We start from the raw sequence: 72,089 nt of genomic DNA, 5'->3' as shown, positions 1-72,089 counted from the left end.
GTTGACGGCGAGCCCGAGGGGTCATAGCTTTAAATTGAGGGGTGATAGAAATATAGGACAGAAGTCAAAGGTAGTTTCTTTACTCAGAGATTAGTAAGGGTATGGAATGCTTTGACTGCAATGGTAGTAGATTCGCCAACTTTAAGTACATTTAAGTCGTCATTGGACAATCATATGGACGTACATGGAATAGTGTAGGTTAGATGGGCTTCAGATTGGTATGACAGGTCGGCATAACATCGAGGGCTGAAGGGCGTGTACTGCTCTGTAATGTTCTATGTTCTATGTTTTATGATACCTAAGTCCCATGGAACAGACAGGATTCACCTAGGATACTACAGGAAGTTAGGGAAGAGATTGCCGCGCCTTTGACGATGACATTTGCATCCTCACTGTCCACTGGAGTAGTGCCAAATGATTGAAGCGTGGCAAATGTTATTCCTTTGTTCAAGAAAGGGAATAGGGTTAACTCTGAGAACTACAAACCAGTCAGTCTTACATCTGTGGTAAACAAATAATTGGAGAGGATTCTGACAGACAGGATTTTTCATTACTTGGAAAACCATAGCTTGATTAGAGATAGTCATCATGGCTTTGTGAGGGGCAGGTCATGCTTCACAATTGGCTACCACAAGTTTTAAGGTGATTGGAGGAAGGTTTGGGGGGATGTCAGAGGTAGGTTCTTCACACAGAGAGTGGTGGGTGTGTGGAATGCATTGCCAGCAGTGATAGTAGAGTGAGATACATGAGGGATATTTAAGTGACCCTTGGATAGGCACATGGAAGGTGGAACAATGAAGGGTATGGATATTCCTTTGATCTTCGAGCAGGATAAAAGGTCAGCACAACATTGAGGACTGAAGGGCCTGTGCTGTGGTTTCTTGTTCAATGTTCGACGTTAATAGCACAAGTTCAATTCCCACACTGGTTGAAGTTAAAAATCATGCAACGCCAGGTTATAGTGCAACAGGTTTATTTGGAACCACTAACTTTTGAGGTGCTACGTCTTCATCAGTGCTCCAAAGACTGGTGTTTCCAAATAAACCTTTTGGATTATAACCTGGTGTTGTATGATTTTTAATCTTGGCCACCCCAGACCAACACCGGCACCTCCAAACCACACTGGTTGAGATCGCAATAAAAGTCCCACCTTCTTAACCCCCCGCTCCCCTGAAGCATGGTGATCCAGGTGAAACACACAATCAGTCATGTCTCAGAGAGATCAGCCCTATGATTGAATGAGAATTTACGAAAGGAATATCTATCCAAGTCAGGATGGTGAGTGGCTTGGAAGGGAACATGCAGGTCATGGTGTTCTCATGCATCTACTGCCTTTGCCTTTAGGAAGGTGGTGTTCATGGATGTTGAAGGTGCTGTCCACAGAGCATTTGTGGTGGATGGACTGAATGTTTGTAGATGTGGTGCCAATCAAACTGGTTACTTCATCATAAAACAGAAAATGGTGGAGAAACTCAGCAGGCCTGGTGTAACTGTGAAGAGAGAAAGAGAATGAATGTTTCTAGTCTGGCATAACTCCTCATCAGCACTGTTCTGAAGAAGAGTTAATTTGGATTCAAAAGGTAAACATAGAACATAGAACAGTACAGCACAGAACAGGCCCTTCAGCCCACGATGTTGTGCCGAGCATTGATCCTCATGTACGCACCCTCAAATTTCTGTGACCATATGCATGTCCAGTAGTCTCTTAAATATCCCCAATGACCTTGCTTCCACAACTGCTGCTGGCAACGCATTCCATGCTCTCACAACTCTCTGTGTAAAGAACCTGCCTCTGTCATCCCCTCGATACTTTCCTCCAAACACTTTAAAACTATGACCCCTCGTGTTAGTCATTTCTGCCCTGGGAAATAGTCGCTGACTATCGACTCTATCTATGCCTATCATTATCTTGTATACCTCAATTAGGTCCCCTCTCCTCCTCCTTTTCTCCAATGAAAAAAGTCCGAGCTCAGTCAACCTTTCTTCATAAGATAAGCCCTCCAGTCCAGGCAGCATCCTGGTAAACCTCCTCTGAACCCGTTCCAAAGCATCCACATTTTTCTTGTAATATTGCGACCAGAACTGGACGCAATATTCCAAGTGCGGTCTAATCAAAGTTTTATAGAGCTGCAACAAGATCTCACAACTCTTAAACTCAATCCCCCTGTTAATGAAAGCCAAAACACCGTATGCTTTATTAACAACCCTGTCCACTTGTGTGGCCATTTTAAGGGATCTATGTACCTGCACCCCAAGATCCTTCTATTCCTCCACACTGCCAAGAATCTTATCCTTAATCCTGTACTAAGCTTTCAAATTCAACTTTCCAAAATGCATCACCTCGCATTTATCCAGGTTGAACTCCATCTGCCACCTCTCAGCCCATCTCTGCATCCTGTCAATGTCCCGCTGCAGCCTACAACAGCTCTCTATACTGTCACGACACCTCCAACCTTTGTGTCATCTGCAAACTTGCTGACTCATCCTTCAATCCCCTCATCCAAGTCATTAATAAAAATTACAAACAGTAGAGGCCCAAGGACAGAGCCCTGTGAAACACCACTCACCACAGACTTCCAGGCAGAATATTTTCCTTCTACTGCCACTCGCTGTCTTCTGTTGGCCAGCCAATTCTGTATCCAGACAGCTATGTTCCCTGTATCCCATTCCTCCTGAACTTCTGATTGAGCCTACCATGGGGAACCATGATAAAAATGCCTTGCTGAAGTCTATATACCACATCCACAGCTCGGCGCTCATCAACGTTTCTAGTCACATCCTAAAAGAAGTCGATAAGGTTTGTGAGGCATGACCTGCCTCTCACAAAGCCGTGTTGACTGCATTAAATCAAACCATGCTCTTCCAGATGGTCATAAATCCTATCCCTTGGAATCCTTTCTAACACCTTACAGACGACAGACGTGAGACTTACTGGTCTGTAATTGCCGGGGATTTCCCTATTTCCTTTCTTGAAGAGAGGAATTACATTTGCCTCTCTCCAATCCTCAGGTATGACTCCAGTGGAGAGCGAGGATGAAAAGTTCTTCGCAAGTGGCGAAGCAATTGCATTTCTCGTTTCCCAAAGCAGCCGAGGACAAATCTGGTCCGGGCCTGGTGACTTGTCAATCTTAATGATTGACAAAATTTTCAGCACATCAGCTTCCTCTATCTCTATACATTCCAGCATGCACACCTGCTCTTCAAAGGTTTCATTTACTACAAAGTTCGTTTCTTTCGTAAAGACAGAAGCAAAAAACTCATTTAGGGCTTCCCCTACCTCCTCAGACTCCACACACAAATTCCCTATGCTATCCCTGATCGGCCCTACTCTTTCTTTGACCATTCTCTTATTCCTCACATAAGTGTAAAATGCCTTTGTGTTCTCCCTAATCCGTCTGCCAAGCCTTTTTCGTGACCCCTCCTGGCTCTCCTCAGACCATTTTTGAGCTCCTTCCTCGCCTGCCTGTAATCCTGTAGAACTGAGCTTGACCCTAGCTTCCTTACCTTATGTAAGCTACCTTTTTCCTTCTGATAAGAAGGTCCAACGCCTCGTCATCCAAGGTTCCTTTATCTTACCACTTCTTGCCTGTCTGAGAGGGACATATTTATTCGTCACTTGCAACAACTGTTCCTTAAACAGTCTCCACATGTCTATAGTGCCTTTACCATAGAACAATTGCTCCTAATCCATGCTTCCTAACTCATGTCTAATCGCAGTATAGTTTCCTCTTCCCCAATTAAATATCCTCCCATTTTGCCTAATCCTCTCCTTCTCCATAGCTATGTAGAATGTGAAGCAGTTGTGGTCACTATCTCCAACATGATCTCCCACCACAAGATCTGATACCTGCCCCAGCTCGTTTCCGAGCACTAAGTCTAGAATGGCCTCTCCCCTCGTCGACCTGTCAACGTACTGAGTTAGGAAAACCTCCTGAACACACCTTACAAAAACAGCTCCATTCAAATCTTCTGCTCGAAGGAGGTTCCAATGAATATTGGGAAAGTTAAAGTCACCCATTATAACAACCCTACTACGTCCACACTTTTCCATAATCTGCCGACCTATGCTTTCTTCCATCTCCCTACTGCTATTGGGGGGCCTATAGTAAATCCCTAACAAGGTGACTGCTCCCTTGCTGTTCCTAATTTCCACCCATACTGACTCGGTGGGCAGATCTTCCTCGACAATGGAAGCTTCTGTAGCTATGATACCCTCTCTGATTAGTAGTGCTACACCCCCTCCTCTTCACCCCCCCCCCCCCCCCCTATTCTTTTTAAATGCTCTAAACCCTGGAACATCCAGCAACCGTTCCTGCCCCTGAGAAACCCATGTCTCTGTTATGGCCACAACACCATAGCACCCGGTACTGATCCATGCTCTAAGTTCATCACTCATATTCCTGATACTCCTTGCGTAAAAGCAAACACACTTTAACTGATACCTTGGTTCCTTCCCAGGAAAATGCTTCCCACTAGCTAGTCTACCTCTTGCTATTGCCTCATCTGCATCACCTCTCACCTCCGGTATATAGCTCAGGTTCCCACCCCCCTGCCATACTAGTTTAAACCCTCACGAACTACTCGAGCAAACCTTCCACCCAGGACATTGGTCCCCTTCCAGTTCAGATGCAACCCGTCCTTCTTGTACAAGTCCCACCTGCCCCAGAGGCATCCCAATTATCTACATATCTGAAGCCCTCCCTCCTACACCAGCTGCGCAGCCATGTGTTAAGCTGCGCCCGCTCCCTGTTCCTCGCCTCGCTATCTCGTGGCACCGGTAGTAAACTAGAGAACACTACTCTGTTTGTCCTGTTTTGTAGCTTCCATCCTAACTCCCTGAAATCACATTTTATATCTTCGATCCTTTTCCTGGCTATATCATTAGTGCCAATATGTAACAAGATTTCTGGCTGTTCGCCCTCCCCTTTTAGAACCTTATACACCCGATCGGAGACGTCCTGGACCCTGGCACCAGGGAGGCAACATATCTTCCGGGAATCCCAATCCTGACCACAAAATCTCCTGTCGATTCCCCTAACTATTGAGTTCCCTACCACAAGTACTTTTCTATTCTGCCCCATTCCCTTCTTTGCCACAGTCTCAGGCTCAGTGCCGGAGAACTGACAGCTATGGCTTTCCTCTGGTAGGTCATCCCCCCAGCAGTATCCAAAACGGTATACTGATTGCTGAGGGGAATGTCCACAGGGGATCTCTGCACTGTCTGTCTGGGCCCTTTCCTCCACCTAACCGTAACCCATTTATCCTTGTCCTGAGCCTTAGGAGTGACCAACTCCTGGTAACTCCTCTCAATTACCCCCTCAGCCTCCCGAATGATCCGTAGTTCATCCAGCTCCAGCTCCAATTCCCTAACACGGTTTTCAAGGAGCTGGAGTTGGGTGCACTTCCCACAGATGGAGCCAGCGGAGACGTGTGTCATGTCTCCCACCTGCCACATTCTGCAGGAGGAGCAAGCAACTGCCCTAGCCTCCATACCCGACTTATCTGAACACCCACTCAGTACTAAAGTAGAAAGCTTAGTTCAAGATGCTATAAAATTAATAACAAACTTATATTCAATGGAGGAAGTTTAGAATGAACCTTACTTTTTGTTTCTCTCCACAGGTGCTGCCAGGTTTGCCGAATTTCTCCAGCACTTTCTGACTTCATTTTGGATTTTGAGTGTCTGCAACATTGTGCTTTTATATGGCTGCTTGGTCATGCTGGGATCCAAATTCTTGGGAGATCTCCGAGATATTTCCATCCAGGCAAGTGGGGAGTATTCCATCACACTCCTGACGTGTGCCTTGGAGATGGTGGAGAGACTTTTGGAGCCATGAGGTACATCCCTCACTGCAGTGTTCCTGCCCCCTGAGCTGCTCTTGTAGCCACAGTACTTACATTGTAAACCCATTTCATTTTCAGCTCAATGGGAACTCCCAGCTTGTTGATTGTGGGGGATTCAGCAACACAAATCCTTGAATGTCAAAAGGCGTTATCGATGTGATCTATTATTGGAGGTAGTAATTGTTTCCCATTTGTGTGGCACGGATGTTAATTGCCATTTGTCAGCCCAGGCCTAGAACATAGAACATCGAACATTACAGCGCAGGACAGGCCATTCGACCCTCAATATTGTGCCAACCTGTGAAACCAGTCAGAGGCCTACTTAACCTACACTATTCCATTCTCATCCATATGTTTATCCAATGACCATTTAAATGTTTTTAAAGTTGGCTAGTCTACAACTGTTGCAGGCCGGGCATTCCATGCCTTTGCTACTCTCTGAATAGCTTCTTACAGCTTCTTACAGCTAGCGAATTTCTGATCCAAACCACTAAATCACCCTCAACCCCATGCCTCAATTAGGTTTGTGAGGCATGATCTACCTTTCAAAAAAGCATTTTGACTATCCCTCATCAACTTAGTCCTTTCTAGCTGATCATAAATCCTAACTCTTCTAGCCTTTGCCAACATTTTACACACAATCGAAGTAAGGCTCACTGTCTCTACTCCCCTTCTTGAACAAGGGAACAACGTCTACTATCCGCCAGTCTCTGGCACTATTCTTGTAGACAATGACAAAATAAAGATCAAAGCCAAAGGCACTGCAATCTCCTCCCTGGCTTCCCAGAGAGTCCTAGGATAAATCCCATCTGGCCCAGGGGACATATCTATTTTCACACTTTCCAGAATTACTAACAGTTTCTCCTTATGAACCTCAATCCCGTCTTGTCTAATAGTCTGTATCTCAATATTCTTCTCAACAACATTGCCTTTTTCCAGTGTGAATACTGATGAAAAATATTCATTCTGTACCTCTCCTATCTCCTCGAACTGCACACACAGCTTCCCATTACTGTCCTTGACTGGTTCTAATCTTATTCGAGTCATTCTTTTATACCTGACATAAGTCTCGAAAGCTTTACTGTTTTCCTTGTTCCTACCTGCCAAAACTTCTCATGTTCCCTGAAACAGGAGCCCTGAAGAAGAGCTCATGCCCGAAACGTCAATTCTCCTGCTCTTTGGATGCTGCCTGACCTGCTGCGCTTTTCCAGCAACACATTTTCAGCTCTGATCTCCAGCATCTGCAGTCCTCATTTTCTCCTCGATAATTGCCTTCACCCCAACTATATCTCTTGCCCTGTGGAATATGCCTATCCATTTCTATCACTGAAGTAAATGTAATCGAATTGTGGTCACTGTCACCAAAGTGCTCACCTACCTCCAAATCTAACATCAAGCCTGGCTCATTAGCTGGTACCAAATCCAATGTGGCCTTGCCCCTTGTCAGTCTATCTACATACTGTGTCAGGAAACAGTCCTGCACACATTGGACAAAAACTGACCCATCTAAAGTAAGCATTTTCAGTCAATATTTGGAAAGTTAAAGGTCCCCATAGCAACTACCCTGTTACTTTCTCTCCTATTCACAATCATCTTTACAATGCTTTACTCTACTTCCCTAGGACTTTTCGGAAGCCTATACAAATCTCCAGACAGGTTGACCTCTCCTTTCCTGTTTCTAACTTCAGCCCATTCTACCTCAGTAGATGAGTCATCATCAAACGTCCTTTCTGCCACTGTAATACTATCCTTGTCTAACAATGCCTCACCTCCCCCTCTTTTATCATCATCTCTGTTCCTACTGAAACATCTAAAACACGGAACCTGAAACAAACGATCCATGTCTCCAAAATGGTCACAACGCCAAAGTCCCAGGTACCAACCCATGCTGCAATTTCACCCACCTTCTTCTGGATGATCCTGGCATTGAAGTAGATACACTTCAAACCACCTTCCTGTTTTCTGTTACACTCCTGCGATCTTGAAACTTTATTTATGATCTCACTACTCTCCACCTCCTTTACACTGGAGCTACAATTCAGGTTCTCATCCCTTGCTGAATTAGCTTAAACATTCATGAAGCACAAAAGCAAATTGCACCCCAAGGGTATTGGAACCCCTCTGGTTCAGGTGTAGACAATGCTGTTTGTAGATGTCCCACTTACCCCAGAATGAGCCCCAATTATCCGGGTATCTGAAACCGTCCCTCCTATAACATCCCTGTAGCCACATGTTCAAATACTCTGTCACCTTATTCCTCTCCTCACGAGCATGTGACATGGGTAATAAAACCAGAGACATCAATTCTGTTTGCTCTAGCACTGAGCTTCCACTCTAGCTCCCTGAATTTCTGCCTTAAAGTCCCATCCCGTTTCCTACATATGTTGTTGGTGCCTATGTGGAGCACGACTTGGGGCCGCTCCTCCTCCCACTTAAGGATACCGAAAACACGATCAGAAACATCATGAACCCTGGCACTTGGGAGGCAATACCTCAACCGTCTCTCTCGTTCCCACAGAACCTTCTATCATTCCCCCTAATTATGAAGTCCTCAGTGACTAATGTTCTGCTCCTCTTCCCCCTTTCCTTCTGAGAACCAGGGACATACGCTGTGCCAGAGTCCTCTACCCCATGTGTTACTCCTGGTAAGTCATCCCCCCCAGCAGTATCCAAAACAGTATACTTGTTATTGAGGGGAACAGCCACAGGGGGTCCCTGCACTGTCTGCCGGTTCCCTTTCCACCCACGACTGTAATCCATCTACCTTTCCCCTGTACCTGAGGTGTGACTACCTCCCTGTAACTCCTCTCCATTACTCCCTCAGCCTCCCGAATGATCCGAAGTTCATCCACCTCCGGCTCCACTTCCCTAACGCCGTTTCCGAGGAGCTGAAGTTGCCAGGATCTTGCTGCAGAGCCACATGGAGTGCTTCAGTATCTGAGGAGGGAAGAATGCTGCTGAACATTGTGTGAGTATTAGAGAGCCCTCGGACTCATGACATTCTGCCTGAGGGAAGGTCAGTTATACAGTCACTAAAGATAGTTAGGGCTAGGACACAACCTTGAGGACCTCCTGCTGTGAGGGCCTGGAGCTTTGATGGCTGACCTCCACCCACCGCACCAATTGCTGTGGGTCTGGAGTCACATGTAGCCCAAACAAGACAAGGACAGCCCTAATCCTTAAAGGGCATCAGAGAACCAGATGGGTTTTAACAACAATTGACAAGGGTTTCATGACCAACATTAGAGTCATAATTCCACATGTTTATTAAATTGAAATTCTGACATCTGTCATTGATAGGATTTGACCCGAGTCCACGATAAGAGTTGGGAAGTATCTGAATATGAGCCAGTTCAATGGCTGGCCTCCTGGCTGATTCAAAACCCAACTTGACATTTTTGTCCCAAATATGAAATGAATGTTTAAGTTTTATTATTTCTCATTGAGTGTAATATTAGTTTGCTTCTATTTGGTCGCGAGAAAATGGGAACACACACAGACTGAGTGAGGGCTGTCAACTACATGAACTTGAATCCTATCTGAACGATTGTGACAACACCCAATTTGAGATCGTTTCGTGAATTCGCTCAGTCCCAAGTTTAAATGAACTACATATGAGCAGAGTGAGTTGTTTTACAAGAACTACAGATGAGCAGAGTGAGCTGTTTTCCCATGCAAAGGAAGGTATTACGTAGAAAGACAGAAACATTATTTATGTGTGAGTGTGTGAGAGAGAGAGAGAGAGAGAGAGAGAACCATAAAGATGTACAACACAGATATATACCCCTTGGTCCATCTCATCCAGACATCCTAAATTAATCTAGTCCCATTTTCCAGCACTTGGCCCATATCCCTCTAAACCCTTACTGTACATATACCCATCCAGATACCTTTTAAATGTTGTAATTGTACCAGCCTCCACCACTTCCTCTGGCAGCTCCTTCCATACACGCACCACCCTCTGCATGAAAACGTTGCCCAATATCCTCTCCCTGCAACTCAAATCTTTCAACCTTGGCAACAGCCTTGTAGATATTTTTGGAACCCTTTCAAGTTTCACAATATCCTTCCGATAGAAGGGAGACCAGATTTGCATACAGTACTCCAAAAGTGGCCTAACCAATGTCATGTACAGCCATAACATGATCTTCCAACTATGATACTCAATAATCTGACCAACAAAGGAAAGCATACCAAATGCCTTCTTCACTACATGTGACTCGGCTTTCAAGGAACTATGAACCTGCGCTCCAAGGTCTCTTTGTTCAGCAATACTCCCCAAGGCCTTAGCATTAGTGTATAAGTCGTGCTCTGATTTTTCTTTCTTAATTGTAGCACCTCACATTTATCTAAATTAAACTCAATCTGCCACTCCTTGGCCCATTGACCCATCTGAACAAGATCATGTGTACTCTGAGGTAACCTCCAATTTTGATTTCATCTGCAAACTTACAATCTATATGTCCCAGGTTCATATCTAAATCATTTATATAAATGATGTAAAGCAAAGGACCCAGCACTGATCCTTGTGGCAACTTGCTGGTCACAAGCCTCCAGTCAGAAAAGCAACCTTCCACCAACACCCTCTGTCTTCTACCTTTAAGCCAGTACTCTATCCAAATGGCTAGTTTTCCTTGAATTCCATGAGACCTAGCCTTGCTAATCAGTGCACCATGAGGAACCTTGTCAAATGCCTTACTGAAGTAGATCATGTAGATCACATCCACTGCTCTGCCCTGATCAATCCTCTTCACATGCACAATGCCATGTTGACTATCCTTAAACAGTCCTTGCCTTTCCAAATAAATTTAAGTCCTGTTCGTCTGGATTTCTTCCAACAACCTGCCCATGATCGACCAGGCTCACCGGTCTATAGTCCCTGGCTTTTCCTTACCACCTTTCTTAAACATAAGCCAATCCTCAGTCTTCCGGCACCACACCTGTGACTATCAATGATACAAGTACCTCAGCAAGGGGCCCAGCAATCACTTCATTAGCTTCCCACAAAGTCCTAGGTTATACCTGATCACATCCTGGGGATTTATCCATCTTTGTGCATTTTAAGACATCCTCTGCTGTAATATGAATATTTTTCAAGCTGTTACCATCTCTTTCCCCACATTGTATATCTTCCATGTCCTTCTCCACAGTAAACACTGATGCAAAATATTTGTTTAGTCTCTCCCCAATCTCCTGTGGGCACACATAGGCTGCCTTGCTTGATCTTTGAGGGGCCCGATTCTCCCCCATTTACTCTTTTTCCTTAATGTATTTATAGAATCCCTTTGGATTCTCCTTAAATTCAGATAAATGCGAGGTGCTGTATTTTGGGAAAGCAAATCTTAGCAGGGCTTATACACTTAATGGTAAGCTTCTAGGGAGTGTTGCTGAACAAAGAGACCTTAGAACGCAGGTTTATAGCTCCTTGAAAGTGGAGTTGCAGGTAGATAGGATAGAGAAGAAGGTGTTTGGTATGCTTTCCTTTATTGGTCAGAGTATTGAGTACAGGGTTTGGGAGGCCATATTGCGTCTGTATGGGACATTGGTTAGGCCACTGTTGGAACATTGCGTGCAATTCTGGTCTCCTTCCTATCGGAAAGATGTTGTGAAACTTGAAGGGGTTCCAAAATAATTTACAAGGATATTGCCAGGGTTGGAGGATTTGAGCTACTGGGAGAGGCTGAACAGGCTGGGGCTGTTTTCCCTGGAGCGTCGGAGGCTAAAGGGTGACTTTATAGAGGTTTCCAAAATTATGAGGGGCATGGATAAGATAAATAGACAAAGTCTTTTCCCTGGGGTCGGGGAATCCAGAACTGGAGAGCATAGGTTTAGGGTGAGAGGGGAAAGATATAAAAGAAATCTAAGGGGCAACGTTTTCACGCAGAGGGTGGTACATGTATGGAATGAGCTGCCAGAGGATGTGGTGGAGGCTGGTACAATTGCATCATTTAAGAGGCGTTTGAATGGGTATATGAATAGGAAGGGTTTGGAGGGATATGGGCCGGGTGCTGGCAGGTGGGACTAGATTGGGATGGGATATCTGGTTGGCGTGGACAGGTTGGCCTGAAGGGTCTGTTTCCATGCTGTACATCTCTATGACTCTATGACCTTATTTGCCAATGCTATCTCATGTCCCCTTTTGGCTCTCCTGATTTCCCTCTTAAATATATGCCTAGATGGTCTCTGCTGTCCAAATCTGACATATGTCTAATTTTTCTTTCTTAACCAACATCTCAACTTCTCCAGTCATCCAGCATTCCCTACACCTACCAGCCTTGCCTTTCACCCGAACAGGAACACATTCTCTCTGGACTGTCGTTATCTCATTTTTGAAGGCTTCCCATTTTCCAGCCATGTATAGCTTTGAGTGTGATTTTACAGATACAAACTCGATGGAGCGAAGGGCCATGTCGGTCCTGTATGATGCCATCATTCTATGATTTTGAACTGAATGTTATAATTTGTTTGGAGAAAATGTGACCGAGAGGAAGTTCCAGCTGTTGGTGTGGTCTGTATCAGCTTCAGGTTCTGTATTAGAGTGCTCATTCACAGAGAGAATTTCCCAAATCAGTCGTGTAACTGGATTAACAATGAAATTAGTGGGATACCAGTGGGCAGTGGAACAGCTCTCAAAAAGATCTACAACCTGAGATATTGAATGTCTGAGTAGAATGAAGGTCATCACTGAAACGAATTTCAAAAGGTAGCTAGATATTGATGGGACTGATAGTGAGTGAAATTTGCAAGAACTGTTGCTTGAAGCCAAAGTAGATTCCCTGAGAATTAACAGGATCAGATTAATCCAGTCTTTGGGGCATTCGAATACAGACATAAATCTAAATGCTATCACATCATTAAAATAAACCTGTTGTCGTAATTTGTTTGTTCAAAATTATGTTTAAAAAATTGAAGGTGTAATTACAGTTTCCCAGTGGAGATACCACACAATATAAAATAAAGTCTCTGGAACTGTGTCAGCTTCATCTCCGAGAGAATTCTCTGATTTCGACACATAGCGGGCAGCAGGAAGGGAAAGGTTGTATCACACAAAATGAAATGCATCTTCTCAGGGAAAGGATCAATAGAGTGTACGAGACCATGCTTGTTGTCGTTGGTGTTCCTGGTAGGTCTTGCAACAACTTAACTTATATAAACTTCTGCATTGAATTATCCTGATTTCTACTGACAACTGATAAATTATTATATTTCCATTTAACAAAGCAAATCCTGATGGCAGACAATAATGTCGTCATTGACTGAGTTTAAAGTGAATAGTTTGTCAGTTCAGAGACTCCTCAGTAATGAGCAGCATTGTGTGTTTCCCTGTACTGTGCAGGATGGGTTTACACTGAGACCACATTGATGGAGTTTGGCTAAGCACCGGCCCTGGCTGGTCTAGAAAGGGTTTCGGAAGACCACCCTCTCTCTGTGGTAGTTCACAGCCTGCTATCGGTCAGATGGGTTTTGTAACAACCCACCTCTCAGTGACACCTGGTGTTTCCCATTCCTTGATGGAAAGGGATTGTGTTGGTGGATCTTGTTCAGGCAGCTCGCTCCAAATGGGAGCCCTGAGACAACAGGGTAATGGGTGGATTCAGCAGGTCATTAGGAATGAGGAGACTATGGGGACTGCAGATAGACCATGGTGATGGAAAAGGCACAGCAGGTCAGGCAACATCCGAGGAGGAAGAGAGTCAAGGTTTCTGGCAGGACCCTTCTTCAGGACAGTTAAAGTGACCAATGTTGCATGGATTCAGGTTTTATTTGCGGGAGGTGCTATTCCATCGTGGACAGTTTGGGGGGTGAGGTGGGTGAAGTCATGCCCAAAATATGGACTTTCTTGCTCCTGGGATGCTGCCTGACATGCTGTACCTTTTCCAGTACCATGCCGTATCAACTCAAGTCATCAGGAGTGATAAGTGATGGTCAGCAAGGATGGGTTTGACAGTCTTGTGTGTTTTCATCAGTTAGTGGACGTGTGACGGCATCGTATTTGTGAGGACAGATCACTGGGAGGGTTGTTGAGAACAGGAGGCCAATTATGAAGTGTATTGTTGAATTCTTTGATTGTTGAACAGACAGGTCAGTGTGCCATTTGTAAAATGATGCACAGTACCATACTGTGTCTAATAGGACAAACTCTAAGATCTGGAGTGTTGTGGCAGCGGATCTCCCACAGAGGATCAAACAACTTTGTCCAACAGGATATTTCCGTCGTTGCCCTTTGTTGCTGTTACACTTTGATGCTCCCCAAACAATAATGGTCTTCGTGAAGGTGTATTCATTTGAGAATTTTATTTTGTCTTTGACTATCAATTTTGATAAGTATTTATTAGTCTGCAATGCAAAGCTGTGGATACAAGTCTAGTGAACTCCATGGAGAATGCTTGGTAAACTGTGGAGTATTCTAGCCCCAGCATTCACTCCGAATCTGAGAGGGGGAATCTCCATTCACAAGGAGAGGGCTGAGGAGAGAAGCTTGGGAACATAGGCCTCGACATCAAGCAGGAAGCTTCGCTTCATCCCAGATAAAGTGTCTGCTTTTTAAACCAGAGCGTTACTATGACCAGTGTTGTGGGGATTCAGATTTTATTTGCATGAGGGCTGTGCTGTACTATCTTGGATAAATGTTGCCGTTTTTCTGATTGAAGTGGATATCCAACCTGGGGCCTGGTGATTGGATTCACTGCTGAATACCTTCATGGGAAAGGGACTCAATACCCTATCATTTATTCATCCATATTGTGATTAAATGCCCAGCCCTGTGGTTCACACAGTGTGGATATCGAATTCTGGAGGTAAACTGAACTGTGGAGACTCCAAAACCAAATAGAGAAATGTTGTGATCAATGTCCATACTAGGTGTCTGCTATTCTGTTTTACTGATACCAGGTGTCTTTGTGTGGGTGCTGTGGGCTTATGGGAAATTCCAGCCAGTCAGAGTAATCTGGAAAGCAGATGAAATTGACTGCTGTTGAACCAAAACCACCTTGAGGATATGACTGTGTTTCTGTGAGTAACCTGCTGCTCATGTTCTTCCCAATGTCCTTTAAATGTGCAAATGATTCATTTGGAGAGAATGCGATGATATGGTTCAGATTCTTTAAACTTCATATGACATGGGACAACAATTATCTTTGTGTCATTACTTACATTCTGGACTCAGGCAGAGAGAATGTTTGATTAATAACCTCAAGTCCTTTTTTTCTTTCTCTTACAGTTAGTCTAGTGGTGATTGTAATCTTAGCTCGGGGCAAATGTGGCCTTTCTACGTGCAGCACTCGCTATCTGGTGGCCATGACAATGTCAGATCTACTGTTCATTGTTTTTTATATCATCCTTCGCCGATTTCAATATTATTATTATCCACTGTGTTTCCTGCAAATCACTCCCGTTTGTACCGTTCTCTATGTCCTCAGCCACTTGACCATTGATTGTTCTGCGTGGTTCACCATTGCTTTTTCCTTTGATCGATTTGTCGCCATTTGTTTTCATGAGATGAAAACTAAGTATTGCACAGGGAAAACTGCAACCAGGGTTCTAGCAACAATCTGCATCTTCTTTTGTTTAAAGAACATTCCCAACTTCTTTGTGTATTACCCTGGAAAGATGATCAACAATGTTCCATGGTACTGTTATAAAAGATCTAGTTATTATATTGACCCTCGGTGGATAGGTTTTAGATATTTTGAGACTTTTTTAACACCAATGTTCCCATTCACTTTTATTCTCTTTATCAACATTCTGACTGTCAGACATATCTTCGAGGCCATTAAGGTGCGGAAGGAACTGAGAGGTCAGAGAAAAACAGAGAATGATCCAGAGGTAGAGAGCAGGAAGAATTCTGTGATTATACTCTTTGCCATATCTGCCAGCTTCATACTTCTCTGGTTGTTGCATATTTTATATTTCTTTAATGCTGGCTATTCCTTGGATTCTGTTTCTTTTCGTCTCTTTGTTCAGATTGGATATATGCTGAGAAACTTAAGTTGCTGCACAAATGCCCTTATTTATGTGGTGACACAGAAACATTTCAGAGACCAGTTAAAGTCTGCCGTGACATATCCAGTTAGAACAATAATTCAATTGATGAATAAATCCAACATTAGGTGCAGCAGATAATGGAACGAGGAGTCCTCGTGAGGAATGGACCGAAAGGAGAAGGAGGAGCAGCAACATGATAACACTCCTTTCCTCATGGGCAAGGACTGACTCCATCTGAGGAGCAAAATGACAGAGACTGGAGGGGTAAAGCCAGTGTAAAGTGCTGTTAGTAATCAGCAACAATTAGTAGGAAGTGGGACAACAAAAGCAAAACCAAAAGAGAAATTAAATGTACACAAAAGCTACATTTATCCCAAGTAATCCGTTCTCAGTGAGTGAAGAGGTTAGAAAAATAAATGATGTGGAGGAAGGTGTAATCGTTCACTGCAGGCCAGAGAGGGAAATACAACGACAGGCTCCTGTCCACTCTTCCTCACTGAATTCTCTGAGCCACACATCTGGGCAAATTAAAACACACCAGGAGTTTCCTGTCAGAAAGAGGAAAGAACATACTGTAAGAGTTATGTGTGTTTTGATTGCACGTTTATTTTCAACTATAATTGACTTTGTTTCCTTTCTCTTCCTTGTGTTGATTCCTGGCAATCTCAAGTTGAGACTTTCACATTGATCAATAGAAAGCCCCAAAGACAAAAAGAATTTGATCAGTTTGAAAATACATTTGGCTTTCATTCCAAGACAATAAAATGCAAAGTAGGAGTAGACAAAGGCAGACTGGATGAAACTGTTTACCTGCTGCATTCTCTCACACCTCCTCGTTCCCTCACTCCTTCCCCCCTCTAATCCCACAGTGGTGACTCTGGCTGTGCTCCATCCTTGGGGGAGTTAATTCCCGGATAGAGGGAGCTGATAGTTTCACTTCTTTCATGTGTAAATCACAAAACGTTTTTTTAAAAGTTGCATTCTCAGGTTAGCTGTAACAATTGATGTTAGCTAGACAATACACCCTTCCCGCCGATGTATCCGTGAGCATGTGCAGAGACTAACGTGTCTTTCGACTGCCTACCATAATGTCATGGAGTCATTGAGTCATACAGCACGGAGACAGACCCTTCAGACCAATCAGGCCACACTGATCATGTTCCAAAACATAAACTATTCCCACCTTCCTGTGCTTGGCCCATATCCCTCCAAAGCTTTCCTATTCATGAACTTATCCAAATGTAGTTTAAACATTGTAACTGTACCTGCATCCACCACTTCCTCTGGTAGTTCATTCCACACATGAACTCGTAAAAACGATGCCCGTCATCTTCTTTTCAATCTTTCTACTCTCATGTTAAAAATATACCCCCCTGGTTTGAACTCCTCATCTGAGAGAAAAGACCCTTGTCATTCACCTGATCTCTGCCCCACATGATTTTTTAAACATCAATAAGGTCACCCCTCACCTTCCAATGCAACAGCCCATTTTTATATCTCAAGCCCTCTATTCTTGGCAACATCTTGGTAAATCTTTACTGAACCCTCTCCACTTTAATAATATCCTTCCTATAACACGGCAATGAGAATTGCACACATTAATCCAGAAGAGGCCTCATCAACATCCTGTACAAATTCAATATAATGTCAGAACTCCTATGCTCAAAAGTCTGAACAATGAAGGCAAGCATGCTAATCACCTTCTTAACCAGACTGTCTACCTGTGATGCAAATTTCAAAGGATTATGCACTTGAACCCTGAGGTCTCTCTCTGCTCTACAACACTACCCAGGGCCAAGGACCCACACTGAGGTCAGACTCACAGGTTGATCGTTTCCAGGCTTCTCCTCACATCCCTTCTTAAACAATGACAATTTAGCCACAGCTCAGTCCTCCAGTTCTTTATCCATGTTTATAGATGATACAAATATTTTTGCTCTGGGCCTGACAATCTTCTCTCTAACTTCTCACAATGTCCTGGGACACACTTGATCAGGTCTTCAAGGTTTATCTATCTTCATGTTTTTTAAGATCTCCAGCACTTCCTCTTCTGGACTGTGAAGTGTTTCTAAAACATCAGTATTTATTTCCCTGATTTCTCTAGCCTCCCTCCATTTCTTTCCCAACAATAATAACTGATGTGAAATATTCATTTATATCTCTCCCATCTCTTGAGTTTCAACACAAAGACAACCTCGTTGGTCTTCAAGGGATCCTACTCTCTCTCCAGTTGCTCCCTCACTCACTACTTATAGAATCTCTTTGAATAATCTTTACCCTATCTGCCAAGACGATCTCTTATCCCCTCTTTGCCTTCCTCATTTCCTTCTGAAAAATGCCCCTAAACTCTTTATGCTCTTCAAGACATTCAGTTGATCTCAATTGTCTTTCTAATAGATGTTTTTTTTTTATTCTTGACTTAAACTTCAACATCTTTATTCATCCATTGTTCCCTAATCTTAATAGCCTTGCCTTTCACTCTAACAGGAACAGAATATTTCTGAACTCTTGTTCTCACACATTGGAAGGCCTCCCACTTGTCAGTCATCCTTTTACCTGCGATCATTCTGCTCCAGAAAGTTCTAGTTTCATACCCTTTCATACCCATTTGCCTCACTCCAAATAAGAACTTTAACTTTTATCCTTTTACATAACTATTTTAAAATTATTAGTTGATGACTGGTCCAAGATGATCCCTGACTAACACTTCAGTTACTTGCCCTGCCTTATTTCCCAAGAGAAGTTCAAGAATTGATCTGTCTCTTATGGGAAGATTTATATATTGATAGCGAAAATTCTCTTGCAATTGAACAAATACTTCACCATCTAAATCTTTTACATCATGGGAGTCTGAGTCAATGTTTGGAAAATTACAATCCCCTCCTATTACAAACTTATTATTCTTACTTATATTAGAGATCTCTCTGCATATTTGCTTCTCAATTGCCCTCTGACTTTTGGGGAGCTGCTAGTACAATCCCATCACGGTGATCACCCCTTTCTTATTTCTAACTTCAACCCATACATTTTCACTAAATGATCCCTCAGCAATATCTTCCCTAATTACAGTCATCATATTTTCCTTAATCAAAAATGCCAGTCCATCTCCCACCTTGCCTCTTTCTATCCTTTCTGTAAAATCATTGAGCTGCCAGTCTTTTCCATTCAGCAGAAGTGGGTACTACAGATGCTGGAGGTTAGAGTCAAAATCAGAGTGGTGCTAGAAAACGGGGGCACGGTGGCTCAATACTCCAAGAAAGTGACTCCCTGCACATTGCAGCACCTCGTCAACCATTCATTTATCTGCCCTGTCCTTTTAGTCCTTCCCTCATTAGAACTCGGCACCAGAAGTAAACCAGAGATTACTACTTTTCATACTACTCCTTTTTTAACCTTCTACCTAACCACTTGTCCTCACTCTGTAAAGCTTTAACCCTTTCCCAGTTCCAGCTTCTCACTCTCCCCTTTGATAATCTGCTTCAAATATTTTGAGGCGTCTTTCACCCTGGTACCAGAAAAGCAACGTACTCTCCTCGATTCACACTCACTACCGCAGAATCTCCTGTCTGTGCCCCTGACAGGCGAGCTCCCGAAAATGATTATTCCTTTAAAACTTGACAAACCCATTTAACACAAAAATCATTGTCAGTGCCCAAGATCTGACAACCACTTCTATTTTTCTCATTCAACAATACCCAAAATGGAATATCTGTTTGAGAGAGGAATAGCCACGGGGACTTCTAAACCACCTTCATACCCTTCCTGACGGACAGTTATCTGTCTGAATGATCTTGCTATGTAATTAATTCACTAAATCTATTTATCATCATCCTCAATATCTCTTGCAAGCCATCAGTAACATTAATCTGAAAATGAAGAAGCTTTCAATAGCACCTTATATGATTGCATTTTACATTACCTACAGTGTAGAAACAGGTCCTTTGTCCCAGCAATTCCATACCGACCCATCCCCCAACACTTACCCTGACTAATGGACCTAAACTATGGGCAATTTAGCATGACCAACTTGCCTGGCCTGCACATCTTTGGATTGGGGGAGGAAACCCACACAGACACAGGGAGAAAGTGCAAACACCACATAGACAGTGGCCCACGGCAGCAATTGAACCCGGATCCCCGGTGCTGTGAGGCAGCAGTGCTAACCACTGAGCCATCGTGTCACCCAAATCAATTGTTTTAAAAATCAAAGGTGGTACTCCAGTGCTTCAGAATGGAGAGGCTTCTTCTTTCCTGTGCTCAAAGTAACTGCACAAGATGCTGTGGAATTGGCTTTGAACGACTTACAGATTCTCAGTTGAGAAGTGGAGTGCTATTGAAGACCAGAAAGCTTCAACTGGAAGACAAGTTGAGTCGTCAACTTTTAACCTTTTTAATATTTGTACACCTTTAAAATGACAAAAGCTGTGAATAGTCACTTTAGTTCTGCTAACTGTGGAACTAGAAGCATGAGAGTGGCTTCCAATTGGCTGTCTCTGGGTGCTGTCATCCCTAATCATGTTGTATTTTTCCCTACATTTTTGTAGGCTGATTGAAATTCAGTTCTTGGTCTTCCCGTGTACCCACTCCTTATGAATTTAATTTGTTAACTAGTAGTTGCTCTTTAATGTGTGGGGCAATAAATGGGAGTCTACTTAGAATCATTCTTGCATGAATTCTAGGAAATGCCTAGAATTTAAACAGAAAATTGTTCGAATGGAAAATTCAAGAAACTGAATTTCCATGAGGCTTTGCGAGCATGAGTTGTTCATGGTTAATACGCCTGATGGGGAGGGGGGGGGTTCGACATTTTTCTTCAGGCTTCTGCAGGGGAATACACAAGTCACAGTCCAAAGATGGAGATGAATCAGTGATGACCTTGAAGCTGAGTGTCACAGCACATCTTGGCATTCGTCAATTTGCATGCAAGATTCACCTTGTTGCAAGCAATTATAGTCTACAGTCTCCCAAATTGCAGAGTAAGTTTAATTTCAAATTGGAAGGGGAGGTGGGGCAAATGTCTTTGCTTGTCAGATTTTCTTTTCCAGATATCTAAAGAAATTATATATTAAATTAAACTATCTTTCCTTAAGCACAGATTTATTATGAAGCATGCAAAGAAAAATTTTTAAAAAATAAATATTTTTTAAAAATCAAACACTTAACTGAACAAATGAAAAAAACAACTCCTCCTCAAATAATCCAACATTCAGCTTTCACTGCCTGGATACAAAAACTCTCCCGAGCCGTCCCTGTGCAGGCCTCTCCACAAGCTCGGTGTATAAACAATGTGTCCTTTCTCCATGTAATTTTTTAACTTGATTATTTTTTTCTCAAGACTCGCCCACCACTGACAACAGGTTCACCAGTCTATAGTTCCCTGGCTTTTCCTTACCACCTTTCTTAAATAATGGCACCATGTTAGGAAAGGATCTTTTCCCTTTCTCCTTCCTTTCTCCTCCTCTCCATCTCCATTTCCGGTGACAGACTCAACATGGACATTTAATTCAAATCCACAGACTCCCACAGTTACCTGGTCTACACCTCCTTCCACCCCCACTCCTGTAAAAATGCCTTTCCTTATTCGCAATTCCTCTGCCTCCGCCACATCTGCCCCCAGGAGGACAAATTCCACCATCGAACATCCTAGATGGCCTCCTTCTTCATGGACCGCAGTTTCCCCTCCCAGGTGATCGATGGTACCCTCCAGTCCATCTCCTCCACTTCCTGCTCCTTCGCCCTTGAACACCAGCTCTCCAATCGCACCAAGGACAGAACCCTCCTGGTCCTCACCTTCTACTCCACCACCCTCCCGATAAAACATGTCATTCTCTGCCACCTACAAACAGACTCCACCACCAGGGATATATTTCCATCCCCACCCCTATCAGCATTCCACAGAGACCATTCCCTCCGCGATTCCCTTGTTAGGTGCACACGCCCCGCCAACCCGCCCTCAACTCCTGGCACCTTCTCCTGCCACCGCAAGAAGTGCAAACCTGTACCCATACCTCCCCCCTCACCTCCATCCAAGGCCCCAAAGGATCCTTGCACATCTGACAGAGATTTACCTGTAATTCCACACACACCATCTACTCTGTCCGTTTCTCTCGGTGTGGTCTCCTCTACACTGGGTACACAGGACACCAACTTGCGGAATGTTGCAGAGAACATTTTTAGATTAGACTACTGACCCTGTGGAAACAGGTCATTTGGCCCAACAAATCCACATGGACTCTCCAATGTGTAACCCACCCAGACCTCGCTTCTTCAAAGACTCTGTCTGTCTTCAGTTTCTTTCTGGGACACAGTCACGAAGCAGCCCCACCACTCTGTGGGCTCAGTGGTTAGCACTGCTGTCTCACAGCACCAAGGTCCCAGGTTTGATTCCAGCCTTGGGTGACTGTCTGTGTGGAGTTTGCACATTGTCTGCGTGGGTTTCCTCCGGGTGCTCTGGTTTCCTCTCACAGTCCAAAGATGTGCACGTTAGGTGAATTGGCCATGGTAAGTTGCCCATAGTGTTAGGTGCATTAGTCCGAGGGAAATGGGTCTGAGTGGGTTTCTCTTCAGAGGGTCGGTGTGGACTTGTTGGGCTGAAGGGTCCGTTTTCACAATGTAGGGAATCTACTCTTTAACTCCCCCTCCCATTCCGCCAAAGACATTCAAGTCCTGGGCCTCCTCCACCACCAAACCCTAACCACCTGATGCCTGGAGGAAGAACGCCTCATCATCCGCCTTGGGATCCTCCAGCCACACAGGGTCAATGTAGACTTCACCAGTTTCCTCATTTCCCTTCCCTCCACCCTATCTCAGATCCAAACATCCGACGCAGCACAGCCCTCTTGAACTGTCCTACCTGTCCATCTTCTTTCCCATCTGCCTGCTTCACCATCCTTTCTGACCTATCATCATCACCCCCACTTCCATCTACCCATTACATTCCAAGGTACCATCCCCCAGCCTCACCCCCGCCCGTTTATCTCGCTTCCCCCTTAAACCTCCCCCCTCCCCAACCCCACCCCCATTCCTGATGAAGAGCTTATGCTTGAAACATCGACTCTCCTGCTCCTCGGATGCTGCCTGACTGGCTGTGCTTTTCCAGCACTACAATTGTCGACTCTGATCTCCAGCATCTGCAATCCTCACTTTCTCCAAGAGCATGACTCTGCCCAGCAGCATGTCCAAATGTATACATCTTCACCACCATCGACAAGTGGAAGGGGGAAGGAGAGCACTGTCTGTCACTGAGCCAGAGGGGAGCAGACTGGCCCCACTGTGTCTGTGTCACTGACCCAGGGGAGAGTAGACTGACCCCACTGTGTCTGTGTCACTGACCCAGGGGAGAGCAGACTGACCCCACTGTGTCTCTGTCACTGACCCAGGGGAGAGCAGACTGACCCCACTGTGTCTCTGTCACTGACCCAGGGGAGTGCAGACTGACCCCACTGTGTCTCTGTCACTGACCCAGGGGAGAGCAGACTGACCCCAGGGTGTGTCTGTCACTTGGTCCTGTACGTGGGTGAATCTACTTGTAAAAGGAGCAAAATTTGCCCTTCTCTTGGGAAATAAGGGAGGGCTGGGGAGCACTTTGGGGTCAGAGATCAAAGCTCTACTTGTTTCAAAATCGTGATGGAAAAGGATAGATTGGATCTAAAGTTAATGTTCTAAACTGGAGTAAGAACAATTTTGATGGTATTAGGCAAGATTTTTCAAAAGTTGATTGGGGCAGATGTTCACAGGTAAAAGGAGGGCTGGAAAATGGGAAGCCTTTGAAAATGAGATACTGAGAGTTCAGGGACAGTATGTTCCTGTTAGGGTGAAGGGCAAGGATTGTAAGTGTAGGGAGTGCTGTGTTATCAGGAATAATAACATGCTTCCCTATCTATGTCACCTCCTCCAGGACCTGCACTCCTCCACGTCTCTGTGACATCACCCTGCCCCGAAACACCACCCTATCATTGTAACCACCTCCAGACCCTGCCCCCTTCCCTATCTCTGTAATCACCTCCAACAACTCCACCCCTCCCTCTCTCTGTATCCTCCAGCCCCTTCACCAAACTATCTCTGTCATGTCCAGTGCACATGTAGGAGACACGTCACGTGCACAAAGATTGCTCGTCAGTGACAGACTCTTTGTTTCATGCGAAGTTCTCAGGATCTGAGAGGAAGGGTCCATCACATCAACAGCCAGAGGACATTTCCCCGTGTCTTCCCACTGAAACTGGGCTGGAACAGAATTTCTGTAAATCCAATGAATTGGTTGCTTGACTCCAGGTCCATTTGCTGAGACAGGATCCTTTAAAACTGAGAGTAACTGGCAATGTGAGAGTTAATGATGAGAAAACAGATTCATTCAGAATCTGAGAGTAAATGTGCATCCTGTAAACAGTGAAGGGGGACATGACAGAGTACCTCACTTTCTGATCTCTGTCACCATTTTCTTTTGTTTTGTTTGTTTTTCGATGACAGTCAGTGAAGATTATTTACACCCCAATCTTTTGTTTCTTCTCTTCTCCCATTCTCCCACCTCACCCCCACCCATGGTTCCTTGCACCATTTTGGTCAATATTGTTACTCTGTCATTTCAGCCTCTCCTGATCTCCAGCCCATCACAGCCTTTCCCTTCTGCTCTTCTTCCCACCTTCCAGCTGAGACACAAGTAACAATGCAGGTAGTTCCCTCTCACACACACTCACATTATCACTGACAGAGATACAGAGACACAGAGGGTCATCACTCCCACAGGCTCAGACAGAGACACTGTTCAGTCCCACTCTGATCCCACCCTCCAGTGACATTTTTATTCGAACACTCAAACAGAACAAGAGAGAAAGAAATTATTTATATTTCTCTCCAAACTGGTCTGTAGACAAATCCCTGCCTCCAATAATACGTTATGGAGATTTATAATTTGAAAAGCTGTATAATCCAGATACATTAAATTAAATAAAAACAGAGACTGCTGGAAATATTCAGTCACTTTCTCTGATGAAAGGTCATTGGCCAGAAACGTTCATTCTGTTTCTCTCTCTCTCTACAAATGCTGTCTGACATATAAAGTATTTGCAGCATTTTCTGTTTTACATCATGTTCAGAAAGCACGCAAGTTATTCAATTCAAATGGATACTCCCATTAGAGGTCAGGTTCTTTATAATTGATATATCACATCGAAAATTATTTGTACACTGCAATATTAAAGATTCAATTCCAATCGTAAATAGAGATAAGCATTTAGTATATGAACGTAATCCATCAGACTTGTAAAGAATAACAGAGACCTGAATGCACACTGAATCTCGCTCTCATTTACAAGACTCAGAAAAAGTTTCTACAAATTACACTTACATATTGTAATGTCCAAAGACCCCACTGTCAGCTCCATACAGTTTAACTTGTCGACCAGTCTATCCTTTTCCATAGCTATTTTAAAACTAATCAAATAGCAGTTAGTGCTCCCCCACTCATACCTCCATCACTTGTCCTACCTTATTTCCTGAGAGAAGGTTGGGTTTTGCCCCTTCTCATGGAGGGCCGCCTTCATATTAATTGAGAAAGTTTTCCTGAATATACTGAGTAAATTCTCCAATCCATTCCCAGTCCATATTTCGAAGGTTAAAATCCCCTTTTCTTGCAACCCTATAATTCTTACAGCCTTTGGCGAGCTCCCCACGTATTTTCTCCCCAATTTCCTGCTGAGTATTGGGGGGAATGGGGGCGCAGGGCGAGAGTATAATCCGAACAATGTGATCACACCCTTCATTTTTCTCAGTTCCATCCATACAACTTCACTGGATGATCCATCAGGAATATCCTCTCTAAGTGCTGCCATGACGTTTCCCCTTATCAAAAACACCACTCCCCTCCTCTCTTGCCTCCTTCTCTCCTTCCTGTAAACACTCATTCAGTGCAGGTTTGCATTTGAATACAGACCTTGTGGTTCAGAGGTAGGGGCACTGCCACTGCACCACAAAAACCCTCACAAATCAGAATTAAACCACAGAGAACATTTGTAACACCTGACATAATAAGAGACACCAATGTTCGAGTGTCTGTATAATGGGGACCACTGGACCAAAACATAACATCTTCGATCACAAGGTGCAGAGACCAACTATCACCCATATTTACAAAGTTTCAATAGTTTAAATCCCTTATCAGGAATACTAACATGGCAAGAATCATTTTGAATAATTTATTGATAATTCCGGATGTTTTCAGCGTTGAGGTAATCTGTGTTTTCATGCTGCAGTCAATCTCTCTCCATCAAACACTGATGTCCCACGTTTCCCAGCCCTTTAACCGATACCATGGAGGATCACCTGGGGATTGTGAGGTGCCACCACTCTTCACATTAGTGTTTCATTCAAATGTGAACAAACAGATTATGACAATGCATATTAAGTGCTCAAATAAATATACATTTATTTCTAAAATTAAGTTTTAAAGACTGGACAATTCTGATCACATTAATTAATGCAATGATAACTTTCATTCCGCGAGCAATATTGTTTTCCAATCAAACACTCCCATCTCTGAATCTCATTGTGTTCCAAAGGTATCCTTCTCTTGAGAATGCCCATTCAGTAACTCTTCCCTCAGTGAGCTGGATAGCTGGTTTGCAATATAAAGGCATGCCAACTGCATTGGCCCTGTTCCCACATTAGATGATGCTACGATGAAGGACTCTTCTTACCCTGACCTGAGCTATGGTGACCCCGAGGTTACACTCAGCACCTTCACTAAGGATCTAGTCCAGGGTGTAGAATTAAAGAGCCTTTATTGGTCAGTGCATTGAGTGTAGGAGTGTGGCTGTACATGACATGAGTTAGGCCACTTTTGGAATACCATATTCAATTCTGGTCTCTCTGCTATAGGAAAGATGTTGTTAAACTTGAAATGTTGCAGAAGAAATGTACAAGAATGTCACTTGTCCTTGAGGGCTTGTCCTAATGGAGGCTGAGCAATAACCTGTTTCTGAACAAAGAGACCTTGGAGTGCAAGTTCATAGCTCTTTGAAAGTGGAGTCGCAGGTAGATATTATAGTGAAGAAAGCATTTAGTATGCTTTCCTTTATTGGTCAGCGTACTGAGTACATGTGTTGGGAGGTCGTGAGGTGGCTGTACAGGACATTGGTTAGGCCACTGTTGGAATACTGCATGCAATTCTGGTTTCCTTCCTATCGGAAAGATGTTGTGAAACTTGAAAGGATTCTGAAAAAAATTCCAAGGCTGTTGCCAGGTTTGGAGGATTTGAGCTATAGGGAGAGGTTGAACAGGCCGGGGCTGTTTTTCCTGGAGCATCGGAGGCTGAGGGGTGACCTTATAGAGGTTTACAAAATTATGGAGGCATGGATAGGATAAGTAGACAGAATCTTTTCTCTGGGGTGGGGAAGTCCAGAACTAGAGGGCATAGGTTTAGGGTGAGAGGGGAAAGATATAAAAGTGATCAAAGAGGCAACTTTTTCACGCAGAGGGTGGTAAATGCATGGAGTAAGCTGCCAGGGGAAGTGATAGAGGCTGGTACAATTGTAACATTTAAGAGGCATCTGGATGGGTATATGAATAGGAAGGGTTTGGAAGGATGTGGGCTGGGTGCTGGCAGTTGGGACGAGATTGGATTGGGATATCTGGTCTGCATGGACAAGTTGGAGCAAAGGGTCTGTTTCCGTGCTGTACATCTTTCTGACTCTCTGACTCTACGACCTCAGAGAGGTTTGCTCAATCATGAAGAGCGTGGATAGGGTGAATAGCCAAGGTCTTTTCTATGGGGAAGAGGAGTTCATACTGGTGCACACAGGGTTAAGGTGAGATGGGAACATTTAAGATGGACCTAAGGGGCAACTTTTCTCAAATAGAAGTCAGTGCGTGCATGGAATGAGCTGCAAGAGGAAGTGGTGGAAGCTGGTACAATGACAGCATTTGAAAGGCATCCAGATGGTTATATGAATAGGAAGGGTTCAGAGGGATTGGGGCCGTGTGCTGGCAAATGGGACTAGATCTGTTCAGGGTGAATGGGTTTAACGGAGCGGTCTGTGTCCATGCTATGACAATTTAACTCTCAGTCATCAGCATAGAGAAAACCGTGAGACATGGTTGTTGGTAGATCATTTGTCTGAATGTTGAAAAGTGTTTAGATCAACCCTGTGTCCAACCCTTGGACAGTCTGCCCCATGCACTTCCTACCTTTCATAGAGTCATAGTGTCATAGAGATGTACAGCACGGAAATAGACTGTTGGTTCAAACCTTCCATACCATCCAGATACCCGAAATTAATCTAATCCCATTTGCCCCACATCTCGCTCAGCCCTTCCTATTAATATAGGCATCCAGATGCCTTTTATATGTTTTAATTGTACCAGCCTTTTCCTCTGGCAGCTCATTCCACGTACATATCAGTCTCTACAAGAAGACGACTGCCCCTTAAGTCCCTTTAAAATCTTTCCCCTCTCACCTTGAACCTACAACTTCTAGTCTTGGAAATAGATATTGGCTATTTCCCCTTTTCCATTCCCCTCATGATTTTATAAATGTCTACAAGGTCACCCCTCAACCTTCGAGCCGCAGCCTATTCAGCTTCTCCCTCTAACTCAAAACTTTCAATCCTACAACACCCTTGTCAACCTTTTCTGAACCCTTTCAAGTTTTATAACATTCTTCCTGTGGCAGGGAAAATAAAATTGAATGCAGTATTTCAACAGTGGGCTAACCAATGTCATTGACAGCCATAACATGACCTCCCAACTCCTATATTCAATGCACTGACAATAAAAGCAAGCAACCCCAGCATTGCAAAGTAGATAGAGTGGGAACCGGCATTGTGAGGGAGAGAGACTGGGACCTGTCAGTGTGAGGGAAAAAGAGTTGGAGCCGTCAGTTTGAGGGAGAGAGAGTGGGACCTGGCAGTGTGAGGGAGAGATTGAGCAAGTTATCCAAGATTGTGGAACAGGTACAGTAGGCCCATCTGCTCCAGGCTGGCCATATTTCCTTTCCCCCTCTCTCCTTCTCGTATTTTTTCCCTTCCCTACTGGAGTTCTGTCGATTGGCAGCAGTGGTACTGCATTGTGGGAAGTGTGGCAGCAGCCGTGGGTCCTGAGTGCTTTCAGATGGCCATCTTGGGCGTGGATATGGCTTTGGGCCCAAGCCCATGGTCAGAGCAAGCCCAAAGTGTCAATGAGGGAGATACATAAATGATGAAACACGGTGGACCTATCATCAATCAAGGTGTCACACCGCTGGTCACAGGTCTCAAATCTGGAAAGCAATTTCCCATCATCACATTCTGTCTCCTACCTTCTGTATCCAAATGGCTAGTATTCTCCTTGTATTCCACGTGACCTCATGTTTCTAAACAATTGACCATTCAGAACTTTGTTTTATGCCTTACAGAAGTACATATCAATCACATTCACCACTCTGTATTCATCAATCCTCTTCATTACTTCCTTAAAAAACTCAATTAAGTTAATGAGACATGATTTCCCACCATGTTGATAAATGTGGAAAGGCAGATTAGAATTTATGTAAATCCTCAGGATCCCTCAGGATCTCAGCTCAACATAATGCCCACCACCGATGTCAGGCTCACTGATCTATAGTTCCCTGGCTTCTCCTTCCCACATTTCTTGAAAAATGACACCATGTTCGCCAACTGGCCCGTTATCATTAACTGTTGATGATATAAATATCTCAGCAAGGGGCCCAGTAATCAGTTCCCGAGCTTCTCACAGAGCTCTCGGGTACACCTGGACAGGTCCTGGGAATATATCAACCTTTATATATTTAAAGATGTCCAGCACCTCCTCCTCTGTAATATGGACACTTTTGAAGATGTCCATATTACAGATATTTATTTCCCCAAGTTCTCATGCTTCCATATCCATATCACAGTAAACACTGATGCAAAATGCTCATTTAGTGTCTCCCACATCTGCTGCGGTTCCATAGGTGGGCTTGTTGATCTTTCAGGGGCCCTATTCTCTCCATAATTACCCTTTTGTCTTTAATGCATTTATAAATCTCTTTGAATTCTCCTTAATCTTATTCGCCAAAGGTATCTCATGTCCCATTTTTTCCCTTCCTGATTTCACTCTTATGTATACTTCTACTGCCTTTATACTCTTCTTGAGATTCTCCAGAATCCTGCTGTCTATAACAGACATATGCTTCCTTCTTAATTTTGAACAAAACCTCATTTTCTCTGGTCATCTGTCTTTCCCTACACCTACCAGCCTTGCCCTTCACCCTAACTGGAACATACTGTCTCTGGATTCTCATTATCCTATTTTTGAAGGCTTCCAACTTTCCAGCCATCCTTTACCTGAAAATACCCACCTCCAACCAACTTTTGAAAGTTCTTGCCTAATATCATCAAAATTGGCCTTCCTCTAAATTCAAATCTCTAACTTTTAGATCTGCTCTGTCTTTTTCCATCATTTATTTAATTCTAATAGGGTTATGGTCACTGGCCCTGAAGCGCTCCACCACTGATATCTCAGTCACCTACCCTGCTTTATTTCCCAAGAGTAGGTCAGGTTTTGCTCCTTCTTTAGTAAGTACATCCACATACTGAATCAGAACATTTGCTTGTAGACACTTAGCAAATTCCTCTCTAACCAAGACATTAACACTATGGCAGTCCCAGTCTGTGCTTTGAAAGGTTCAAATCCCTTACAATCACCACACTGTTATTCTTAAAGATAACTGAGATCTTCAAACAAATTTGCTCCTCAATTTCCCACTGACTTTTGGGAGTCGACAACAGAATCGTATTTAGGTGATTATTCCTGTAAGTACATCCAGGGAAATTATTCCCTCCCTCCCAGCACTGTGGGTCAACCCACAGCAAGTGGACTGCAGTGATTCAAGAAGGCAGCTCACCACCACCTTCTCAAGGGACAACTAGGGATGGGCTATCAGTGCTGGTCAGCCAGTGACACCCATTGTCCCATAAATGAATAAAAAATAATTGAGGTGGAACTGAAAAATAAGAAAAGGATAATTACCTTTAATACAGCCGTAATGTTATCCCTCATCAAAAAAAACCACGCCACTCCCTTCCCTCTCTTGCCCCCTTTCAATCCTTCCTCTAGCATCTATTACCCTGGAACATTAAGCTGCCAGTCCTGTCCATCCCTGAGCCATGTCTCTGTAATTTCTATGATATCCCAGTTCCATGTTCCGAACCATGCCCTGAGTTCACCTGCCTTACCTATTAGGCCACTTGTATTGAAATAAATGCAGTTTAATTTATCAGTCCTACCTCGTTTCTGCTGTGTTCTGGCCTGCCCTGGTTTAATTGATAAGCTTGTCTTCCCAACGATACCAGTCTCAGACTGATCTCTTTCCCCACCTTCTTCCTGGGTATCAATTCCAAACCCCTTCGACACCTAAGCAGCTCTAGCAAATCTCCCCATCAGTATATCAGTCCCCTGGCAAGTCAGGTGCAACTTTTCCTTCTTACACAGGTCTCTTCTACCCCAGAAGAAATTCCAATGATTCAAAAATGTGACTCCTTCTCCCCTATGCCAGCTCCTCCGCCGTGCATTAACTGCTCTACCCTCCTAGTCCTACTCCTTCTGGGACATATCAGATGTTAAGAGATACAGTGCAGGAGTTGGGGTGACATGTTGAAGTTGTACAGGACAGTTGTGAGGCTTCTTCTGGAATAGTGTTCTAGAAAGGATCGTATCAAACTGGAGAGGGTTCAGAAAAGATTATATCTGTCTAACCTCCCTCAGCCCCTATAACCCTCGTTTCCTCTGAAACCTCTTCCAGACATTACACCCATACTGATCTCTTTAAACACCTGCAGTCCCAAAATTCCTCCAGATCTCTATAACCGTCACCAGCCTCTAGGTACCTCCCTATCTCTGTAACGTCCTCCAGCCCCAAGGCTCCTCCCTATCTCTGTAACCTCCTCCAGCCCCTACATCCCTCCCTATCTCTGTAAACTCCTCCAGCCCCTAGGTTCCTCCCTATCTCTGTAACCTCCTCCAGCCCCTCGGCTCCAACCTATCTCTGTAACGTCCTCCAGCCCCAAGGCTCCTCCCTATCTCTGTAACCTCCTCCAGCCCCTACATCCCTCCCTATCTCTGTAACCTCCTCCAGCCCCAAGGCTCCTCCCTATCTCTGTAACCTCCTCCAGCCCCTACATCCCTCCCTATCTCTGTAACCACCTCCAGCCCCTAGGCTCCTCCCTATCTCCGTAACCACATCCAGCCCCTACACCCCTCCCTATCTCTGTAACCACCTCCAGCCCCTACACCCCTCCCGATCTCTGTAACCACTTCCAGTCCCTACACCCCTCCCTATCTCTGTAATCACCTCCAGCCCTTACACTCCTCCCTATCTCTGTAACCACCTCCAACGCCTACACCCCTCCCTATCTCTGTAACATCCTCCAGCCCCTACACCCCTCCCTATCTCTGTAACATCCTCCAGCCCCGACACCCCTCCCTATCTCTGTAACATCCTCCAGCCCCTACACCCCTCCCTATCTCTGGAACCGCCTCCAGCCCTTACACCCCTCCCTGTCTCTATAATCACCTCCAGCCCTTACACCCCTCCCTGTCTCTATAATCACCTCCAGCCCTTACACCCCTCCCTATCTCTGTAACCGCCTCCAGCCCCTATTCTCCTCCCTATCTCTGTCACCACCTCCACACCCTACATCCCACCCTGTCCCCAAACCACCTCTATCCCCTACACGCCTCCCTATCTCTTTAACCTCTTCCAGCCCCTACATCCCTCCCTATCTCTGTAACCTCCTCCAGCCCCAAGGCTCCTCCCTATCTCTGTAACCTCCTCCAGCCCCTAGGCTCCTCCCTATCTCTGTAAACTCCGCCAGCCCCTAGGCTCCTCCCTATCTCTGTAACCTCCTCCAGCCCCTCGGCTCCAACCTATCTCTGTAACGTCCTCCAGCCCCAAGGCTCCTCCCTATCTCTGTAACCTCCTCCAGCCCCTACATCCCTCCCTATCTCTGTAACCTCCTCCAGCCCCAAGGCTCCTCCCTATCTCTATAACCTCCTCCAGCCCCTACATCCCTCCCTATCTCTGTAACCTCCTCCAGCCCCTACATCCCTCCCTATCTCTGTAACCTCCTCCAGCCCCAAGGCTCCTCCCTATCTCTGTAACCTCCTCCAGCCCCTACATCCCTCCCTATCTCTGTAACCTCCTCCGGCCCCTAGGCTCCTCCCTATCTCTGTAACCTCCTCCAGCCCCTAGGCTCCTCCCTATCTCTGTAAACTCCTCCAGCCCCTAGGCTCCTCCCTATCTCTGTAACCTCCTCCAGCCCCTCGGCTCCAACCTATCTCTGTAACGTCCTCCAGCCCCAAGGCTCCTCCCTATCTCTGTAACCACCTCCAGCCCCTAGGCTCCTCCCTATCTCCGTAACCACATGCCCCTACACCCCTCCCTATCTCTTTAACCTCCTCCAGCCCCTACATCCCTCCCTATCTCTGGAACTTGTTCCAGCCCCGAGGCTCCTCCCTATCTCCAGAACCACATCCAGCCCCTACACTCCACCCTATCTCTGTTACCTCCTCCAGCCCCAATTTCCTCTCTATCTTAGAACCCCCTCCAGGGTCTACACTCCTTCCTGTCTCTGTAACATCCTCCAGCCCCTACACCCCTCCTTATCTCTGTAACCACCACCAGTCCCTACACCCCTCCCTATCTCTGTAATCACCTCCAGTCCCTACACCCCTCCCTATCTCTGTAACCACCTCCAGCCCCTACACCCCTCCCGATCTCTGTAACCACTTCCAGTCCCTACACCCCTCCCTATCTCTGTAATCACCTCCAGTCCCAACACCCCTCCCTAACTCTGTAACCACCTCCAGCCCCTACACCCCTCCCTATCTCTGTAACCCCCTCCAGCCCCTACACCCCTCCCTATCTCTGTAACCCCCTCCAGCCCCTACACCCCTCCCTATCTCTATAATCACCTCCAGCCCCTACACCCCTCCCTATCTCTGTAACCACCTCCAGCCCCTACACCCCTCCCTATCTCTGTAACCCCCTCCAGCCCCTACACCCCTCCCTATCTCTATAATCACCTCCAGCCCCTACACCCCTCCCTATCTCTGTAACCACCTCCAGCCCCTACACCCCTCCCTATCTCTGTAACCACCTCCAGCCCCTACACCCCGCCCTATCTCTGTAACCACCTCCAGCCACTACACCCCTCCCTATCTCTGTAACCCCCTCCAGCCCCTACACCCCTCCCTATCTCTGTAACCACCTCCAGCCCCTACACCCCTCCCTATCTCTGTAACCCCCTCCAGCCCCTACACCCCTCCCTATCTCTGTAACCTCCTCCAGCCCCTACACCCTTCCCTATGTCTGTAACCAGCTCCAGCCCTTCCACCCCTCCCTATCTCTGTAACCCCCTCCAGCCCCTATTCTCCTCCCTATCTCTGTAACCACCTCCACACCCTACATCCCTCCCTGTCCCCAAACCACCTCTATCCCCTACACCCCTCCCTATCTCTTTAACCTCTTCCAGCCCCTACATCCCTCCCTATCTCTGTAACCTCCTCCAGCCCCAAGGCTCCTCCCTATCTCTGTAACCTCCTCCAGCCCCTACATCCCTCCCTATCTCTGTAACATCCTCCAGCCCCTACACCCCTCCCTATCTCTGTAACATCCTCCAGCCCCTACACCCCTCCCTATCTCTGTAACCGCCTCCAGCCCTTACACCCCTCCCTGTCTCTATAATCACCTCCAGCCCTTACACCCCTCCCTGTCTCTATAATCACCTCCAGCCCTTACACCCCTCCCTATCTCTGTAACCGCCTCCAGCCCCTATTCTCCTCCCTATCTCTGTAACCACCTCCACACCCTACATCCCACCCTGTCCCCAAACCACCTCTATCCCCTACACGCCTCCCTATCTCTTTAACCTCTTCCAGCCCCTACATCCCTCCCTATCTCTGTAACCTCCTCCAGCCCCAAGGCTCCTCCCTATCTCTGTAACCTCCTCCAGCCCCTAGGCTCCTCCCTATCTCTGTAAACTCCGCCAGCGCCTAGGCTCCTCCCTATCTCTGTAACCTCCTCCAGCCCCTCGGCTCCAACCTATCTCTGTAACGTCCTCCAGCCCCAAGGCTCCTCCCTATCTCTGTAACCTCCTCCAGCCCCTACATCCCTCCCTATCTCTGTAACCTCCTCCAGCCCCAAGGCTCCTCCCTATCTCTATAACCTCCTCCAGCCCCTACATCCCTCCCTATCTCTGTAACCTCCTCCAGCCCCTACATCCCTCCCTATCTCTGTAACCTCCCCCAGCCCCAAGGCTCCTCCCTATCTCTGTAACCTCCTCCAGCCCCTACATCCCTCCCTATCTCTGTAACCTCCTCCGGCCCCTAGGCTCCTCCCTATCTCTGTAACCTCCTCCAGCCCCTAGGCTCCTCCCTATCTCTGTAAACTCCTCCAGCCCCTAGGCTCCTCCCTATCTCTGTAACCTCCTCCAGCCCCTCGGCTCCAACCTATCTCTGTAACGTCCTCCAGCCCCAAGGCTCCTCCCTATCTCTGTGACCTCCTCCAGCCCCAAGGCTCCTCCCTATCTCTGTAACCACCTCCAGCCCCGAGGCTCCTCCCTATCTCCGTAACCACATGCCCCTACACCCCTCCCTATCTCTTTAACCTCCTCCAGCCCCTACATCCCTCCCTATCTCTGGAACTTGTTCCAGCCCCGAGGCTCCTCCCTATCTCCAGAACCACATCCAGCCCCTACACTCCACCCTATCTCTGTTACCTCCTCCAGCCCCAATTTCCTCTCTATCTTAGAACCCCCTCCAGGGTCTACACTCCTTCCTGTCTCTGTAACATCCTCCAGCCCCTACACCCCTCCTTATCTCTGTAACCACCACCAGTCCCTACACCCCTCCCTATCTCTGTAATCACCTCCAGTCCCTACACCCCTCCCTATCTCTGTAACCACCTCCAGCCCCTACACCCCTCCCGATCTCTGTAACCACTTCCAGTCCCTACACCCCTCCCTATCTCTGTAATCACCTCCAGTCCCAACACCCCTCCCTAACTCTGTAACCACCTCCAGCCCCTACACCCCTCCCTATCTCTGTAACCCCCTCCAGCCCCTACACCCCTCCCTATCTCTGTAACCCCCTCCAGCCCCTACACCCCTCCCTATCTCTATAATCACCTCCAGCCCCTACACCCCTCCCTATCTCTGTAACCACCTCCAGCCCCTACACCCCTCCCTATCTCTGTAACCCCCTCCAGCCCCTACACCCCTCCCTATCTCTATAATCACCTCCAGCCCCTACACCCCTCCCTATCTCTGTAACCACCTCCAGCCCCTACACCCCTCCCTATCTCTGTAACCACCTCCAGCCCCTACACCCCGCCCTATCTCTGTAACCACCTCCAGCCCCTACACCCCTCCCTATCTCTGTAACCCCCTCCAGCCCCTACACCCCTCCCTTTCTCTGTAACCACCTCCAGCCCCTACACCCCTCCCTATCTCTGTAACCCCCTCCAGCCCCTACAACCCTCCCTATCTCTGTAACCTCCTCCAGCCCCTACACCCTTCCCTATGTCTGTAACCAGCTCCAGCCCTTCCACCCCTCCCTATCTCTGTAACCCCCTCCAGCCCCTATTCTCCTCCCTATCTCTGTAACCACCTCCACACCCTACATCCCTCCCTGTCCCCAAACCACCTCTATCCCCTACACCCCTCCCTATCTCTTTAACCTCTTCCAGCCCCTACATCCCTCCCTATCTCTGTAACCTCCTCCAGCCCCAAGGCTCCTCCCTATCTCTGTAACCTCCTCCAGCCCCTACATCCCTCCCTATCTCTGTAACCTCCTCCAGCCCCGAGGCTCCTCCCTATCTCTGTAACCCCCTCCAGCCCCTATTCTCCTCCCTATCTCTGTAACCACCTCCACACCCTACATCCCTCCCTGTCCCCAAACCACCTCTATCCCCTACACCCCTCCCTATCTCTTTAACCTCTTCCAGCTCCTACATCCCTCCCTATCTCTGTAACCTCCTCCAGCCCCTAGGCTCCTCCCTTTCTCTGTAACCCCTTCCAGCCCCTATTCTCCTCCCTATCTCTGTAAACTCCTCCAGCCCCTACACCCCTCCCTGTCTCTGTAATCACCTCCAGCCCTTACACCCCTCCCTATCTCTGAAACCACCTCCAGCCCTTACACCCCTCCCTATCTCTGAAACCACCTCCAGCACTTACACCCCTCCCTATCTCTGTAACCCCCTCCAGCCCCTATTCTCCTCCCTATCTCTGTAACCACCTCCACACCCTACATCCCTGACTGTCCCCAAACCACCTCTATCCCCTACACCCCTCCCTATCTCTTTAACCTCCTCCAGCCCCTACATCCCTCCCTATCTCTGGAACTTGCTCCAGCCCCGAGGCTCCTCCCTATCTCTGGAACTTGATCCAGCCCCGAGGATCCTCCCTATCTCTGTAACATCCTCCAGCCCCTACACCCCTCCCTATCTCTGTAACCTCCTCCAGCCCTTACACCCCTCACTATCTCTGTAACCACCTCCAGCCCCTACACCCCTCCTTATCTCTGTAATCACCACCAGTCCCTACACCCCTCCCTATCTCTGTAACCACCTCCAGCCCATACACCCCTCCCTATCTCTGTAACCACCTCCAGACCCTACATCCCTCCCTGTCCCAAAACCACCTCTATCCCCACATCCCTCCCTATCTCTGGCTCCTCCCTATCTCCATAACCACATCCAGCCCCTACACTCCACCTTATCTCCTTTACCTCCTCCAGCCACAATTTCCTCTCTATCTTAGAACCCCCTCCAGCGTCTACACTCCTTCCTGTCTCTGTAACATCCTCCAGCCCCTACATCCCTCCCTATCTCTGTAACCACCTCCAGTCCCTACACCCCTCCCTATCTCTGTAACATCCTCCAGCCCCTACATCCCTCCCTATCTCTGTAACCATCTCCTGCCCTTACACTCCTGCCTATCTCTGTAACCGCCTTCAGCCCTTACATTCCGCAATTTCTCTGTAACGTCCTCCACACCCTACAACCTTCCCTATCTCTGTAACTTGCTGAAGAGCCTACACTCCTCCCAATCTCTGTAACCTCCTCCAACCCCAACACTCGTCCCTATCTCTGTAATCCCCTTGAACCCCAAGATCACTCCGAATCTCTGAAACCTCCTCCAGCCCCTATGCTCCCCCCTATCACTGTAACCACCTGAAGCCCATAAATGCCTCCAAATCTCTGTAACCACCTCCAGCCACTACACCCCTCCCTATCTCTGTAACCACCTCTCGTCCCTACACCCCTCCCTATCTCTGTAACCACCTCCAGCCCCTACACCCCTTCCTATCTCTGCAACCACCCCCAGCCCCTATACCCATATATCTGTAACCACCTCCAGCTCCCATATCCCGCTCTATCTCTGTAACCAGCTCCAGCCGCTACAACCCTCCCTCTCTCTATAACCCCGCTGCAGTCCCTACACCCCTCCCTATCTCTGTAACCACCTCCAGCCCCTACACCCCTCCCTATCTCTGTAACCACCTCCAGCCCCTACACCCCTCCCTATCTCTGTAAACACCTCCAGACCCTACACCCCTCCCTATCCCCAAACTACCTCTATCCCCTACACCCCTCCCTATCTCTGTAACCTCCTCCAGCCCCTACATCCCTCCTATTTCTGTAACCTCCTCCAGCCCCTAGGTTCCTCTCTATTTCTGTAACCCCTTGCAGCTCCTAATCCCCTCCCCATCTCTGTAACCTACTCCAGAGCCTACACTCCTCCCTATCCCCAAATCACCTCCATCCCTTACATTCCTCCCTATCTCTGTAAACACCTCCAGTTCCTGCACTCCCTCCCTATGTCTTAAACCTCCTCCAGCTCCTACACTCCTTCCTATCTCTGTAACCTCCTCTGGCCCCTACATCCCTCCCTATCTCTGTCACCACCTCCAGCTCCTACAAACTTCCCTGTCCCCAGAACCTGATCAGGTGTTCGCGACAACGCTGTGGGAAGCAAGGGAAATGATTCCTGTGCCCCTTGTTGAGATATTTGTATCATTGATGGTCTTAGGGGAGATGCTGTAAGACTGGAGTTTGGCTAATGTGGTGTCACTAAGAAAGGTGGTAAGGAAAAGCTAGGAAACTATAGACCAATGAGCCTGACATCGGTGGTGGGCAAGTTGTTGGAGGGAATCCTGAGGGACAGGATGTACATGTATTTGGAAAAGCATGGACTGATTAGGGATCGTCAACATGGCTTTGTGCGTAGGAAAACATGTCTCACAAATTTGACTGAATTTTTTAAAGAAGTAACAAAGAGCATTGATGAGGGGAGAGTGGTGGACGTGATTTTTGTGGACATCAGTAAGGTATTCGACAAGATTCCCCATGGGAGACTGGTCAGAAAGGTTAGATCTCATGGAATACAAGCAGAAAATAGCCATTTGGATCCACAACTGATTCAAATGTAGAAGACGGAGGGTGGTGGCGGAGGGTTGCTTTTCAGATTGGAGGCCTGTGATCAGTGGTGTTCCACAAGGATCGGTGCTGGGTCCGCTAGTTTGCATCATTTATATAAATAATTTGGATGTGAACACAGGAGGTATAGTTAGTAAGTTTGCAGATGACATTAAAACTGGATGTGTAGTGGACTGCGAATAAGTTGACCTCGGAGGACAACGGTACCTTGATCAAATGGGCCAATAGGCTGAGGAGTGGAGTGTGTATGGAATGAGCTGCCAGAGGAAGTGGTGGAGGCTGGTACAATTACAGCATTTAAAGGGCATCTGGATGGGTATATGACTGAGAAAGGTTCAGAGAGATGTGGGCCAAATATTGTCAAATGAGTTCAGATTAGGTTAGGATAACTGGTTGGCATGGACGAGTTGGACTGAAGGGTGTGTTTCCATGCTGTACATCTCTGTGAATCGATGACACTGTGACCTCCTCCACCCACAACACTTCTCCCTATCTTTGTAACCTCTTCCAACCTCTACTTTGTAATCTCTTCCAACTCCTACCCCCCCCCCACCCCCCACCCATCTCCATAATCTCCTCCAGTCCCAATAACCCTCTCTGAGCTGTAACATCAATGCTCATTATCATTCTAACATGTCTGCTCTCCTTTGATTCCAGCCTCTTGACCATCGCTCCACTGGGCCTTCAGCTGCTTGGGGCCTCCATGTTACCATCTGATAAGTCTTTGAACAGTTTGCATTTTCCTTCAGTGATGAATCCTTCAGCCCTCCAAGCCTGCGCGGACACATTTTGCCTTCCATATTAAAACTGTCTTCACTTACAGGATCCGTATTCCCCTGTTCCCTTCCTATTCATGCCTGCTGCTGGATGCTTCTTGAAAACTCCAATAGTGTCTGCTTCCATTGTCTGTTCTGGCAGTGTGTTCCATGAACTCACCACCCTTTCCATGATAAACATGCCTCACATATCTCTTTTAAACACCCCCCTGACCCCTCCACCTTGAACCTGTGTCCCTGAGTAACTGACTCTTCCACCCTGAGAAAAGGCCTCATACTTTCCACCCTATCCATGCCATTCACAATCTTATAAACTTCTATAAGGTCGCCCCTCAACCTCCTGCATTCCAGTGAACACAAACCCAGTCTATCCAATCTTTCTTCACAGGTAAAATCCCCCATTCCAGACAACATCCTGGTGAACATTTTTTGTCCCCTCGCTGAAGGATCCACATCAGAACTGTATGTGTTTTTCACTGCAGCACAGGAAATTGAGGGGTGACCTTGCTGAGGTTTATAAAATCATGACAGTGATTGATAAGGTGAATGACAAGGGTCTTTTCCCTAGTGTGGGGGAGTTCAGACTCAGGGCCATGTTTGTCAGGTCAGAGGAAAGATTTAAAGATTGAGGAGCAACTCTTTTTTCCCCAGAGTGGTTTGTGATGGAATGAACTTCCAGATGAAGTAATGTATGTGGGCACAGTTACAATGTTTAAAAGATGCCAGCTCTTGATGCTAGTCGTTTTTTTTCTCCATTCTGTGCTACTGAATGCCCAAATTTCTGTGACATGCATTTCCGGAGGACTAACATGGCAAGGGAGCACACGTTAAATAGGAGGACCCTGGCAAGCACAGAAGATTAGACGGATCCTGGTTTGTGTGTTCCAGCCATCCGTGAAGGCAGCAGGATAGGCAGGTAAGGGAATTAAGAAGGGTCAAAGCCACTGAATACATGAGAAGGGAGGTGTCATGTTGGAGCTTTACAGGATTTTGGTGAGACCACAGCTGGAATACTGTGTGCAGTTCTGGTCACCGCATTATAGGAAGGATGTGATTGTACTGGAGGGGGGGCAAAGGAGAACCACCAGGATGTTGCATTAGATTAAGCATTGTGTGTGTGTGTGTGTGTGTGTGTGTGTGTGTGTCTATGGTAACCCACCCAGCCTGCACATCCCTGGACATTATGGGCAATTCAGCATGGCCAATCCATCTAACTTGAACATCTTTGAAATCAGAGCACCCGAAGGGTACCCAAGCAGACAACATGCAAAACTCCACAAAGCCACCGAAGGCTGGAATCAAACTCTGGTCCCTGGTACTGTGCTCCAGCAATGCTAACCTCTGAGCCACTCTTGGCCAGGGGAATTTTTTTTTTGGATTCATATCAACTTGCTGTGCTCAGATTCACAGCTTTGTTATGAACGGTCAAATCACCATAATCCCAATTTCACATCAGAGAGAGAGAGAGATGACGGGTGGTGAAGTTTGATTTAATTTGACTTACTTTGTCGCTTTTTTTCAAATAAATTCATGGGATGGGGGCACCGTTGGCCAGGCCAGTGTTTATTGACCATCCCTAATAGCCCAGAGGGCAGTTAAGAGTCACAGTACAAACAGGTCCTGCCCGTCTCCTGGTCCTCTCTTCATCCAAGGGTTACCCCTCCCACATTGTTGTGGGCTCGATGGAAGGTTCCTTCCTGAAAGAGCATCTCAGCCCAGGCTGGGGCGTGGGTTATTGGACTTGGCTGGCTCTGTGTTCTCTCTGGTTGTAGGTTCTCCGATCGTGATCCTCTCCTTTACTTCACCCGGGCGACACCGGCCCAGGAACGGCTGGAGAGAAGCAGAGACCGGGGAAGGAAACGCCTGTAGCCAGGCAGGCAGACAGGAGCGAGAGGAGCCCGGACTCCGAGAGAGAAACAACGGAACATTGGCTGGGTATCATCCAGAGGAGGGCGGGAGGAGTTACTGAGAGAGACAGAGAGAGGGAGAGGAGGTAGTGAGAGAGGGAGAGAGTTACCGAGAGAGGGAGGAGTGGAGTTACTGAGGGACAGAGAGGGGGAGAGGTGTTACCGAGAGAGGGAGAGAGTTACCGAGAGAGGGAGGAGAGGAGTTACTGAGGGACAGAGAAAGAGAGAGGAGTTAATGTGTGTGTGTGAGAGAGGAGTTACAGAGAGAGAGGAATGAGAGAGGAGTTACAGAGGGAGCAAGAGGAGTTACTGAGGGAGAGGGATGAGTTCGTGGAGGAGAGGAATTACAATGGGAGAGGGATTATAGAGGGAAAGGGATTACAAAGGGTTAACGGAGAGAGGGAGAGGTGTTAAAGTGGGAGAGGAATTCCAGAGGGAGAGCAGTTCCGGGGGGAGAGGGAGTGAAAGTCGGAGTCATTCATTGAATCTTGGGGAAAAGGAAAGACAAGAGTCTAACAAGGAGAGGGGACTGGCTGGGGCGACCTCTCCAGCAAATTGCAGTCACTCCTTCCCCACGGCCTGGTGGAGGCAGTGCTGCCCAGCACAGAGAGCATCCATTCTGCATTTGCCTATCGCCTGTCGGCTGGGTACACTGCCCTCTGGAAAGCGCTGTGCCCAAGCTGACCCAGCGTTGTACCCGCTGGTCGTGCCTCAGATCAGCACTGTGTATGCTCAGCGTGGTCTTGTTGTGCCAATGGCTGCTGGTCCAGAGAGGAGGGGGCCGGCTGACCCTCAGGCTGGTGAAACCAGGCGCCAGTCCAATGCAGGAACACCTCCTCCTGGTCGAGGAGAACTCCACCTGCTGGCAGATCATCCAGGGGGACAGGCAGGAGGTGGAAAGGGCCCTCCTCAACTCCATTACTATCTCCCTCAAGCACCAGGCCGTCACTGAGGGAGATTATCTGAACATGACCCGAAATTGCAGATCGTTTGTGAGGGCCCACAAGTATATCACTGTCCCCCTGAGCCCTGAGGAGGAACACTTCCCCTTGGCTTACTCCATGGTCATCCACCAGAGCATTGAGATGTTTGAGAGGCTTCTACGGAGCATTTATGCCCCACAGAATGTCTACTGTATCCACGTGGACCGCAAATTCCCGAGTCAATTTCTTGCGGCCGTTCGGGCCATCGCTTCGTGTTTCCACAAAGTCTTTGTCGCAGCCAAGCTGGAGTGGGTCACCTATGCTGGCTGGAGCAGAGTTCAGGCAGATCTCAACTGCATGAAGGAGCTGCTGGAGAGCCGTGTCCCCTGGAGGTACTTCATCAACGTGTGAGGCCAAGACTTCCCCCTGAAGACCAACCGGGAGATAGTCCGCAGCCTCAGAGCTCTGAACAGCTCCAACGTGATTGAGTCGGATCCTGCACCAGGGTTCAAAAAGGGAACCGCCTTCCTGTCTGCTGGGCCTCTCTTCATCCAAGTGTTTTCCATCCTCCCTCCCTCCATCATCTCTCTCTCTCTCTCTCTCTCTCTCTCTCCCCCCTCCAGTTCTTCACTCCTGCCTGTTACAAAGGGGAAACGGAAGGGTAATCCATTTGTAACCCCTCTCCCTTTTTAACCCCTCACCCTTTTGTAATCCCTCTCCTCCACTAACTTATCCCTCTCCCTCTGTAACAAAAGATAGACAGGGTTGTTAAAACAGTTCAATTGCATGGAGGGAGGTTCAGAATGTACAAAGGAATATAGGAGGAATTGGAGAGTTGAGCTGCAAACAGAATAGAAGGGCAATTGACGTTTCAGGTCGGAAACTTGCATCAGAACCCGGGGCGAGGAAGGGGCTGCAGAATGGGGGTGTGGGGCTGGGGAAAGGTAGGTGGGATGGCAATTGGTGGATGTGGGGAGAAGGTGGCTGTGATTGGACAGTGGGTGGGGTGGAGCAGATGGGTGGAAGGGAACATGGTCAGGTGAAAGGGTTGGGTTAGAAAGAGGGGGCTGAGCCTGGGATAAGGAAGGATATAGACTGATTACAAGAGTATACAGGAATGTAGGTAGGTTAAGAGTGTAGGAGAAAGTGAGGACTACAGATACTGGAGATCAGAGTCAAGAGTGTGGCACTGGAAAAGCACAGCGGGTCAGGCAGCATCTGAAGAATCAATGTTTCGGACATAAGCCCTTCATCAGGAATGAGGTTTGTGGACCAGGGGTCCGAGAGATAAGTGGGATGGGTGTGGGGCTGGGGGTTGTAGGTATCTGGGAATGTGATAGATGAAGGTATCGGGGGCGGGGGGGGTGGGGGGGGGGGGGGGAGGTGGAAGGTCAAGTGGACAGGTGGGAAGGAAGATAGACCAGTCAGGAGGGTGGTGCTGAGTTGGAGACTTGGGACTGCGATAAGGTGGGGTGGGGAAATAATGAAACTAGTGAAATTGACATTGCAACCAGACGGATCAGGGTTCCAAGGTGGAATATCCAGGCGTCAGGACCTGCATTCCCTTGGTGGGAGGGGGAGTTAAAGTGTTCAGCCACGGGGTGGTGGGGTTGGTTGGTGTGGGTGTCCCAGAGATGTTCTCTGAAACAATCCGCAAGTTAGAGTTCTGTCTCCCCGATGTAGAGGGCACCACATTGGGTGCAATGGATGCAGTAGATGACATTGGTGGAGGTACAAGTATATTTGTCAGATGTGGGAGGATCCTTTGGAGCCTTGGACGGAGGTGAGGGGGGAGGTGTGGGTACAGGTTTTGCAATTTTCAGAGGCCAGGGAAGGTGGGTTGGTGAGGGTGTGGATCTGACAAGGGAGTTGCAGAGGGAAGAGTCTCTGAAATGCAGATGGACTGCAGAGGGAAATATGTCCCTAATGGTGCAGTCTGTTTGTAAGTGGCAGAAGTGGTGGAGGATAATGCAATGTATCCAGATGTTGGTGGGGTAGAAGGTGAGGACCAAGGGGTTCTGTCCCTGTTGCGTTGGGAGGGATGTAGTTCAAGGGTGAAGGTACAGGAAATGGAGCACATGCACTGGAGGGCATTGTCAACCATGTGGGAGAGGAAATTGTAGTTTTTGAGGTAGGACACCATCTGGGATGTTCTGTGATAGAAGTGGTCCTCCTGGGAACAGATGCAGCAGAGGCAGAGAAATTGAGAAGAAGGGAAAATGTTTTTACAGGGGCAGGGTGGGAGGAGGTGTATTCCAGGTAGCTGTGGGAGTTGGTGGGTTTGTAGTAGATGTCCACGGTTAGTCGGTTGCCAGAGATGGAGATGGACATGGAGAGGTCCAGGAAGGGAAAGGAGGTGTCCAAGATTGTCCGGGTGAATTTGAGGTCAGGTTGGAAGGTGTTGGTAGAATTAGAATTAATGAATTTTCAACCACCTCATGCAAATACGAGGTAGTGCCAATCCAGTCATCAATGTAGTGGAGGAAAAGGTGGGGAATGGTGCTGATGGATGAAGAGGCAGGCATAGTTGGGGCCTATGTGGGTGCTTATGGCTACCCCTTAAGAGTTAAGAGTGAACAAAAAAGAATTTAAGTTTGGTTCAGAGCATGTAAAGGATTATTCTTAGGTTGATAGTGAAATAGTCTCACAAACTTGATTGAGTTTTTTGAAGTAATAAAGAGGATTGATGAGGGCAGAGCGGTAAATGTGATCTATATGGGTTTCAGTAAGGTATTCAACAAGGTTCCCCATGGGAGACTGATTAGCAAGGTTAGATCTCATTGAATACAGGGAGAACTAGCCATTTGGATACAGAACTAGCTCAAAAGGTAGAAGACAGAGGGTGGTGATGGAGGATTGTTTTTCAGACTGGAGACCTGTGACCAGTGGAGTGCCATAACGATTGGTGCTGGGCCCTCTACTTTTTGTCATTTACATAAATGATTTGGATGACAGCATAAGAGGTACAGTTAGTAAGTTTGCAGATGACACCAAAATTGAAGGTGTAATGGACAGCGAAGAGGGTTACCTCAGATTACAACAGGATCTGGACCAGATGGGCCAATGGGCTGAGAAGTGGCAGATGGAGTTTAATTCAGATGAATGCGAGGTGCTGCATTTTGAGAAAGCAAATCTTAGCAGGACGTATACACTTAATGGTAAGGTCCTAGGGAGTGTTGCTGAACAGAGACCTTGGAGTGCAGGTTTACAGCTCCTTGAAAGCGAAGTTGCAGGTAGATAGGGTAGTGAAGGCAATGTTTGGTATACGCTTCTTTATTGGTCAGACTATGGAATACAGGAGTTGGGAGGTCATGTTGCGGCTGTACAGGACATCAGTAAGGCCACTGTTGTAATATTGCGTGCAATTCTGGTCTCTTTCCCATTGGAAAGATGTTGTGAAATTTGAAAGGATTCCAAAATGATTTACAAGGATGTTGCCAGGGTTGGAGGATTTGAGCTATAGGGAGAGGCGGAACAGGCTGACGCGGTTTTCCCTGGAGTGTTGGAGGCTGAGGGGTGAGCTTATAGTGGTTAACAAAATTATGAGGGGCATGGATAGGATAAATAGACAAAGTCTTTTCCCTGGGGTCAGGGAGTCCAGAACTAGAGGACAGGTTTCAGGTGAGAGGGAAAAGATATAAAAGAGACCCGAGGGGCAACATTTTCATGGAGAGTGTGGTACGTGTATGGAATGAGCTGCCAGAGGATGTGGTGGAGGCTGGTACAACTGCAACATTTAAGATGCATTTGGATGGGTATATGAATAGGAAGGGTTTGGAGGGATATAGGCCGGGTGCTGGCAGGTGGAACTGGATTGGGTCGGGATATCTGGTTGGACCGAAGGATCTGTTTCCATGCTGTACATCTCTATGACTGTAAGTGGGTACTGCAGATGCTGGAGATTACAGTCAAGATTAGAACAGTGTTGGAAGAGCATAACAGGTCAGGCAGCATCTGAGGATCAGGAAACCCCGACATCAGGAATAACTTCACAGAGTCCATTATCCAGTCACCAACTCACCATTTTGTTTACACATGGAGTCCTTGACACGGATCCAGCTTCCTCAGAGCCAGCTCAGAGTGAACAGAACATCTGATCGTCTTGTTTATTTGTTTTTCAGAAGCAGCCTCAGGAGTAGCAGTCGAAGTCGTCCCCAGGTGTAGGTAGGCCCAGGCAGCAGCAGCAGGGGTGCAGGCGCGGTCCAGGCTTCAGTTGGAGGAGCAGGCCCAGACTGTAGCAGCAGTGGTGGTAGTAGCTGCCTGTGCAGCTGAGCACAGCTTCAAATTAACAGAAATAAGCAGAAAGAAACCCCAGAAAACAATCACAACAAACCATGAAAAAAAATTTGAAACTCCTTTTCAGTAGAGGACACCAACAGCAGCACATAAGACACACTGAAGCTGTTTCGAAGTCAGTCTCCTCTCCTCGAGAGGATTGAAGAGTCCTTCATATGCTGATCCAGCTCCCCTAGAGCCAGCTCTCAGTGAGCAGATCCCTTGACATGCCTGTTTATTTTTCTTCCACTACCACCCGACAGCAGTCATGCTTATTTTTCCCTAGTACCCATGTCATATGTGTGTAGGTGTTTTTCACTGCATCTGACAAGTGTGTAAATCTTAATTTATATGGGAAATAGAACTCACTCACTTCAGTAATTTCAGTCCAAGACAAGATCTGCAGCAGCAGTATCATCTGATATACTCTTGCAAGAGTGGTATCTACAAGGTAGGCACACAGTACAAAACCTTGATACAATTCATTTCCCTTTCCCTCCTCCCACTACTCTAAACCCAGTGCCCATTCCTCTTGTTTATCTCTTGCCTTATCTGGCCTTGTGCGTAACAGTACAGGTTTTGCTTGGCCATTTCACCACATCCCTCTGTGGTCTATTGTTAGCATATATCTACCTTCACTGCCATCTGCTTCCTTGCTTGCGAAAGCAACATTTCCTCTCATTCTTCGTCCACACTGAGCCTTATGACCTCTTGATTGTGGTTTTTGTTTTTGCAGAAGCGGGAAACAGATGCTTATAATTGTTTGTACAAGTATATCCAGCTTAACCTACACTCCCCTTCCTCTTTCATGATTCAGCTTTGTGATTTTCACAGACAACATTTATAATTGCTCCTCACAATTTATATTCCATCACCAGGAAGAAAGGAAACAGACAGTCCGGTTTATTTATATTTTATTAAACAATTCACAGTTTATACAAACAATTACATTTACAGCTGTATACAGAGAAACAGCAATTTTACAAGGGAGGGGAATGACAAAGCCAAGCCCCAAACCCTGACATTCAACCGGTTTTCAGGGAAAGGAGGAAAAATCCCAGTTTCAATCATTACGAACAGTAACAATGACATTCATATATATAAGACAGTCCACTTGTGTAAGAAACAGAGCATACAATACAGACCCCCAAAAAACCAGCAAGTCTTCCCCCCACCCCCCACCCCAATCCTTCCCACCTTCCGGCCGCTCTAAGGCAGCCCGCCCCTACGTACCTTTCAGGTCTCGATCCGCCCTGACACACCTTTCGACCACCTCTAGGACAGCCTGCACCGTTACCCGCCTGGGGCAGCAGCGCTGAGGACTGCTCCTGGCTCTCTGTCTGCCCCTACTTACCACTGGGTTCTCATCACCCCAATGCACCGTCCGGCCAGTGGACTACCCCGACACACCTTCCGGCACCTCTAACACATTATGTGCATCAGGAGTTTAACAATCAGTCCTCCCTAAAGGAATGCCAGTTAACAAACTGGCTAAATAATTCAGCCAGTTCAGGAATCAGGTTTCCCCCACACAAAAAACAAGCAGAAACCAACAGTAACACACTGACTGTGACCCAGCCAGCACAGAGTCAGTCCCCTAAATTGAGAAGACCTCTGAATCTCCTGTTTATAAATTTTATTAAACAGTTTACAAAAACAGTTAACATTTACAACTGTATACAAGAGACAGCAATTTTACACGGGAGAGGAGCATTCCCCTATTTATTTTTTTTTATTTTATTAAACAAGTACAAAAAAGAGGTTACTGCACAACAGTTAACATTTACAGCTGCAGACATCAACAATTATACAAGGGAGAGGAGCAGCAAAGCTCAGCCTCAAGCCCTGCTGTTCAACCAGTTTACAGGGAATTGAGGACAAACCACAAATCCCAGTTTCAAATATGAAAAGACAGCAACAATGACATTTATTCATAAGACAATCCTGTTACATTAAAAAGTGCAGATAATACAGACCCAGCAAGCCCCCATCCCTCCCAACTTCCGACCACTGTCAGGCAGCCCGCCCCTACGCGCCTTCCGGCTCTCAGTCCGGCCTGACATACCTTTTGACCACCTCTAGGACTGTCCGCCCCAGTACCCACCTGGGGAGACAGCGCTGAGGACGGCTACCCACCTTCTGGCTCTCGGTCTGCCCCTTTGTACCATTGGGCTCTCACCCACCCCGATGCACCATCTGGCCAGTGGGCTATCCTGGCACACCTTTCGGCCACCTCTAGGACAGCCCGTCCCCTTCCCTGGGACGACAGCGTGCAGGGCAGCCCACAAGCCTTCTGGATCTCAGCCCGCCCCGACACGCTTTCTGGCTCTTGGCTGCTCTGACACAGCTTTCGACCACCTCTAGGACAGCCCATCCCGATTACCCCTTTTCGGGATGACGGTGCTCAGAATGGTCTACCCACCATCTAGCTCTCGGGAAGACTGTCATCAGGGTGGCCTACCCACCCTCCGGCTTTCGGGACAGCCTACCAACCTTCAGGTTCACAGGATGGCCTACCCACTCGCCGGCTCTCGGGGTGACAGCTTTCAGGACGACCCACGAGCCTCCCAGCTCACAGTAAGACCTGCCAGACCCAGGGTCATGCAAGACAGTGCAGGTGATAAGCCCAACAAACCATATGATAGTTAATTACCAACAAACAGAGTCCTTTCTAGTCCAGAGTCCATTAACACAGACATTTTTCTTCAAAATGTAGAGTCCATTTCCAGACCTGAGGGGTGGAGAGAGTGCCACACAAGGCCTTGATGAGACCACATCAGAATTAGTCTGTATATTTTTCTCTCATTTAAAACATAAAATAATTACATTGACAGCAAGTTTCACCTGCCTTTTTCCTGGGGATGAAGGGTTTATCTTACGAAGGAAGGTTGAACAAATTGACTTTTACTCATTTAAGTTTGGAAATCTGAGAGATCTTTTTGAAATGTATAAATTTCTCTGAGGGGACATGGTAAGGTGGTTGATGGGACATTGCTTTCTCTTGTAGGTTTGACAAGATGTTCTGTAGAATAAGATATCGTCAGAGTCCTACAGCACCGAAACATACCCTTTCGTCCAACTCATCCATGCCAACCAGGTGTCCTAATTGGAACTAGTCCCCTTATCCTGGGTTTGGTCCATATCCTTCTAAACTTGTCCTATTTATGTCGTCTGTTAAATCTTGTAATTGTACCCACTACAACAATTCTTTTTGGCAACTTGGTCCGTATTTGTACCACCCTCAGGTCTCACCTTAAACCTATGCCCTCTGGGTTTGGACTCCCCCATCCTGGGGCTATTCACTTTTATTGATTTCCCCCACAATTTTATAAACCTCTATATGGTCACCCTTCACCCTCCAATACTCCAGTGAGAAAAGTCCTAGTGTATCTAGCCTCTCCTTATAACTGCAGTCCTGGCAACATCTTTATAAATCTATTCTGCATCCTTTGCAGTTTAACAACACCCTTCCAATAGCAGGGCAATCACAAATTTACCCAGTACCCAAAAGTGGCCTCACCAATGCCTTGCAGAATTATTTTCCCCTGAGAGGGCTGTTGCACTGTGTAAATCTCTTCTGTACGAAGTTGTGAAGGCTGAGTTGATGAAGTTATGAAAGGGTGAGCAAGGTGACCTTTTTTTAAAAAAATGATAAGGACCCCAGGACAAACGATAGAAATGTGGAATTGAAATTGCAACCAGAAGAGCAGTGACCTTCTTGAATAGTGGAGCAGACTTGAAGGGACGAATGGCTGACTTATGCTATGATATTGGTGGAGACAGGTTAGCCTCAAGTAAAGAGTAGGGAGTTTTCTGACCACTCAGCTAAGGGCTTTGGTGTCCCTCCTGATAACATGAACCTTGAAGTTAATCTCCCTCTGCGCCAGTCACAGAATTAAAGAATTCTTGCGGAAGGATGCCATTCAGCCCATCGTGTCTGTAATTATTCCACATCTAGTATCAATTTCCTGCATTTCCATACTCAACTCTGGCAACATCCTTGTAAATCTTTTCTGAACCTTTCCAAGTTTCACAACATCCTTCCTATAGCAGGGAGACCAGAATTGCATGCTGTATTCCAGAAATTGCCAAACCAATGTCCTGTTCAGCCACAGCATGACCTCCCAAATCCTACACACAATGCACTGTCCAATAATGCCATGTGTAGCAAACGACTTCTTCACTAACCTGTCTATCTGCGACTCCATTTTCAAGAAATTATGAATTTGCACTCCAAGATCTCTTGTTTCATCATCACTTCCCAGACGTTACCATGAAGTGTATTATTCCTGCCCTGATTTGCCAAACCAAAATGAAGCACCTCACATTTATCGACATTAGAATCCATCTGGCAGTCCCGGCCTATTAGCCCATCTGTTCAAGATCCCGTTGTACTCTGAGGTTGACCTCGTTGAAATGGACAGGATTAAGGGGCTTGACTGGGTAAATGCTGAAAGGATGATTCTCCTCATGGGAGAGTCCAGGACCAGGGGGGGTATTGTCTCAGAATAAAGGGGCACCAGTTTAAGACTGAGATGAGGTGGAATTTCCTCTCTCAGAAGGTTGTGAATCTTTGGAATTCCTAGCCACGGAGAGCTGTCCTTGTATATATTTAAGACTCAGATTCTTGCTCAGTTGGGGAATTAAGCATTACGGGGGTAGGGCAAGAACATGGACTTGAAGAATGTTGAATCAGCCACGATCCTAGTGAAGCTGGCTTGAGGGACCAAATGGCCGACTCCTGTCCCGACTTGTTAATGGTCTTACATTTACTGATGAACCTGTTCAAAGATGTTATCGCACAACTCTGGAGCAGAAGCGACTTGAATCTGGGTCTCTGAGGCTCACACCACATGGATCCTAGTTTACTTTATATCATGTACTTGACATTGATGCTGGTAGTTATGGCTGCAATTCGCACCAACCTGCCTTAGATCAAATTAATGAAGCGAAGCCAGAGCAGGGTTTCAAAAGGTAAGTCTCCAACCTCACATCATGCATTGATGAAGTAGCTGAGAATTTGAATGCAGAGAATGTTGTCTGAACTGGTTTCAATGAAGTGTTTCACTAGGCACTAGATAAAAATGGCTGGACAACAAAATTGACAACACAAGCCCTGATTCATGGATCTTGTTTTGGACGAGAGGTTGGTAGGTTGGTAGGTGGGAATGATCCACACAGCTGGGACATTTTAAACATCAAGACCTGGAGCAGGAGAAGATGATTTGGCCCTCCATGAGGCCCACCATACTATACGATCGTGGCTAATCCTTATCTCAATGCCATACTAACACTTTCTCCCTTGTCTTTGATGCTTTTGAAACCTAAATATTTGTTAATCGCATTCTTGGATATATTCAATGACTCAAACTCCACAGATTTCTGTGGTACAGAATTCCATAATTTCACTGTCCTATAAGTTAAGAAATGTTTCCGTATCTCAGCTCTAAATAGACGACTGCTTTTATTCAATATGTCAGTGATATCAATCTTGGAGTATGTGGCAAAATGCCCATATTCGGGGCAATGATAAACCTGGAGGATTGGCAAATGGTGAGGATGATGTGAATTGTCCAGAGTCACCACAGTGAACAGACAGCATCCAGTCAGAGGTGAATACAGAAGAGTGTAAGGTGATATGTTTTGGGAGAAGGATGTGGAGAGGTAATAGAAATGTAATGGCACAATCGTAAAGAGTGCGCAGGATTAGAGGGATCTGGCAATAAACATCCATCGACATTAGAAGATGAGGAGGCCATAAGAGCGTAGAAAAGCAGAAGGCTTCATAAATAGAGGCATTGATGCCAATAAATGGTTGAGTTATGCTGCATGTCGAATTGGTTTAGCCCCAGTTGGATTGTTGTGGTCATTTCCGGTGACTATAAAACGATGTGAGGGCCCTCAGGACAGGGTGGAGATTTCGCAGAATGGTGCCAGGATTTAAGTTGGATGGCTCAGTTGGAAAGGTCAACGATGCTCCCATTGGAACAAAGGAGATTAGGGTGAGGTTTATTCAATGGGTATAGGGTGAGCACTCGGTAATGAAGACAAGGATATATACTTCACTGTTCACCGATTGTACAAGTGCAATGGAATGCAGATGTAAGATTTTGGGTTAGAGGCATGGTAGGGAGATCTGAGGAATTGAAACGTAAATGAAGCCTAAACTACATTTGTATGAGATGATGGCAAGTTTTGATGTAAGGTGGATAAAAAAAGATCTGTTCCCATAAATTCAAGGAACAAGAGTAGGCCATTGGCCCTTTTGATCCTGTTCCACCATCCACATTCCTGCATACCATCGATAATCTATCCTCCCCTTGGTAACCAAGGATCCATATTTCCCACGCATGATGCCACAAGGACCGAGGATAAAAGATATCTTTTGACACAATGTAAATAAAGTGTCTTGTGTCTTGCGGAAGGGGTGGCACGGTGGCTCAGTGGTTAGCACTGTTGTCTCACAGCACCAAAGACCTGGGTTCGATTCCAGCCCTGGGCGACTGTCTGTGTGGAGTTTGCACATTGTCCCCATGTCTGCGTGGGTTTCCTCCAGGTGCTCTGGTTTCCTGCCACAGTGCAAAGATGTGCAGGTGAGGTGAATTTGTCATGCTAAATTGACCATAGTGTTAGGTGCATTAGTCAGGGGTAATTATCAGGTAGGGTGATGGGTTGCTCTTCAGAGGATTGGTGTGGAATTGTTGGGCCAAATGGCCTGTTTCCATACTGTAGAGAATCTAATGTGTGGTGTCCTTCACTCTGAGGGAGGAGCATTGGATTCAAGTCCTACTCCAGGAGTTGATGGCCATAGGAAGGTGTCTTCATTACTTTTGTGAGACACTCAAGGGTGTGGGCCAAGTGCGACAAAATGGGATGAGAATAGTTCGAAGCTGGTCTTTTTGACCAGTGCAGACACGATGGGCTGAAGGGCAACTTATTATTTTGGTGCTCTAAACCTCAATAACCAGAGAGTATGGAGTTACAGCATCATACAGTATGGAACAGACCCTTCAGTTCAACCTGTCTGCGCTGACCAGTCATCCTAATCTGACCTAGTCCCATTTGCCAGCCTTTAGCACATATCTCTCTAACCTATTCCTATTCATGTCCACATCTAGATGCCTTTTAAATATAGTCATTGTACCAGCCACCTCCACCACCTCTTGGTAGCTCATTCCAGGCACACATCACCCACTGCGTGAAAAAGTAACCCCTCAGGTCTTTCCCCTCTCAACTTAAACCTATGCTTCTAGTTTTGGACTCCCCCACCGTTGGGAAAAGACCTTTGGCTATACAGCCGACCTGGAAGGAATCAAAATGGGGCAAGAACAGAAAAGGAGGTCAGCTAAACAATTCTGAGCAGCAACGGAAAAGTGCAGCCAAGCACGTATGTAAGCGAGCTAGCTTACTGAAACTGGCTCCCATTAAGTGAGAAGGCAGGAAGACCGAAACAACACTCAACAGGTGTTGTAGAAGTTTAAGGTCAATGATCTAATGCTAAACGTCACGTACCTAGATCAGGATCTGATTGATCAGTTGTGTTGCTAAGGCTTGAAATCAAAATGTAATTCGTGAAAGGGGAACGCTGATTTGTGTGTAAAAGTGTGATTGCAACTGCCTGTTTCAGACTCTCCAGGCAAGGGTGGGCTTTGACCCGGCTGGTTGAGTCTTCTTGCATGTATGTGATAAAGGAAGCTGTGTGAAGTGTACTATCATCTGGCTGATCATTTCAACATCTATCCATGCTTCTCCTGATTTTATGAACTTCTGTAAGGATACCCCTCAGCATCCGACACTCCAGGGAAAATAGCCCCAGCCTATTCGACCTTTTACTGTAGCTCAAGCCCTCCAATCTCGGCAACATCCTGGTAAATCTTTTCTGCACCCTCTCAAGTTTAACAACATCCTTTCTTTTGAAGGGCGACCAGAATTGTATGCAGTATTTTAAAAGTGGCCTCACCAACGTCCTCTACAGACAATAGATCACACTTGGTAATGGCAAAGGCATATCAGAGATCTATATCCCTGCACACCATGTCCTTCTCTCTAAGGCAAAAGCTCTGTGTTCAAGTCCCACTCCAGGAGTTGATGACCACAGGAAAGTGTCTCCATTGCACTGGTGAGGCATGAAAGGCAATGTTCCCAGTGCTGGAAAATGAGACTGGAGTAGCAAGGAGCCTGTTTTGCCAGCGCAGTCACGATGGGCTGAAGGATCTATTTTTCTGGTGCTCTCAATCTTTATGACCAGAGGGCACAGCTTGAAGTGTATTTTTGGAGCCAGATCCACTGGGAGAGTTTGAGGATGAGTTATATGTTTGCTCAGGGAATGAGCATTGGGAGATGGTTTGGGAGGCAGGGATATGGGGAAATTGGCAGGTGACTGGCACTAGGCAATAGGAGTGAGAAAGGCCTGAGGGGCTGAATGGCCTTGTTCTCCACTGTAAGGTGAGTAACTGAGAGAAGGAGTGTGCATGGATCTTGCTGGAGCTGGGGGCGAGGAGAGTGCAGAGGAGTTGGGGAGGGAAAAAGCCACAGGTGAAGTTGAAAAGCTATCATTTCTGCTTTCTCATCTCTCTCACTCTCTCTTGCACTTGCCTTTTAGGAACATTGGCAATACCACCACGATACCCTCGACCAAGTCGTCTTGACGGCGCAACTGAAAGACCAGCCGAACATCAGCACCTCCATCTTCGTGGGCAGCGCCTACTTCATGGCCTCCAGAGAGTTTGTTGGCCATGTGTTTGACAGTGCCGAGATCCAGGCCTTCCTCAAGTGGTCGGAGGATACCTACAGCCCGGACGAGCATGTGTGGGCTACCCTGCACAGAATGCCCAATGTACCAAGCTCCATCCCATACACCCAAGCAGCCACAAGGACACTTGGCCGGGCAGTAAAGTGGTCCTTTGAGGCTGGTGACGTTGCGAGGGGTGCCCTATACCCTCCCTGCACGGGAAGGTATCGCCACTTGGTTTGTGTGTATGGGGCAGGAGATCTACATTGGGTGGTCCATCAGAGATGTTTCTTTGCAAATAAGTTTGACCCCAACATGGACAACACGGCAGTACAGTGCATGGAGGAATATCTCCGAAACAGGACACTTGGTAAAACTGGGGCTGGGTTAGAGGTTGGTGCAGAGTAAACCTCGGTGATGGTGGTAGGGGTGGTGGGTGAGACATTGGAAACACTGAGAGACTGGGCACTGTGAAACTGGGCACTGTGAGACTGTATAGTATAACACTGGCTACTGTGGAGGCCAGACACTGTGAAACTGCATGCTATAACATAGCCACTGTAGCACGAGGCAGTGTGAGGCTGGGCACGATAGTGTTGGGCACTGTGGAGATTGGATACCTTAATACTATCCACTGTAACACTGGGCACTGTGAAACTAAGCACTGTAACATTAGTTACTGTGAGAGTCAAAATGTGTGGTGCTGGAAAAGCACGGCAGGTCAGGCAGCATCCAAGGAGCAACAGAACCGATGTTTCAGGTATAAGCCCTTTATCAGGAATGTGGGGGAATAAGGGGGTTGAGAGATACATAGAGTGGGGGTGGGGCTTTTGGGGAAGGTGCTCAGTAAATCCAGCTGGCGGGTGTGATTGTGATTGGTCGGTGGGGAAGGTCGAACCTATAGTTAGGAAGGAAGATGGACGGATCAAGAGGGGAGAGCCGACTTGGAGGGTTGGATCTGGGATGAGGTGGGGGGAGAGGAGAGATTTGGAAACTAGTGACGTCAATGTTGATGCCATGTGGTTGAGGGTCCCAAGGCAGAAGATGAGGTGTTCTTCCTCCAGTCGTCAGATAGCTTGGATTTGGTGGTGCAGGAGGTGTCATTGTGTTGAAGTGGTTGGCCACAGGTCGATGGGGTTGTTTGTGCCCAGTCTCACAGGGACACATCCGCCAATAATATTCAACACTGCACGAGTGGGCACTGCATTACTGGAACACTGCACTAGTGGGCAATGCATTACTGGAACACTGCACGAGTGGGCACTGCATTACTGGAACACTGCACGAGTGGGCACTGCATTACTGGAACACTGCACGAGTTGGCACTGCATTACTGGAACACTGCACTAGTGGGCAATGCATTACCGGAACACTGCACGAGTGGGCATGTACAGCTGGACACTGCAAGACCAGTGTTGTGACCATCACTATTTTTTTATTTTTCTCATTTTGGTTTGGAACTGAGTCCAAATTGAGAATTGAACTTTGAACAGTGGTTAGTTCTTCTTTAAAAAAAACTGGACAGACAAAAGACTGATGTTTGCTGTGAGGATCTGGCCAGGAAAGGTAATGCAGGTGAATTACTGCTCTCTGAACACAGCAGACGCTTCAGCACAGAGATGTAGTTCTGCTCAGGGACTGACAGCTGGATGGATATTGAATGGGTCAGTCAGTAAGAGGAATGCTGCCAGGCAGGTAACCACAGAGAATGGTGAGAAAGAAAGCAAAAACCATGAGTGACCTCACTCTGACTGGATTTTGGGCTTGGAGGAAGTGCTTCTTTGGAAGTTGCTGGACTGGTTTGGTCTTCTTTTTGGTATTACTTTGTCTAGTTATTTCCCCAGTTGTTAACTTGTCAAAAGGTCTGAGATGAGAATGTGAGTCTTCGGGAATGAGTATTAGTCTCCACAGGTCTGCAGAATTTGTTCGCATTGACTGGTGACTTTAACTTCAAACATGGTGTACAGTTCTTGTGCCTGTAATACAACCCAGCATAAAGGATTTCACGATGGCCTCCTATTTATCATTGAAACTGTTATCAACTGGCAAATTAAAATTTTAAACAAGTTTATCTCTTAATTGTCTGCTGGTGTGCGAATTGGAGGGGTGCGTGGGTTTATAATCATCTGTGTTCTGCTAAAGTGACATAAACAGAAATTAACAATTCATTAAGTTATAAACTTAATATCCAAGATCTGTTATTTGTAAATTCTGGAACAATTGAACGATTTTGAGGGTCAGTGAATGATTGAATGTTACTGTGTTGCAAATCCAGTGATCGGGAGGCTGGTTTTGGTTGAGCTTCATTTTCCTGTGTCACTCCGGACACCGTACCTCCAGGCACAATAACTCTGGACATTGTCACTCCCTGTATGACACTATCACTCCGGTTACTACACTGTCACTCTGGATACTATCACTAAATACTGGGAGATCAGACTGTGACACTGGACAGTGTAATGCTGGACACTGCGATGTCAGATGTCAGATGTCAGTAGATATTGTGAGAGGTAATTTCGGTTTAAACTTTAAGATGTGCCTGGACCACAGACTGATCTATAATAAAAGACAAAACTTTTGTTTCTTTTCTAAAACATTTTGTATACTCAAAAGTAGAATAGTTTAAATTGTGCAGAATGCTGACAATTTGTGAGCAGAGTAAAAACAAACAGGCCCTTGATTGATGAAACCATTAACACAGGCAGGGAAGAATGAGGCCTTGACTGATAATACTGCAGGGTGAGAGAAACAACTTTGGAGACTCTGAAGACTTTGTGATAAGGGTGCAAATCAAAGAATAATGATGTTTTTAAGAATGTGAACCTCATGGCTCGTTAGAGCCAGGAAGGGGAGGGTCTGGAGGCATTTGTTGCAGACTTTGTGATAAGGGTGTAAATCGAAGAATAATGATGTTTTTAAGAATGTGAACCTCATGGCTTGTTAGAGCCAAGGAGGGGAGGGATTTGTACTGTATATAATGAGAAACTTTGTAAGCCTCAGCACGCCTTTTACTCAGAAGGGTGCCCGACTCTGCAGACTTGCTAATAAAACTTTGTTTTCCTGAATTTGTCTAGAGCGATTATTAAGAAGCGATTTTCGTTTCTAACAACTTGGGGGCTCGTCCGGGATCAACACTCCGGCCGCGGGGGGAGCTGAGGAAGGACATCGGAGAAGGTGCACCCTGCTGATTTCAGCAGTCCCTGATTCCTTGCTTGTCGCCCCGCGCGGCTTGAGCGAGTGATATCCGGGAGGCTCAGGAAAACAAAGGAGGGGTGTAACCGAGGCAGTGGGGACGGTTAACGATCGAGTAATTTCGGTGCACCGAACCCAGGTAAGAAAAACTTGCGGGGACCGTGTTTCCGGACGCCTGGGGACCTACGGGGTGCCTGTGGATTTTTCTACAGAGACGTAGGACTCAGGTATCTAGAGACCGGGGCTGGCCTGTGAGGGATTTTGCAGAGACCGTGTTTGCGGAGGAACGTGTACCTACGGGGTGCCTGTGATCTGTGTCACAGAGACGTAGGACACAGGAATCCAAAGACCGGGGGTGCCTGCAAAGGAACCTGGGCGATCACGGGACTGAAGGTCCGGGAATTGGCTACATTGTGATAGATTATCACGGGAGAAATACGAAGTCCTCGGAAATGGGAAATAAGGGATCTAAGGCGATTAAGGGATGGGCTGGGGTATGTTTTGTTATTTGTAGATAGAATAAGTATAAGTAGCAGGAAATGATCTTGGAAACATATGTTATAAAATCCATATAAGTGGGAGCTTATAAAAAATAATGGGTAAAGATGCTGCTGGGAGTTGTCCACAGACCCATCAACAATAGCTTTCTTTGGGACAGAATAGTTCAGGGAGAAAATAAGGTGTGGAAAAAATAGGCAGTATATTTATCACTGGTGATTTTAATTTTCATGTAGATTGGGAAAATCAAGTTGCCTAAGGAAGTCAGAAGGACACTTTTCTAGAATCATATGTTCTACATCCAAATGGGAATCAAGCTATTTTGCGTCTGATAATATATACTGAGGAAGGTTTAATACGTGATCACAAAGTAAAAATAAACTCTAAAGGTTACAGTGACCATAATATGATAGAAGTTAGCATTCATGTTAAGAGTAAGAAACTTGGGTTGAAAACAACTGTGCTATAAACTCGAAGAAGGTAGGCATTGTGCAGAGTTAACTGGAGTGGACTCAGAAAGAAGTTTAATAGAAAAGACAACTAATGAACAACTGCACACTTTTATGAAAATAGTTCATGACTCCCAGTTTCCTCAGTGAGGAAAAATGATTCCAGGAAGGGAATATCAAAGAATGATTAACCAAGGGAAAAAAAACAGACAGAGTTGAAAGAAAAGTCATAAAAATGGAAAAGATTGTGAGAGAATCAATGTCTGGAAGGTATCAAAAAAAAACTTAAATTTTGCTGCAAACAAAAAAAAACATTTATGACAGCAACAGACACACAATGCATGAAAATTGGTCCTATCCACTTAATGATTCAAATGGTTAAACAAGCTTTTGGAGAACACAAAGGACATCATCTGAAAATTGGTTGTGCACGGAGAGAAATTGTATAGTCACTGCTCGGATGTTATGCATTTTCCACCAAAGATATTTAATTGTGATTACTTTCCCCAATAATTGCATACAAATTAAGTCTGCAAAGGCTGCCAATTGTTATAACACCACCTTCTTGTGGTCTGTATGAAAATAGAATCTCTGTTGTATACTATTTATTATAAGGGAACACTGTTCCAACTACATGACAGAAAGGATAGCTGGCTTGCTTAACTGTAAGTATAACCTGTCTAAACAATAACTTCTCAGGATTAGTGACAACTGACTGAATTTCTGAATCATACGGTGCATTCTTGTAGTGTGCAGAAAACTGAGAAAGAACTCCATTAGCAGCTAAAAGGGTGTAAACTACTCAATGTATAAAACATACAGGAAACAGTTTGCAGAAAAATTCACCATTGACACGTTTAATTGCTACCATTCAAACACCCAAACTTCAGAAATGTAGGCCATCATTTACCTAACTGTGCAAATGTCCAAATCAACTGGGTTTACAGAAGCCCCGAGAAATTCTAAAGGACTGTTGCAATTTCAGGGAGGTGGGGGGATGGAATGGTGGAGAAGAGAGACCAACTGGAAATGATATTACTTTGAAGAGAGTTAAAGTTTCAATCAACCTCTTCAATTGTTGGTCCACCAGAAGGGTCCTTTCTGACTTGTTCTGAGAATGGCCCTTCGGGCATACCTCCCTGGTAAAGTTTGGCAATGATGGGCTTGCATATTTTTTTTTCAAATCTTTCAACTGCTGCTCAAAGTCCTCCTTCTCTGCTGTTTGGTTTGCCTCCAGCCAGGAGATGGCCTGGTTACACTTTTCGATGACTTTGTTCTTATCTTCCTCACTGATCTTGCCTTTCGTTTTCTCTTCCTCCACTGAACTCTTCATGTTAAATGCGTACGACTCCAGGGAATTCTTGGCTGTAATTTTCTCACGCTGCATATCATCCTGACCTTTGTACCTCTCCGCTTCCTGCACTATCCTCTCGATCTCCTCCTTACTCAACCTGCCCTTGTTATTGGTGATGGTGATTTTGCTCTCTTTGCCAGTGCTCTTGTCCACAGCAGAGACATTCAAGATGCCATTTGCGTCAATATCAAAGGTGACCTCAATCTGTGGTACACCACGTGGCGCAGGAGGGATCCCACTGAGGTCAAATTTGCCCAAGAGAACTCCGGAGGAAAGGTCTCCTGGCTCACACTCCGCCGCTCGACTTCCTCTTGCATAAGGTGGAGCCCGGAGACTGGGTACTTGTTAAGACCTGGAAGGCCGAAAAGCTCCAGCCGCAGTGGGAAGGACCGTTCCTGGTTCTGTTAACAACTGAAGCAGCTGTTCGGACGAAAGAGAAAGGGTGGGTCCACGCATTAAGGATAAAGGGGCCTGTTCCATCTGAAGAAGAACTCACTTGGACATGCGAGCAAGGGGACAAGCCGTTGGTGGTAAAACTGAAAAGACAGCAATAATGAACTCTACTTGGACTGTATTGGTGGGGATATTGATCAATTTACTCCTGTATGTGGGGGAGGGTGAGGGGAGATGTGACAAATGTCGAACTATAGTAAGACTTGGGATTTGAATCTACTCGGGAACATTGTGTCCTATTCCTATGTGGACGATTGGTGTTACGATGTGAGTGCACGCCATGAATGTTGGGAGGGTGGAAGACCCTATTATCAGGTGTATAATAAGGGATACGGTGGCAAAATCCGTGGATGCCCTATAAATGAGCGCTGGGTATGTATTAGCAAAACTGGAAGGTGGGACCCATCTTCCGTGTTGCTCAGAGAGCAGGTTGACAGAGTCAAGGAGACCAGGGTACAGAACACTGATCGGGGGTTGGGAAAAGAGCAAGACCGTCAAAGAATGGTCGTGCTCTCTAAAGTGCCATCTGTATACGAACAGGTAGAAGAAAAGATTGAACTCCCTGATATTACACAAAACCTGTTTATTGATCTCACTTCTAGAATAGCCACTGTTTTAAATGTTAGCAATTGCTGGGTTTGTGGGGGGCCGCATATGTCGGAACAATGGCCGTGGACTGGTCAAAGCTTAGACATAGGGGAATTGCAGCAAACCACTTGGACTCATGTCAACGACAGAAAAAGCCAGGGGTGGAGACTGACAAACAGCCCTGAGGGCCAGTTCTGTATTGAAGGCAAGGGGACCGTGGAGGTAGGGATTAGTCCCTGTCAGAATATATTGGATGCAACCACGCGAGTATGGTGGCCTGAGGATATTACTTGGTACATTGCAAACCGAGGTCATAAAAATTGCGTTCCATTACGTACTGATTCCTCCTCTGACGAACTAGGTTCTGATTCTTCCGATGGCATGATGAGAGTCTGGAGTGGTGGTTGTCGGGGGAATCGATGCTGGGATACTCCTGTCCAGACTCTGGGTCAGGAGTCCGAATACTGGAATTGCAGTGGTCCTGGTCCTTATGAGGGCGTCCCCGGGGTAAAGGAGCTGTGGGATGACGTTGTGAGGCAGGGAGGGCCTGCTCCAGATGGCCTATTTTGGATATGTGGTAATCGGGCATACTCCAAACTGCCCATGGGATGGGCTGGGGTATGCTTCCTGGGTCTAATACGACCTGCGTTCTTCCTATTACCCCGGGAGGAAGGCGATGATTTGGGGATTAAACTCTTTGACTCCCTCCGTAGGTCACCAAGGGATATCCAAGTCGGTGATTGGGGGGATGAGTGGCCACCGGCCCGGATTATTGAATACTACGGGCCAGCTACATGGGCACAGGACGGATCATGGGGATACCGTACTCCTATCTATATGTTAAATCGAATTATCAGGCTCCAAGCAGTCGTAGAGGTTATTACTATGGTAATACTATTACTGGCCCTGGAGCTGCTGGCTAAGCAGCAGGATCAGATGAGGGCTGCTATATATCAAAACCGACTTGCCTTGGATTATCTGTTGGCCTCGGAGGGGGGTGTGTACGGGAAGTTTAACCTGACTAACTGCTGCCTAGAAATTGACGATAATGGTAAAGCGGTTTTGGAAATTTCCGATGAAATTCGGAAATTGGCCCATGTGCCAGTACAATCTTGGCGTCCTCTTAGTGGCATCGGATGGTGGGATGGTCTCCTAGGTGGTAGCTGGTGGCGCACGGTGTTGCTGGTGGTTGGGGGGGGGGGCGTGATTCTTCTTCTCGTATTACCCTGCCTAACTCCCTGTATTCAGTTTTTAATTCAGAAAAATATTTCCCGACTCCAGGCAGTGGTGGTTCCACAACATGGGACGCGTGAACTTAAAGTGATGTTGCTGCGAAAGACCAAGGATTTCCCGGGCCCTTGAGGAGGGGGGGCTATCTTGGTCAGGCACATCTTAAAGAAAGAAAAGGGTGGAATTGTGAGAGGTAATTTCGGTTTAAACTTTAAGATGTGCCTGGACCACAGACTGATCTATAATAAAAGACAAAACTTTTGTTTCTTTTCTAAAACATTTTGTATACTCAAAAGTAGAATAGTTTAAATTGTGCAGAATGCTGACAATTTGTGAGCAGAGTAAAAACAAACAGGCCCTTGATTGATGAAACCATTAACACAGGCAGGGAAGAATGAGGCCTTGACTGATAATACTGCAGGGTGAGAGAAACAACTTTGGAGACTCTGAAGACTTTGTGATAAGGGTGCAAATCAAAGAATAATGATGTTTTTAAGAATGTGAACCTCATGGCTCGTTAGAGCCAGGAAGGGGAGGGTCTGGAGGCATTTGTTGCAGACTTTGTGATAAGGGTGTAAATCGAAGAATAATGATGTTTTTAAGAATGTGAACCTCATGGCTTGTTAGAGCCAAGGAGGGGAGGGATTTGTACTGTATATAATGAGAAACTTTGTAAGCCTCAGCGCGCCTTTTACTCAGAAGGGTGCCCGACTCTGCAGACTTGCTAATAAAACTTTGTTTTCCTGAATTTGTCTAGAGCGATTATTAAGAAGCGATTTTCGTTTCTAACAGATATAAATATGATTCAATACAGAAATTTGTATCAGTTAAGTTGTTACAAAACTTACCAGGGACATCAACAGTTTCGAGGCTGCATCCATCTTGGACTCTGAGGTATCCTCAACACTAGATAGGGCAGAGCCAATCAGCCTTTGAGCTGTTCTGAGGGGCCAGGTATGATTTCTTTTCATGACATTTGGTTGAGCACTGGCCCTGACTGGTCTAGCAGCAGTTTAGCAAGATCAGTCTCTCTCTCCCTCTCTTAGTTCAAAGAGGTCAGATAGGCTTTGTAACGACCCATCTCTTAGTAACCTTTGGGTTTCACATTCTGTTTGTGAGGTCACAGCTTTCAAGCGTTCCACATGTTTGTTCCGGACTGTCTCACTGTCCCAAATTTTGTAAGTGGCAGGACCTGACCTCAAGTTGAACTTGCCTCATAACCATACAGGGTCATTCCCTTGGTTCAAGCACCAAACTTCATCCCGTTAATTAAATTGTCTCTCTTGCTTAGAGGAGGCATTGCTGTTCCTGCACTCATTTCACCCTGCCCCCAAGGTCTGGAAATATCTGGGTTAACCTGTTGCAGAGTCTTCTCCCCATCAGTAACTCTGTTGAAGCTCTCCCTGTGTGAGAGAAGTGGACCTATAATCAGGCAGGAACAAGGATAGAACATAGAACAATACAGCGCAGAACAGGCCCATCGACCCTCGATGTTGTGCCGACCTGTGAAATATTCTCAGCTCGTTCCCCTATACTATCCCAAAATCATGGATGTGCTTATCTAAGGATTGTTTAAATCTCCCTAATATGGCTGAGTTGACTACCTTAGCATGTAGGGCTATCCACGCCCTTACCACTCTGCATAAAGAACTTGCCTCTGACATCAGTCTTAAATCTATCACCCCTCAATTTGTCGTTATGCCCTCTCATCATCGTCCTAGGAAAAAGTATTTCACTGCCTACCCTATCTAATCCTCTGATCATCTTGTATGTCTCTATCAAATCCCCCCTTAGTCATCTTCTTTCCAATGAGAAAAGACCCAAATCTCTCAGCCTTTCCTCATAAGACCTTCCCTTCAGACCAGACAACATCCTGGTAAATCTCCTCTGCACCTTTTCCAATGCTTTCACATCCTTTCTGTAATGGGGCGATCAAAACTGTACACAATATTCCAAGTGGGGCCGCACCAGCATTTTGTATAGTTGGTATCAAGAGACACTGCAGGCCACTTCTTTAAGCCTGTCTTCAACATTTGGACCACTCATTCTGCGTGACCAGCCATTCTCAACAGAGGGGGCCACATTCTCACAATTGAAGGGGGCCACAGTCTGAAAATCCTGAGAAGGGGAGCCCCAAAGGTTTATGGGGGGGCCTGGTAACTGAACCAATGAAATACCTAAGCAACAACCTTCATTAGAGTCAGTCGTTTCCCTCCTATTTATAATGTTGTTCCATCACACCGTTTGAATTTGGCACACCTGGTAAATTAATTTCCTTCAGCTCCTCTCATGCAGCCTCACTTCAGAGTCAGTCACAAAGCAACATATTCAATCAATAAAGTTTCTCTTAGTAACTTTAAAGCATATGTGTTTGGACATATCATATGCTAAGGTAGGTTGTGAAAAGTGCTTATTACTGTATATCAAGTCACTGAAAATGTTTTAAAACCCAAGATTTGGGTGACAGCATTTTTTGTCGGAAATGTATCTAAGTTTTGTGTGCTTATTCCCAAGTCAAAAACATTTAGGCAGCCTTCCCAAACCATTTCTCAGTCATGTTGTCAATTTAGCGAGAAGAAAAAGCAAAATCATTTTTTTTTTCATTTTTGGCAGATTTTAGTGAATGCGTATGACAAGGAAAATTGAAAAGGGAAAATTATGTGATTATGCATGTATGCTATGTCATTTGCTAAATCTCAGTTGAAATTTTAAATTTCCACAATAATTTCGTTAATTTGGCAACTAAACATATGTAGTGAGTTTTCCCAAGTCACCACAACATCTCTCATACGCTTCATTGAGGTAAGATGTTACGCAATGTTACATCATGACTACTGCTATTCTTTATTACACTTACACCGTGAAAGGATGTTGGGTGTATGCTTATTTCATGTATATAATATAAGAAAAAGAAACAAAGCAAACAGAAGAAATTAGTTCTGGGGCAGGGGAGGTGTGCTGGAACCAGAGAAGAGCTCCTTGGGAGAACATTGGACAACAGATGCATAGAGCTGTCGTTATATGCCGAATGCCTTTCAACTTTAGGAAATATTCAAATCCCCTACTGGTAAATGACATTCCATTGTCCGTGACCACTTCCAGGAGACTGTGTATCACAAAAGATACTGACAGCTTCTCAATTGCCATCCCTGAGTTTGCCAAACAGACTTTATGCATTATCCAACCACTTTGAATGGGCATTCACACTGACCAGGAACATTGTTCCGATGAAAGGACCAGCATAATCAACTTGTAGGCAAAAGTGAGGACTGCAGATGCTGGAGATTCGAGTCGAGTGTGTGGTGTTGGAAAAGCACAGCTGGTCAGGCAGTATCCAAGGAGCAGGAAAATTGATATTTTGTGCAAAATAATATACGAAAAAGAAACAAAGCAAATAGAAGAAATTAGTTCCTGGAAGGCCCTGGAACCTGAGAGGAGCTCCGAGGAGGGTAGCGGCCAAAAACTGGTTGAGAATCACTGGGCAAGACCATTGGACGATGGATGAAGGGCTTTTGCCTGAAACTTTGATTTTCCTGCTCCTTGATGCTGCATTTCCAGCATCACACTAACCAACATCTAACCGAATCCAGGGTTTACGCAGCCATTCCCACAACTGTGGGAGTGCTGCTGGTAGCAATTGTTATCCTTCTTGGCACTCTGGGCATATCCAACCCTGGCCACCAGACATAGCTTCTTGCTAGTATCTTCATCTTGGAAACCTCTGGATGACCTTAGTCAAGTTTGGTAGCAACCTTTACTCAGGATAATCACCCTTGCTCCCCGTAATTGTATGCCGTTCTCTATGGTGATCTGGTCTCACGAGGTCTTGCTGGGTATGATGGCCCTTGTGTCTCCCCCATTACTACCAGCTGCTTTAGTTTTGCTAGGATAGCATCTTTTTGTGTCCCTGGTTGGATATTGTCAGCAGTGACCAGAAGGGTGTCCAGGAAGTTTAAAACCAAAATGGACAGTTTCAGGGGAGGCACCACTAGAACATAGAACATTACAGCACAGTAGAGGCTCTCCAGCCCTTCCCATCCAACCTACGCTATTTCATTTTTATCCATACGTCTATCCAATGAACATTTAAATGACCTTCGAGTCGACTACTGTTGCAGGCAGGCCGTACCACACTCCTATTACTCTCTGAGTACAGAAGCTACCTCTGACATCTGTCCTCTATCTATCACCCCTCAATTTAAAGCTATGTGCCCTTCTGCTAGCCATCTCCATCTGAGGAAAAAAGCTCCCACTGTCCACCCTATCTAACTCTTTGATTCTCTTATATGTCTCAGTTAAGTCACCTCTCAACTTTCTTCTCTCTAATGAAAGCAGTCTCAAGTCCCTCAACCTTTCCTCATATGACCTTCTCTCCATTCCAGTCAACAATACAGTAAATCTCCTCTGAACCCTTTCCAAAGCTTCCACATCCTTCTGATAATGTCGTGATCTGAACTATACGCAATGCTCCAAGTGTGGCCACACCAGAGTTCTGTACAGCAGCAGCATGACCTCATGGCTTTGAAACTCGATCCCTCTACCAATAAAAGTTAACACACCGTACCCCTTTTTAACAACCCTATCAACATGGATAGCAACTTTCAGGGATCAATGTACATGGACACCGAGATCTCTCTGTTCATCTGCACTACCAAGAATTTTACCATTAGCCCAGTATTCTTTATTCCTGTTGCTCCTTCCAAAGTGAATCACCTCACACTTTTCCACATTAACCTCCATTTGCCACCTCTCAGCCCAGCTCTGCAGCTTATCTACGTCCCTCTGTAACCCACAACATCCTTCGACACTATCCTCAAGCTTAGTATCATCCGTAAATTTACTAACCCATCCTTCTACACCCTCATTCAGGTCATTTGTAAAAATGACAAACAGCATAGAGTCATAGCCTTGCAGCACACCACTAGTAACTAAACTCCAGAATGAACATTTTGCATCAACCATCACCCTCTGTCTTCTTTCAGCTCGCTAATTTCTGGTCCAAACCACTAAATCACCCTCAATCCTATGCCTCCGTATTTTGTGCAATAGCCTACCATATCAAACACCTTACTGAAATCCATATATACCACATCAACCATTTTACCCTCATCTACATGTTTGGTCACCTTCTCAAAGAACTCATTAAGGTTTGTGATCTATGACCTACCCTTCACAAAACCATGTTGACTATCCCTAATCAACTTATTTCTTTCTCAATGGTTATAAATCCTATCTCTTATAACCTTTTCCAATACATTACCTACAAAGGAAGTAAGGCTTACTGGTCTATAGTTACTTGGGTTGTCACTACTCTCCTTTTTGAACAAGGGAACAGCATTTGCTATTCTCCAGTCTTGTTGCACTATTCCTGTAGACAATGATGACATAAAGATCAAAACCAAAGGCTCTATAATCTCCTCGCTGGTTTCCCAGAGAATCCTAGGATAAGTCCCATCCAACCCAGGGGTCTTTCCTATTTTCACACTTTAGAGAATTGCTAACACCCCCACCTTGTGCACCTCAATCCCATCTAGTCTAATAGCCTGTATCTCAGTATTCTCCTCGACAACATCATCTTTTTCCAGTGTGAATATTGATGAATAATATTCATTTAGTGCTTCCCCTGTCTCCTCTGACTCCACGCATAACTTCCCATGACTTTCTTTGATTGGCCCTTATTTTACTCTAGTGAAGTATCTGCTTGTGGGAGGTGGCTCAAGGCATCTGTATTAGTCGATTGGGTTCCTCGACAATGAGAAAAAATGAGGACTGCAGATGCTGGAGAGTCAGAGTCAAAAAGGTGGCGCTGGCAAAGCATAGCAGGTCAGGTAGCATCCAAGGAGAAGGAGAGCCAACGTTTCATGCGTATGACCTTCATCAGGAATGGAGAATGTTCTAACTTGTACTTGTATGTGCTGGGAATAAGGGCCCAATCCTGAATTCTACCAGAAGCAATGGGCAGCACCACCTTGTCTTCCTTCAGTCACCTTAGCAGGGGTTTGTGATCTGTTACTAAGACAAATCCCCAAGCATAAAGGTACTGGTGACTGCCAAACCTTGTTTCTCTATCTGAGCATATTTGTGTTCAGCATCATCCAAGGTCTGGGAAGCACACACACTATGGGGCTTTCCTCTTCATTTGGCCACTGTTGAGCCAATACTATCCTGCTAATCCACGGAGAGGCATCGCATGTCAGTACGACTTCTCGCTTGGATTGTGGTGGGCCAACACCCTAGATGATGATAGCTGCCTTTTCACTTCCATCAGGGCTACTTCTTTGCTATGTGACTATTTCTAACATTGTTCTTTTTTCATTGCAGGTGTAAAGGTGCCAAGAAGGAGGCTAGGTTCATATGAATTTCCTTTAATAATTCATGAACCCAAGGAAAGACCTAAGCTGCAGTCCACATGTGGGAGCTGGGCTCCTTTGATCACCTTCACTTTCTCTACCAACGGGTGTAACCCAGTTTTTCAACTCTTTAACCCATCCAAGATATCTGTACACCTGGGAAAAACATTAAGCATCATGTCCAAGTTCTCCAAAGTGCTCCTTATTGTTCTTCGCTGTTATTAGTATGTCATCCAGATAAATGGTAACCAGGGGTAGCCCTTGTAAAATGCTCTGCTGCCAAAAGGCACAGGCTGATGATACCCCAAAATGGCAGTCTTGTATATTATATAAATGCTTATGGGTATTAATTATAGCATTCTTCTGGCACTCCTCATCCAGTTACAATTACAGGTCAGTGTGGCTCATGTCGAGCTTCATGAAGGACAGCCTACTCCCCACCCTGCTCCCTCCAACTTTGTGCACAAGTCCCCTATGAAAGGGATTGGGTATTTATCCAGCTGTGGAAAGGAGTTTACCATTTGCCTAATATCCCACAAAGACAAACTGTACTGTCAGGTTTCACAATTGGTATGACTGGTAGTGCCCATTCTACAAACTAGTTTGATGATTCCTTGGCTGTCCAGCCTCTTGATTTCCACCTTTCCCTTTGCCCGCAATGCAAATGGCACCCAGCAGACTGTAGAAAATCTCGGAGTTGCTTCCTGGTCAGTATGGGGTCATGTGACTTTGGCCCCTTTGAAAATCTCAAGCCCTCCCTGAAATACTCCTTCGTATTTTACGAGGACTTCATTGTGGCAGCCATGTTCTGATCGAAAATTGTTGAGCCAATCAAGGTGAATCTTTCTCAACCAATTCCGTTCCAATAAGTTTGGGCCCGAGTCTTTTACTACCATCAGCGGTAACGGCACCAACTGCTTCTCACAGGAGACAGGAACTGAAGTCATTGTCTTAATCTGCAACATTTCCACAGTGTATCTTCTCAGGCTGGCTGAGATCTATGTAAACTTAAGGGTTGTACTCCTGAGTGAATCTTGTCAAAAACCGATTCTGCACCGACAGATACAGCTGCACCATTATCAACCTCCATAGGAACTCGATGACATTTAACCAAACATTAATTTTAGTTGGTTCTGATTTGGATGTCACTGAGCAATTTGAATTGTTCCAAAGCACATGTAGAGGGACTTTACAGGATGTGCACTGTCCTGGGTACAGGCCTATAAGATTTCTTAATCTAATCAGGCCTTGTCGCTCTCCATTGCTATCTCAAACCTGCATTCTGACAGCAACTACAATGGCTTGTCAGCCCATTTCCTGGAGAACTTTTGAGCCACGTGGCCGAGACTCAGCTTTGTTGTAAGGTTCTACTGTGGGCTGACCTGGGGACCTCTGCTCAGCATATACCCTTTGTTACACTCTGTGGTTGCCTACACTCGAGTGGTGTTCCCTTCGCTCAGTTGGAGAGGTAAGGGAGTCTATTTCCATCGGAATGCCCTGTAGCTCCCACAGTCCACATGGTGCATTTGCAGTGTCTGTTTGAAGTCCAGTTGTGCTTCAGCTAATAGACACTTCTGTATGGTTACATCATTAATCCCACATACCAAGCAGTCTCTCAGCATCTCATTCAGTGATAACCCAAAATCACATGCGTCTGCCAGTCATCTCAACCTCGTCAAAATTCCCAATACGATTTCCCTTGTTGTCTGACAGCCGAATAAAGTGTTTCAGAATTAGAGGAGGTCTGGGTTGTAATGTTCCTTACTCAGCTCCATAAACTATTTAAAGGTTTTAAGTGTCTGGTGCCTCTGAGAAAGTTAAGCCTCTTAGAACGAAGAATGCTGCGTTCTGCAAGCATTCAGAAGGATTACTCATTGCTTTTAATCTGCCCCAATGTCATTTGCCTGGAAAAATATTGCATTCTTTCCACATACTAGGCTCAGTCTTCAACAGCAGGATCAAATGACTCAAGCTTCCTAAATAAAGACATGATGCCAGAAATGCTTACGCCAACTCCAAGATGACTGGAGCAAGTGAATGTCCTTCAGGCATGTCATGTTTCCTGTGA

The 72,089-nt window shown here is 46.1% G+C and overlaps 2 pseudogenes; one reads left to right on the top strand and one right to left on the bottom strand.

The window, feature by feature from the left end:
• The first annotated feature begins 42,706 nt into the window (after positions 1–42,706).
• Positions 42,707–56,315, top strand: LOC140454389 (beta-1,3-galactosyl-O-glycosyl-glycoprotein beta-1,6-N-acetylglucosaminyltransferase 3-like; annotated as a pseudogene).
• Positions 56,316–61,104: 4,789 nt separating this feature from the next.
• On the bottom strand, positions 61,105–61,745 carry LOC140454409 (heat shock 70 kDa protein-like; annotated as a pseudogene).
• Positions 61,746–72,089: the final 10,344 nt, after the last annotated feature.

The sequence above is a fragment of the Chiloscyllium punctatum genome, chromosome 29, assembly GCF_047496795.1.
Source record: "Chiloscyllium punctatum isolate Juve2018m chromosome 29, sChiPun1.3, whole genome shotgun sequence".
In the NCBI taxonomy this organism is placed as follows: Eukaryota; Metazoa; Chordata; class Chondrichthyes; order Orectolobiformes; family Hemiscylliidae; genus Chiloscyllium; species Chiloscyllium punctatum.
The sequence above is the reverse complement of the archived record's forward strand: the minus strand, read 5'-3'. Positions and strand labels throughout refer to the sequence as shown.